This window comes from Budorcas taxicolor, chromosome X (genome assembly GCF_023091745.1).
Source record: "Budorcas taxicolor isolate Tak-1 chromosome X, Takin1.1, whole genome shotgun sequence".
Classification (NCBI taxonomy): domain Eukaryota; kingdom Metazoa; phylum Chordata; class Mammalia; order Artiodactyla; family Bovidae; genus Budorcas; species Budorcas taxicolor.
Window position 1 is genome coordinate 116171188 of NC_068935.1, and position 72089 is coordinate 116243276.

The window sequence follows — 72089 nt, forward strand, 5'->3', positions numbered from 1 at the left end:
AGACTAGAGATCTCTTCAAGAAAATTAGAGACACCGAGGGAACATTTCATGCAAAGAATGGCATGATGAAGGACAGAAATGGTATGGACCTAACAGAAACAGAAGATATTAATAAAAGGTGACAAGAAAACAAAGAAGAACCATACAAAAAAGATCTTCATGACCCAGATAGCCACAATGGTGTGATCACTCACCTAGAGCCAGACATCCTGGAATGCGAAGTCAGGTGGACCTTAGGAAACATCGTGACGAACAAAGCTAGTGGAGGTGATGGAATTCCAGTTGAGCTATTTCAAGTTCTAAAAGGTGATGCTGTGAAAGTGCTACACTCAATATGCCAGCAATTTTGAAAAATTCAGCAGTGGCCACAGGACTGGAAAATGTCAGTTTCATTTCAATCCCAAAGAAAGGCAATGCCAAAGAATGCTCAAACTACTGCACAATTGCACTCATCTCATATGCTAGCAAAGTAATACTCAAAATTCTCCAAGCCAGGCATCAACAGTACATGAACCGAGAACTGCCAGATGTTCAAGATGGATTTGGAAAAGGCAAAGGAACCAGAGATCAAACTGTCAACATCCATTGGAGCATAGGAAAAGCAAGAGAGTTCCCAGAAAACATGTATTTTTGCTTTATTGACTAAACCAAGCCTTTGACTGTGTGGATCACAACAAACTGTGGAAAATTCTGAAAGAGATGGGAATACCAGACCACCTGACCTGCCTCCTGAGAAATCTGTATGCAGGTCAAGAAGCAACAGTTAGAACTGGACATGGAACAACAGTCTGGTTCCAAATAGGGAAAGGAGTACATCAAGGTTGTATATTGTCACCCTGCTAATTTAACTTATATGCAGAGGACATCATGCAAAATGTTGGGCTGGATGAAGTACAGCTGCAATCAAAATTGCCAGGAGAAATATCAATAACCTCAGATATGTAGATGACACCACCCTTATGGCAGAAAGAGAAGAGAAACTGAAGAGCCTCCTGATGACGAGAAAGAGAAGAGTGAAAACTTTGGCTTAAAACTCAACATTCATAAAACTAAGATTGTGGCATCCAGTCCCATCACTTCATGGAAAATAGGTGGAGAAACAATGGAAACAGTGACAGACTTTATCTTTTTGGACTCCAAAATCACTGCAGATAGTGATTGCAGCCATGAAATTAAAAGTTGCTTGGTCCTTGGAAGGAAAGCTATGACCAACTTAGACAGCAGTTTTAAAAGCAGAGACATTACTTTGCCAACAAAGGTCGGCCTAGTTAAAGCTATGGTTTTTCCAGTAGTCATGTATGGATGTGAGAATTGGACTATAAAGAAAGCTGAGCACCAAAAAATTGATGCTTTTGAACTGTGGTGTTGAAGTCTCTTGAGAGTCCCTTGGACTGCAAGGAGATCAAACCAGTCATTCCTAAAGGAAATCAGTCTTGAATATTCATTGGAAGGACTGATGCTGAAATTGAAGCTCCAATACTTTGGCCACCTGGCGGGAAGAACTGACTGATTGGAAAAGACCCTGGTGCTGGGAAAGATTGAAAGCGGGAGGAGAAGGGGATGACAGAGGATGAGATGGTTGGATGGCATCACCAACTCAATGGATATGAGTTTCAGCAAGCTCTGGGAGTTGGTGATGGACAGGAAAGCCTGGCATTCTGCAGTCCATGGGGTTGCAAAGATTTGGACACGACTGAGCTACTGAACTGATCTGAACTATGGGAGAAGCCCAACTACCAGATCAACAGTCTCCCACGGATGTGTAGCATAGGGCTGGGTGAACGCATATGTTCAATTTCTCACTGGACCCCACTGACACCACCCTGACAAAAATGGGGCACTTACTCACAATGCCTCATGTGAAATGGGTGTTGTACAAGTTCAACTTCCCCCTTGAACCCTAATGACTCCTTCCTGGCTAAAATTGGGCTACTGAGATTTTGAAGTTGTCTTATTCTAGGCTACTCTGGTTTTGATTGCATTATCTCATTCGATGTCAATTTCCTAAGCAGAGAAAACCAAGAGATACAATTTCCAATTAGGAAATGAAAAAACTAAAAGAAGTAAATTTACTTTTCAACTTTCGAGAAGCATTTTGCCTAACAAATCTTTACTAATTACCGACTATATGCAATGAAGTTTTCAGTAATTGGTTTAACTCAATTTATGAGTTTATTTTTCATCATATACAAAGAAGATGAAATTAATTTCACATGGGTCCACCTCATGTCTTAGAATAAAAATAATTAACAGAATAACACAACATGCATGATAAAACATGAGTAAAGAAGAAGAGATATTTTATCATTTCAAATGTATTCAGTTCAGTTTTCAGTTCAGTCGCGTAGTCCTGTCCGACTCTTTGCGACCCCATGAATTGCAGCATGCCAGGACTCCCTGTCCATCACCAACTCCCGGAGTTCACTCAGACTCACATCCATCGAGTCAGTGATGCCATCCAGCCATCTCATCCTCTGTTGTCCCCTTCTCCTCCTGCCCCAAATCCCTCCCAGCATCAAAGTCTTTTCCAATGAGTCAACTCTTCGCATGAGGTGGCCAAAGTACTGGAGTTTCAGCTTTAGCATCATTCCTTCCAAAGAAATCCCAGGGCTGATCTCCTTTAGAATGGACTGATTGGATCTCCTTGCAGTCCAAGAAACTCTCAAGAGTCTTCTCCAACACCACAGTTCAAAAGCAGCAATTCTTTGGCACTCAGCCTTCTTCACAGTCCAACTCTCACATCCATACATGACCACTGGAAAAACCATAGCCTTGACTAGACGGACCCTTGTTGGCAAAGTAATGTCTCTGCTTTTCAATATGCTATCTAGATTGGTCATAACTTTTCTTCCAAGGAGTAAGCGTCTTTTAATTTCATGGCTGCAATCACTATCTGCAGTGATTTTGAAGCCCCCCAAAATAAAGTCTGACACTGTTTCCACTGTTTCCCCATCTATTTCCTGTGAGGTGATGGGACCAGATGCCATGATCTTCATTTTCTGAATGTTGTGCTTTAAGCCAACTTTTTCACTCTCCTCTTTCACTTTCATCAAGAGGCTTTTTAGTTCCTCTTCACTTTCTGCCATAAGGGTGGTGTCATCTGCATATCTGAGGTTATTGATATTTCTCCCAGCAGTCTTGAGTCCAGCTTGCTAAATATATGACACAGATTAGTTATTGCATGTTTCCAGTTTTCTGGCTACTCTTATTCATTGAACTTACTACGTAGATATTTTTGAAATGAATAAAGTATGTACTTAAAAGAATTGTTTTTTCGGGGTTATATTGTATACCTAACTCTCTTTATTCATTTATTTCCTGACTTAGAGGAGAAATAATATCCCTCCAACCTTAGAAAAGACAGTCTTCCTTTTATCTAGTTTCCAATCATAAGCAATTTGCTTTTGTAACAGAACTGACTAATATAAAAGGTACTTGAACAACTGCTCCTATCTCATTCTAGGTTCATAGCTTTTTGGATGGGAATGATGTGAGTGCAGGTTTCCTCAGCTCTGACCTTTAAGATTTTTACTATTGCTGAACTTTAGTCAAAAGGTACCACTAATTTGTGGAGCTCATTGACCTCATATCTAATATTGATTTAATTAAATTCAATCCTCCTAATAACTCTGTTATGTGGATCAACCCTAGAAAAATAATTGCATGAGATCAGTATATTTCCTTTTCTTTACTCTTCTGCTTTCTATTCCTTTCTAGCACTCCTTCATCCTTGCCCCAGGGGACCACTGTTCTCTTAATGTTTTATGATAGTATAATGGAAAAAAGCACTGGGCTGGAATCAGGAGTTAGGGATTAGTTCTGGATTTGTGCTTAACTAGGTGTGTGAGCCTTTACTGAGCCTCAATTTTATCATCTGTAAAATGCAGTGTTTGGACCAGATGATGTTGTATTTTCCTTCTAATCCTATATTCTCATCTAATATTTTTTAGACCTATAATTTATTTAAGAGGAAAAATAGATAAAACTACATCATATTAAGTTATTATTGTTTTATACCACTCTTTCTAAAATCTCCATTAAAATAGGCTTGGAAAGGCCTTTTTTATAATGAAGAAATAAACATTTCATTATGGTATTTTAGGCAACACTATTTTAGGATGGTATTTTGGGGTTAAAGGAGCCCTCATATCTCATGTAGACTGTGTCCATCTTCTGCAAGAAAGGACAAGATTTTTCAGCCCGAATGTTAGAGACACGGGTCAGAAACACACGGGAGCCTTGCCAGTATAGAGTGGTACTGTACCTATTTATGTTGGTTGGAGAAAAATGGGCCTCATCTCATCTTTCATCAGCCATATGCCTGTTCTCCTCTCTGTGACATCCAGTCTTCAAAGCACAACCAGGGTTTGCACATGAGCCCTTAAACACTCTATTCCCTATGGAGAATCCAGGTAATTCAATTCTTTAACACTTTGCCTTAGAATCCTCCACTAAGCTCCAGGAATGGAATCATGGACCTTTCCATCCTTGACCAAAAACATCAACATGGGAAAAGAGGCCAAAGACTGTATTTTCCAATGATATAAAGCTTACTTTCCACAATACTCATCCTGCACTGATAATAAAATAGATTTAAGAACAGGGAAATCCTAATAAATATTCCTATGAAGGAATTCTATAGAAATTAGGACAGTTGTGACAGACTTTGTAGAGACGTTTATAACTAATGTACATGATTCTAAGTATTATTACTGGAGGAAAAGTGAGTATATCAGAATTCATTTAATTCACATTTTATTATTCATTCTTGTATATAGATAAATTTTAAATGAAAATTAATTCAAAATCAAGTTTTCTAGCATAAGTTTATCTGTTATCTAGAACTGACCATATTTAATATAGGAGCTATCACAGGGACTGACAGACCTTATTTAAACTGGGAGTCATCACTGCTTAAATTCATACCTTTTAAATGTAAATATAAAATGCTAATCACAATATATAAGCAGTTACTACTGTCTGCTGCAGTTATTATTATTTTTTTTAGGTGCACTTCATTTTGCAGATGGTGAGAGCTCTCCTAACACATCTATTGTTAGCATGAAAGTCAAGCGATCATCTGTGTAGGTGGTTGTGTGGGAGCAGTGCTAAGATTTACAAGGATTTTCTCCCACACTGGCAATCCACGTTGAACACAGAGCCATATGAAACAATCTTCTGTTTCCTGGCATTGTTAATCATTCACTTAATTTGTAATAATATAAAAATTCTCAATTAAGGCTTGCCATTTTTCCACTGAGATATTTTCTTCAGATTTTAAAAATATATTATCTTTTTGTAATTTTTTAATTGGGTATCTATCTATTGAGGGAAGAAAAGCTTTGAAAGTTTATCAAGGGTAGAAATTCTGGGAAGACATCGGTAATTCTGTTCAGCTTGTCAGTTTTAAGATTAAAAAAAATTCTTGAGCGTTTACATCAATAATTATATATTTGGACTTCAAACCTGAAGGGGAAGATTATTAGGAGACATCACTCATCTGTTTTACAATCCTCCTATATAAGTCTGTAGAGGTAAGAAATACAGAATATTTCTAACATCTTACTTTTTCATTATTAATATATTTGTCCCAATTTAGGTATTATCTCAAGGGAAAAGAATATATCTCATATATTAAAGCCTCACACTAAAAATAATTCTATTACAGGAGTCCTACAGTATCCACAGTTACTACACCACAGAAGACAAAAATTCCATTGGGTAAACCTGCCTTTACTCTTTGTAAGGCTCCTTCCACATTTTTTTCTCTCATTGCTTTGGTGTTGCCAATATTTGGACACAGGACAAAACCTCAGCCAATTTGACTCTCTTAGAGTGTTTTTGATACAAAGTTTTAAGAAATCTTTACAATTTATTGGCTCTAGTGGTGAAGGATGGTGGGATTGCCACACAAACATTATCAAGGTCTTCTAAAGCTATGAGGTTCCAGTCTGGACCACACCTCATCCTTTGTCTTGCCTTTTCCTTCATGACTCTGAATTAGGTGACCCCGCATTTTAAAACTTCTTTTAGCCAAAAAATTCATGACTGGTGAACAGCATTATTAATAAAGAAAAGTAATCTATTTGGTCTGGGAGAAGGATCTTTGATTCATCAAATTCCTTTTATTAGAGTGAAAAATACCCAGGCCTAGACTTAACATTAGGTTGCCCATTGAAACTAGAAAACATGCGATTGTAACTGAGCCTCAAAAGTCTGGTCTTTCAACATAAAATTCATTGACAGGCTAATTTATTTCTAGGAATTTATGATATCATCTTTCTTTTGCACTCAGGTCCCTGCATATTAGGTAAGATTTTTTTTCCTGATATCTCAATTATTTTAGAATTCCCATTCCTGCATTCCTCAAGCAGCTGCACTAAACAACATTTTTGAATTATAAAAAAATAAATCTTGACCTTGACTTTTGTATTTTTCCTTTGTGACTTTTCTACTGTGATGTTTAGCAAATTACTTAGCATCTTTTTTACTTCACTTTGCCCACTGTTGTGAGGATTATGTGAGTTAATGTACAGAAAACACGTAGAACAGTATAGAGCACATGATAAATGCTATATGAATGCTACTTAATTAATACTATTATTGTTGTTGCTAGTGTTGCTTAATAGAGTAACTATATACATTACTATTTCTCTTCCCTTTTGGTGTTATATTCCTCATTTTTTTAGATTATTATTACATTTCTGAAAATATATTCTACTTTCAAAAATGAAAAAAACTATTTGTAGCAAGTAAGATACATAATTTAGTTTCGTACAAATAATTTGGAATGGGGTGTGTGTGTGTAGGGGAACAAATGATCAGCTTAGCAAACAAACAAAAAAATTATCACCAAAGAAAAGTAGTAACAATTGAAGGAAGACAAGAGCAAAACTGAAAGATGATTTTAAAGATGCTTTAAATGCAAACACCATTCTTTTCATGTCTTATTTTAACTCAGATACACTAGTACAATGGGGAACAGGAATTTAAGATTATACTAAGGAAAAACTTAAGTCAGTTTAAAAATCAAATTATTATCACCCTTTTTGTTGAACTGACTCTTCCAGGATTGACACAGACAATAAAGCTACCGATTTGGGACATCACTGAAAAATATATGTAGCTTCAGTTTATTTAGAAGCATTTGATTTTACCACTAAAACTAGTCTATAAAGAATCTTAATTTTCTGACTTAAATCATGAATTCACTTAGCTTTACATCTACAAAAGTCCAAATAAAATGTTAATGTTTATTAATAAGCAATTAAAATGGATCATGTTAAAACAGGGCTTCCCCAAGGGCTCAGCGGGTAGAGTCCCCCTGCAATGCAGGAGACACAGGAGACAGGTTCCATCCCTGGGTCAGGAAGATCCCTTGGAGAAGGAAATGCAACCCACTCCAGTATTCTTGCCTGAAAACCCCATGGACTTAAATCCCGAATTCACTTAGCTTTACATTTGCCAAAGTCCAAATAAAGTTTAAATGCTTATTAATAAACAATTAAAATGGTTCTATTAAAATCACAATAATAAAAATAAATATATAAAATAGATAAATAAATCACATTTCCTTCTTTATTGGGGCATTAAAATTGCCAAAGGGGTGGTAACTGTGTGATTCCTGGCCCCTAAATATAAGACTAAATAGGTCTTAAAATAGTCAGGTACTCCATATTAATGTAATCAAAGCCGCTGTAGCTGTGTCTCCTTTCCAGGCCAGTTCGGAAGCGATCCCTCAATTCAACAGCCTAGTTTGTATCATTGCTAAAAACAGCATAACGTTTTCTCCCTAAAGTCGATTTAGGGAACAAATGTACTGTAATAATTACAGCCATTATTTATGGCAATTTTCCTGAGTCCTGAAATGAATGCAAATATTTAGGAATAGGGATGGTCGAGTCATCTTGGAGAACTGACACTTTTGACTTTGGAATGCAGTATGCTATTTTTCACTTTAGTTGGTTTTATGTTAGGATGGAGGACAATATAAGTAAGGATTCATCTAAAAGTAACAATTCTAAGAAAAGGATAGGGGAAGCTAACAAATATTGAAAAAACTATCCATTATCACAGGTGAAATCATATTGCAGTGCTCATCAATGCAAACAAAAATAGACATTTGTTTGCTAACTGTAGAAGCAGTCAAAATCCCTGGAAAACATTATAAAACTACCACCTGATAACCATTCCAGAAATCCTGAGATGTAATAAAAACTGTAAATATTGAAACTGCATGCACAAAAGTTAAAAATGTAATCGACTTACCAACTTTAGATGGAAGAATAAAATTGGAACAGATATGAGTTGTTCACTATTTGCTTTAGCACAGAAAGATGCTAAATGTTTTTAAACAAAAATGTACATAATGAGTAAATTTTGCAGTCAGTAAGACTTTTGGACTACCTCTATGTCTTTAGGGGAAGTTTCCATGTCTCTCACAATAAATGCTAAGACTTAGGTCTCAAAACAGGTATGGCACTCTTTTTTTAAACTAAGGAGGCTACTTCTAGAGAATCTGTTGGTAAGGTTGACATTTTTTATAATTTTAAATTAGTGTTGACCTTTCAATGGCTTCTCTTGAGTTCCTTTTTAGTCCACTGACTTTTCTCCCTTTCATTGTTTTCTGATATCACAGCATATAGGGACCTGGTTTATACCTATAAAAAATTAGTGTTTATATTAAGAGAATCATTTGCCAAAATCTAGAAAGTGGCCAAGCAGGCATTCACTGAACGTCACAATCTTTAAGAAGCAAGAAGTCCTGGATCAAAGACAAATTTAGAATGGGAAAGGCTCATAAGAAAGAAATTGGAATTAATTCATACTGTATTTCCTGTAGTAGGTGCTCAACCAATATTTTGGAATGCTGAAGGCATTATATCAATATATATAATATATATATATTATATCAAATATATATATATATCAAATATATCTTCTTTTTCATTAAAGTATTAAATAAGAATGACCCAAATTCGGACCTTGCCCTCATAGCATCTCAAACAAGTTAAGTTTTTCACAGAATTAAGAGAAATGTAATAGTTGGAAAAGCTATCTTAAAACCAGATATATTAATACCACCTGACAAGGGTGTCATGCAATCAAACTGCCCAACTTGTAATCAAGTATCTGCCTTTACAAGTTTCCCAAACCCCACTTGAAAAGGGGCTTGTTGCTCAAATGCAAGCAAACTATTAGATTTCTTATTCCTTGTGGATAAGAACGTTTAAATTGTGTTAGGAATTTTATTTCATGTTGAGGCACAAAAATATCTTTCTATGTGCCATTTCATTTTGAAGTATGTGTTACTTCCTACATTCTCTCAATGTGAGGAGACTTTGTTCAGTTTTAATACTCTTCCTAAAGAAATCAGAGAATATATGCAGTCTTACACTAAAATAAATATTTTTTACATCACTAAAACTGTAATTAAACTTATAAACAAAACACAGTGAAACACATCAGGCTTTTTGTGTCAGTCTTTGTGTATTTTGCCTCAGTTAAAATATTTAGTTTGGAGGTTGTGAATGGAGGAGGACGGCAAAAAGGGAAGGGACTTGTGAAACAATTTTTGAAACTTATTAAATACTAAAAATCAAAGTGTAATTAAGAAAGTGAGCAGATCACACATTTATAAGATTTAGGCATCTCTAACATAAAAGTCGTACTAAAACTTTTGAGTCAAGGTGAACAACTGAGCATATGCGTTCATTTCTTGCTCCAATTCCAAATACACAAGCAAAGATCAGAATTCTCAGTGTTGGAAATAAACAAAGTAACAGATAACAGACATTGGAAGCTGTGACATTAATGCCTGCCTCACAGAAACAGAGGCCACAAGCCCAGTGCTGCTGGAAGTCAGAACAGAACTCCCTGCAGGAAGCTGGAAGACCAGTCTACACTTCTTGTTCCTGAGAGGTAACCTGCAAATTTCTGCCAATTAACTGACTGGCTTATTTGCCAATCGAAAGCTACCTGCCCCATATCATGTGTGAAAAAATTCTCTTTGAATGATGGGAATTTAAAGTTTGTGATAATGCTGGAGCTGTGGCCCAACAAGTGCTGTTCACCTTATGTGGAAATGCAGGCCTGAATATACAAAAATTGAATTTCTGGGTGTTTCAAACTACTCTCATAAAAAAGATTTCCACTCAGATCACACTAAGGAGAAAAGTTCCGTAGAATATAACTTTGGCAGGAGTTGAGCTCACCGACAAGAACAGTAACAGATGTGGAGCTCAATGCCACTAAAAAAGTTCTGCAGACCCAGAAGTTGTATTACTATCTGTATCAATAAACAGTATGTCGATAGCAGCACATTTCTCAATGGGTTTCACTGAAGACGTCTGGGTATTTTACTTTTGTCAAAGAATATTTACATTAAGGCATATTAAAGATGTATATTACATACTTGGAGAAGGCAATGGCACCCCACTCCAGTACTCTTGCCTGGAAAATCCTATGGATGGAGGAGCCTGGTAGGCTGCAGTCCATGGGGTTGCTAAGAGTCGGACACAACTGAGCGACTTCACTTTCACTTTTCACTTTCATGCCTTGGAGAAGGAAATGGCAACCCACTCCAGTGCTCTTGCCTGGAGAATCCCAGGGACGGGGGAGCCTGGTAGGCTGCCGTCTATGGGGTTGCACGGAGTCGGACACGACTGAAGTGACTTAGCAGCATTACATACTTACTTTGTGACTTTGGAGAAGTTATCTTTTCTGTAGGTCACTTTCCTTATTTGCCAAAGGACCTTTGTGAAGATTAAATAAATGACTGGATTTGAAGCGTTATAATAGATTCTAGAGCATAGTAAGCAATATGCAATGTACTTACTAAATATAAGTAATTAGACAAAAACTGGTAACAATTATCTCAAGAAGATGGGCTGTGCTGAAAGGGGAATTTTTAGTTCTTAATTTTTGTCCTTTAAAGGACTTTAAAGTCCTTTACTGGCTATGGTTTTTCCAGTAGTCATGTATGGATGTGAGAGTTGGACTGTGAAGATAGCTGAGCACCGAAGAATTGATGCTTTTGAACTGTGGTGTTGGAGAAGACTCTTGAGAGTCCTTTGGACTGCAAGGAGATCCAACCAGTCCATTCTAAAGGAGATCAGTCCTGGATGTTCACTGGAAGGACTGATGTTGAAGCTGAAACTCCAATACTTTGGCCACCTGATGCGAAGAGTTGACTCATTGGAAAAGACCCTGATGCTGGGAGGGATTGGGGGCAGGAGGAGAAGGGGACGACAGAGGATGAGATGGCTGGATGGCATCACCGACTCAATGGACGTGAGTTTGAGTGAACTCCAGGAGTTGGTGATGGACAGGGAGGCCTGGCGTGCTGCGATTCATGGGGTCGCAAAGAGTCGGACACGACTGAGCAACTGAACTAAACTGAACTGAACTGAACAGTTCTTTAAAGGACTGTTTTAATTCTTTTCTTTTTGTGCAAGTTTTGTTACTTTATAAACAATCTGGTTAAAAATAAAAAGAGAAGCACAAAGCAAAGAAAGAAAAACTCCTCCCACAATATACTTTTATTTCACAGTTAATTAAGAGAGATGTTAAAAGAAAAAAAGGAAAGTAACTAAGGAGAAAAAAAGGAAAGTAACTAAGGAGAAATAAAGAGGGTGACTGCTGGCCCTATAAGGACACCTGGATAGAGTGAAGATGGAAGACAAGTCAGACCACAAGGTGGACAAAAAACGAAGTCAGTAGGCTCTGCAATGTTGGTGACACTGTGGCGGTGAACAATTATTCGCTAGAGCTGTTTGTTGACCTATTCTCAGGCCTGAGGGGAGTACTCTGAACTATTGATTAGTCATAGCATATATTGGCTCGAATTATTCTTTAAAGTCTCAAGCTATTTGACAGAAACAGAAAAGGATTTTTTAAGTCCAAAAATATCAAAGAAAGCAGAGAAAGCACATCTCTGTACCACTAAAAAAAAGGGGCGGGGGGGGGAATATTTTAGATGTCTCCAACAATGGCCAAGGTGCCTGAACATGTGACTAGTTACAGCAAACAGTGGAAATGTTGAGAGGGCTCAGCAGGTAAGTAATACAAAGGAAAACGTGTCCACTGCTTTGACAGGCAAGTTTGCTAATCTTTGCTGCAGATGTGGAGGACTCCAACCTTGAAACTTGTTTCCAAAAAGTAAGAATGTTCCTTGACCCTATTTCCACCTTCACTGGCAGTTTCTTCTCAACCTTACAATTTCTTCCTGAGAAGAAACGACTGTCCTCAGGTTTAGCCTGGGATACTCTCTCCTCTATCTGCCTGGTTTTCCAAGATATAGTTTTTTGGACCCATGGCTTTGAATGCTGTCACTAATGTGACAAATTCCAAATATACATCAAAATCCTTGACCTCTCTCCTGAGCACCAGTTCTATAGATGCACCTGTCATCTCCACTTGGATATCTAATTGGCTTGGGCTCATGAGAGTGAGCAATATGTGGGGCACACTAAAAAAATTATTCATCATTTATATGGAATTCCAATTAAACTGGTCATCTCGTATTTTGATCTTGCAAACCAACACAGGCTTTTCAAGCTTTGTTGTTTTTTAGTTGCTAAGTCATGCCCAACTCTTTTGCGATCCTATGAACTGTAGCCTGCCAGGCTCCTACGTCCATGGGATTTCCCAGGCAAGAATACTGGAGTGGGGTGCCAGTTCCTTCTCCAGGGGATCTTCCCAACCCAGGGATCAAACCCACCACTCTTACCATCCTCCTGCGTTGAAGGTGGGTTCTTTACTGCTGAGCTGTGGGGGAATATACCTAAATCAAATTTCTCACATGTATTAATAAGAGCTCTGGGTTACATGGAAAAGAAACCCACACAACTCAATCAAATTGTCTCAAGAATACAAAAGCTAATTTTTGGAACAGATAGCTCAAAGTTCCTGGAGTCAATTTCAATTCAGGCATGGGGCTTTAGGGGCTGAAAAATATCGTAAGCACTTGGTTTCTCACCACTTGGCCTAGTTTGCCTCTGCACTGGCCTCATTCTCTGGCATGCTCTCCCAGTGTGATAACCTCTAGCAGTTCCAAATGAATGCCTAATTTACCATTCATTTTGGAAAAAGACCATCTTACCTCTTTTAACCCAAAGTCTCAGGATTGCATCTGACTGGGCCAAGTGTGGTCACTAAGTCAATGACTTTGATGGAAAATTTGAAAACACTGATGAGCCAAGTGTACTCCTCATCACCCATATCTGAGCTAGGAAATGGAGGAAGGCCCATAGAACCTGACTGAGTAGGAGGAGGGAGAACGACCAGTGAAATATCAGCATGGTATATTTAAAAGTGGGAGCTGAAGAGTTTTCTTTTTTTTTTTTCCAAGTTGAAGTTCAATAGGAAAAAAAGTATTAGTTACCCTCTACATTCCCATAAAGTACATGTATAAGAGGCATGGATCTTTAAGTAATTGCTCAAGTAAAAAAATTAGCCATAAAATAAAATCTTATGTTTTATTTATCCAGAGAGTCAATAGACCTGCAATTGCTGTCTATTCTACTTCCAGGATTTATCTCAAATTAGTCCAATTCTCTCCTAGTTGAGGTGACCATCATCTTATTCCTGAACTATTGCCACAACCTCTTATTAGGATTCCTGCTTCCATGCCCTAAAATCCATTCTCCTTATAGCAGTATGGGAAATCTTTTTTTAAACATAAATTCAGTTTTGACATCTTCTTGCTTAACATCCTCTCATGATTTCCCTTTATACTCTAAGACCTTATGTGAGCTGGTTTTTCTCTAACCCTAAAAATCCAGTTCATAGACTCCTTTCCCCAAAAACCCTGTTTACTACCTCCTAGACACCCTGGCATTCTTAATGTTCCTTGAATATGCCTAGGGTATTCCTTCCTTGAAGCCTCTGTATTTTCTAGTTTCCTCTACTTGAGAAAAATTTCCTTTTTCTGTAACTGCCTTTTCTCAGCCCTCAAGCCTCAGATCAAAGACCGTTTCTTCAGAAATGCTTTCCTTAAACACCCTGGATAAAGAAAATGTTCAGTCATTATCAGATTCCCCAGTATGAGAAAGTGTTAGTCATTAAGTTGTGTCCCACTCTTTGCAACCCTACAGACTCCTGTCAGGCTCCTCTGTCCATAGGATTTTGCAGGCAAGAAAACTGGAGTGGGTTGCCGTTTCCTTCTCCAGGGGATCTTCCTGACCCAGGGATCAAACTCAGGTCTCCTGCATTGCAGGCAGATTCTTTATCATCTGAGCCACCAGGGAGGTAAATTATCACATCCCCCAGTATATGCTCAGTTCAGTTCAGTTCAGTTCAGTCGCTCAGTCGTGTCCGACTCTTTGTGACCTCATGAATCGCAGCAGGCCAGGCCTCCCTGTCCATCACCAACTCCCGGAGTTCACTCAGACTCACGTCCATTGGGTCAGTGATGCCATCCAGCCATCTCATCACAATACATAATGGCAAGATATCTTGTTTCTGCAGGTTTTCACTTTTTTTGTTATTTACCTTTAACTATTGGAATATAAGGTCTAATGTGAGTTCAGTTCAGTCGCTTAGTCGTGTCCGACTCTTTGCGACCCCATGAATCGCAGCACACCAGGCCTCCCTGTCCATCACCATCTCCCAGAGTTCACTCAGACTCACGTCCATCGAGTCCGTGATGCCATCCAGCCATCCCATCCTCGGTCGTCCCCTTCTCCTCCTGCCCCCAATCCCTCCCAGCATCAGAGTTTTTTCCAATGAGTCAACTCTTCACATGAGGTGTCCAAAGTACTGGAGCTTCAGCTGTAGCATCATTCCTTCCAAAGAAATCCCAGGGCTGATCTCCTTCAGAATGGACTGGTTGGATCTCCTTGTAGTCCAAGGGACTCTCAAGAGTCTTCTCCAACACCACAGTTCAAACGCATCAATTCTTCGGTGCTCAGCCTTCTTCACAGTCTAACTCTCACATCCATACATGACCACAGGAAAAACCATAGCCTTGACTAGATGGACCTTAGTCGGCAAAGTAATGTCTGCTTTTGAATATGCTATCTAGGTTGGTCATGTGGGTTACTTGTTGTTTTTCTCAACTCTGAATCCCCAGACTAAAACTAGAGCCTGTTCTGTATCAAGACCTCAAAAAGTATTTGCTAAATAGGCACATTAATAAATGAGTATAAGAACTACAGTTAAATTGACACTTTGCATTCTGTGTGTTGGCCATATATCAAAATAGGTTGAGTTCCTCCAACATTCATTTGGAAGAGTCCTCTAAGATAAAACTAAACTGACAACTCCAAATGTGTGACTTGATGATACAGGTGACCTAGCAACGTGTTATAAAATAAAGGAAAAATTTCCCCTATATTTCAGTGTGAAATATCTAGTGTAAGTGAGAGAACTGTGATTTTATTAATCTGCTATTTACTCAGCAGAAGATAAAATGTGAGAATAGGAGTTAGGACTGTAAATTAGTGAAACTGATTGCTACAAAATATGCAACATTATATAAGTGATCTTCAAAGAAGATTTATCTCGTGATGTTGCAAAGAAGGAGATAAAGTTATGAAGAGAATAAATTTTGTTGCAAAGTACTTAACTATCCAACTAGCAGAGAATTATGTAAAATGCAATCCATTACTTTAGTAAGGTCAGAATCCTTTTAAATATGTTCTTGTATGAGGGTCAAATGCAAGAGTTAAGTACTGGGTAATTAACCTAAGGGAACTAACCCTGACATAGCTTAGGGATCAGTGGTGTGTGCCCCCAGTTATAAACTTCTGATAAAATTGGGGTCAGTACAGATGCAAGAAATTGTTGGTATTTTGAAGAGTAACCAACACCATAGAAAATATAAAATAGACAATACATTTTCCATAATTATTTCTAGGAGAGAAGGCTGTATATTTTAGAATGGTAAGGGAGCGGGTCTCGTGAACTGATTAAATTTTTGTTTCAAAACAGCAAAAAAAAAAAAAACATAAATGATAACATGACAAACAGATTAGGGTAGAAAAGTTATTATCAATCTTATTATCAAGCTTTTTATCAATCAAATTGAAAATTATAACTATTAGATTTCAGGAGTTAGAAGCTTTACATAAAGTAGAAAAGCAAAATACAAAATGCTATGTATGATAAATAGAATTAAAGCTATTTTACAGTTTCTCTTGATTTCACTAAGTCACTTATTCATCTGTAGAATAAACAGTTATTGATTGCCTTGGATTTGAGGGCACCATGCTAGGGCACAGAGGAAAATGGTTAGAAGAATGACAAAACTTCTGTACTCAGGATCATTTAGCCTACTGTGGAAGACATGTATAAGCAAATAATTGCAATGAAATAATATATCTAGAATCAGAATAGAGTTAAGATGACCATTTTATGGGGAATTGGGGAAAATACTGTGCTTCCCTGATGGCTCAGTGGTAAAGAATCTGCCTGCCAATGCAGGAGACGTGGGTTTGATCCCTGAGTTGGGAAGATTCCCTGGAGGAGAAAATGGCAACCCACCCCAGTATTCTTGCCTGGAAAATCCCATGGACAAAGGAGCCTAGTGGGCTACAGTTCGTGTGGTTGCAAAGAGTTGGACATGACTTAGCAACTGAGTATGCACACACAGGGGAGATGTTAAGGGAAACTGCCATTTGGATAGAGTCAATCTTCAAGGATTTTAGAAAAAGACATTATATACAAATTGAGAGACATGTTAAAAATCAAAAAGACATGGAAAAACACAGTATTATGGCATGTACTAGTAGACATACACTAATTTTATCTTCTGAAAAATACTCGAACTTACTATGTGTCAAGCACTATTAGAGGTCCCCAAGGACAAAGCAGAGACTATTACAGATGTGAAGCATTCATCATTAGTCAGCCATCTCAGTGGGACTTAATGACCCAATGGAAATAAGAGGGGAGGGAAAAGACAATTGAAGGATGAGTTCAGTCACAGTAGCAAGAGTAGTTTTCTGGGAAGAAGTAAAAATGGATCACGGTTCTAGCTAGCTGTGTTGCTAACCTCTAAATCTGGTATATCAAAAAACTCAAATTAATCTTTCTGTGATTAACTTATTCCTATTAAAATTGAAAAATTATAAATAGTACCATACTCTCATCTTTATTTTTATAAATATGCAAAATAAAACAAATAATATTCATTCCTTCCTGTCTGTTAGCCTCTGTTGCTCCATTCATTAACTGGCCATCTTTGCTTCAGAACTGCCAAGTCCCCCACCAAGAATGTCATTCTCACCTCTTTGTATGTTCTTATTAAGATGGAATCAATAATCAAAAATCTCCCAAGGAAGAAAAGGGCAGGACCAGATGGCTTCACTAGTTAACTTTACCAAACTTTTAAAGAAGAAGAATTTACAACAATCTTTTTCACATTCCTTTTACAAAAAGAAGAAGAACAAAGTCATCTTATGGGGCCAACATTATTCTGATACCAAAACCATAAAAAGGCACTATTAGAAAAGAAAACTACAGGCCAATATCTCTGGTGAATATAGATGCAAAAATTCTCAATAAAATACTGCTGCTGCTGCTGCTAAGTTGCTTCAGTCGTGTCCTACTCTGTGTGACCCCGTAGACAGCAGCCCACCAGGCTCCCCCATCCCTGGGATTCGCCAGGCAAGAACACTGGAGTGGGTTGCCATTTCCTTCTCCAATGCATGAAAGTGAAAGTGAAGTCGGTCAGTCGTGTCCGACCCTCAGCGACCCCATGGACTGCAGCCTTCCAGGCTCCTTCATCCATGGGATTTTCCAGGTAAGAGTACTGGAGTGGGGTGCCATTGCCTTCTCTGCAATAAAATACTAGCAAACCAAATTCAGCAGCACGTTAAAGCTTCATGAGCAGCAAGGACAGTTCAACATTTGCACATCAATCAATGTAATACTTCACATTAATAAAAGAATCATATGATCATCTCAATAGCTGAAAAAGCATTTGACAAAATTTAACATCCATTCATGATAAAAATTCTTAATGTAGGCACAGAAGGAAAATATCTCAACATAATAATGGCCATATATGATAAGTCCTCAGCTAACACTGTAATGGTAAAAAGCTGAAAGCTTTTCCTTTAAGATCAGGAACAAGACAAGGGCACCCATTCTCACTACTCTTACTCACTTCATAATATATGTAAATAAAACCATCATGCTGTATGCCTTAAACTTATATAGTGATGTATGTCAATTATTTCTCAATATTAAATTTCTTGGTTTCCTTACAGCATAGCTCTAACAAATTATGATGCTATAGACATTAAAAACCTAGTGCTTAAATATGATATCAGATAGCACCACTCAATGGCAACCCACTCCAGTAATTTTGCCTGGTTCAGCAGCAGCAGTACCACTCAAAGTGTAGTAATCTGTGATTTTTTTTAACTAGTCTACAATGAAGTAAGCACAGAAATTGAGACTAAATCTTTAGAAATTTTTATAGCAATCTGACAGGCTAATTTTATGCTTGTTGAATCTAATAATAATTTAAGAATAGATTTGTAGTTTTTATGTTTATTTTTTATTTTTATAAATTAAGTACTACCCTATAAAAATTATCCATCTGTGAAGATATTTAAAAAGTGGACAAACAAATAAATAAAAACTACTGCTCCTCTGCTTCTGCTAAGTCACTTCAGTTGTGTCCGACTCTGTGCGACCCCATAGACTGCAGCCCACCAGGCTCCCCCATCCCTGGGATTCTCCAGGTAAGAACACTGGAGTGGGTTGCCATTTCCTTCTCCAATGCAGGAAAGTGAAAAGTGAAAGTCAAGTCGCTCAGTCGTGTCCGACTCTTCACGACCCCATGGACTGCAGCCTACCAGGCTCCTCCATCCATGGGATTTTCCAGGCAAAAGTACTGAACTAGGGTGCCATTGCCTTCTCAGAACATTGAAAAAAGCACCAGTATAGGACATTTTATTGACACTCAGAATATGGAAATCTTTCACTACATTCTTCCAGAATGCCTATTCAATTCTGAAATTACAAATTACAACAAATTGTGGGTAAATGAACACTTTCTATATCTATCTTCATCTCTTAGTTTATGTTGAGCTTCAGCATATTCTCTGTGAACATCATTTTTCTAAAATTACCCGTAAATATACAAACATACTTAAAGCACGATACTGAAATTATTACTGTTTCAGAAAAATGTTTTTTGAAAACCTGGAGCCATATTATATAGTGCCAGTATTTAATAATTATCAAATGTCAGATTGTACATTTGCTTTTGTCTTTCTGTTATACATGTTTATACTGTTGAAAATAAAAAGGCCCAGAAATCAAGGCATGTGTCATGAATGTTATTTTGAAAGCACAGACTCCCTTCCCAAAGGTCCTGCATTCTTCACATTGTCATATGGGAACTAGGAAAACACCATTAGCTTAGCTTTTAAAAAGTATGCTCATTAGAGTGAAGTTGTAAGGTTTATGAGGTATCAGGTGTAAAGCCTATGGGAAAGCTTGCCAACAGGAAGAGATACAGAGAGATGATGGTGAAGCATGCATTCAGAACCCAAACAGGAACAATTGTTCTGTTCTGCTGCAGCTTGTAGAGCTGATTTCAGGTGATACTCGGTCAACACAAGAGCAAATAATGAAAATAAAAGACTAAAACATGACAAAATCATTACCAAAGACAGTAATTACAAACATTTAACACTGATAAATATTTGATTTCTTTTTGCTCGTTAAAGTATTTTGAAACTTTAGTGTGTCTAAGAATCACCTCATCAAATCAATACTCAGATATTCTGAGTGATTGTGGGGTGGATCTGGAATGCTGCATGTTTAACAAGTGGCTCAGATGGGAAACACCATGAGTCAAGCATGTGGGAACTAGAATGACTAAGACCTCCAAGGTATTATAAGCAGGTCCAAGGCCCACTGCTAGGCCATATTGTTCCTTGTTGGGCATAATTTCAGATACCAATATCAGACTAGGTTATTCTGAGGCCAGCAGTAAGTGAGATACAAACAAGGTCACTGTGTCATTCACAGAACACCAAGCATCCCCCTGTCTTGGCCAATATGAGTGATTTGTTGCTTCTTCGCCTATTGAAGTGTGTTCCACTCTGACCTGCTATCCCTACAAATGAGATGTTTGAAACACCCAGTCATAATATTAGCCTGGCTTACTGACAGCACCCAATCTACAGTGAGTCACTACTACCTAAGACTTTGCCCCAAATTTCCTAGCCAAGACCCAAATCCTATAATAAATCTCTTTTAATGACCTCTTACTGAGACACCACATATTTCCCATGGTGTGTATTCTCCCTCACTGCCATGAATAATAAACTCAATTTGTTCCACTATGGTTATGTTCCTGGTGGTCTTTGGCTGAGGGCATTAATGTTTATATCATACAGCCCAAAAATGATTTTTAAAAATCTTCAGAAGTCCAAAGTTCACTTTATTTTACTGAAGGACATTTGGCTTCCTTACTACAGGGACAGTACCTTCAGTATCTGCTTAGTGTCTTCCACTAGCAGCCAGGTACCTAGTAGGCGATCAGGAAATACATGTGAAAGAAAAAAATAAAAGAAATTTTCACTGTTGATAAGGGTACTGGGAGATACTTCCCCTATGGTAGCCAGAATAATGTCCCACCCCAAAGAAGTACATGTCCCAATTCTTTGAATCTATGCACATGTTACTTTACATGGCAAAAGGGACTTTGCACCTGAGATTAAATTAAGGACCTTGACATGAGATTTTTCTGAATGATCCAGGTAGGCTTAATATAACCACAAGGGCCTTAAAAAGAGAGTGGCAAGAGAAGGAGATGTTAGGATAGAAGCAGATGTTGGAGAGGGGACAAGAGAGCAGTAGAAAGAGAAAGAGAGGGAGAGATGTGAAAATAATTTAAAGATAGAGGAAGGGGCCATAACTCAAGGAATGCAAGAGGCTTCTAGAAGCTTGAGAAAGCAAGAAAATGTATTCCTCCCTAGAGGCTCCAGAAGGAACATGTTGACTTTAGGACTTTTTATCACCAAAACTGTGAGATAATCAATTTATATTACATTATGCTGATAAATTTGTGGTAACTTATTACAGCAGCAAGAAGAAATCAAAATACTCCCAAACAGAAGACAATTTTTAGATAGCATTCTACTGTGTTATAGACCAGTATCACTGATGGACATAGATGCAAAAATCCTCAACACAATACTAGCAAACAGAGTCCAACAACACATTAAAAGGATCATATACCATGATCAACAGGGATTTATCCCGTAATGCAAGGATTCTTCAATATATGCAAATCAATGTGATATATCATATTAACAAATTAAAGAATAAAAATCATATGAGTATCTCAATAGATGCAGAAAAAGCTTCTGACAAACTTCAACACCCATTTATGATAATAATAATAATAAAACTCTCCAGGAAATGGGCCTAGAGAGAACCTACCTCAACCTAATAAAAGCCATATAAGACAAACCCACAGCAAATATCATTCTCAGTGGCGAAAAGCTGAAAGCATTTCCCCTAAATCAGGAATAAGACAAGGACATTCACTATCACCACTCTTATTCAATATAGTTTTGGAAGTCCTCACCATGGCAATCAGAGAAGAAATAAAACAAGTAACAAACTGGAAAAGAAGTAAAATTGTCACTGTTTGCAAATACATGTTACATGTTACTATACATAGAAAATCCTAAAGATTCCACCAGAAAACTACTGGATGTAATCAATGAATCTGGTAAAGTTGCAGGATACAAAATTAATACACAGAAATCTGCATTCCTATACACCAACAATGAAAGAGCAGAAAGAAATGAAGGAAACAATCCCAATTACCAGCACAACAAAAACAATAAAATAACTAGGAATAAATCTACCTAAGGAAGCAAAAGACCTGTACTCAGAAAACTATAAAACACTGATGAAAGAAATCAAAGAGGACACAAACAGATGGAAAAATATACCATGTTCTTGAATTGGAAGAATCAATATAATGAAAATGAATGTACTACTCAGAGCAATCTACAGATTCAATGCATTCCCACAAAATTACCAAAGTCATTCTTCACAGAATTAGAAGAAAAAAATCTCACAATTTGTATGGAAACACCCCAAATAGCCAAGTAATCTTGAGACAGAAAAATGGAGTTGGAGGAATCAGGTTCCTTGACTTCAAACCATACTACAAAACTATAGTAATCAAAACAGTATGGTACTGGCGCAAAAACAAACATATAGACCAATGGTGCTGGATAGAAATCCTAGAGATAAACCCATGCATCTATGGTCACCTAATCTATGACAAAGGAGCCAAGAATATACAATGGAGAAAAGCTAGCCTCTTCAATAACTGGTATTGGGAAATCTGGACAGCTGCATGTAAAAAGAATGAAATTAGAACACTAACATCATACACAAAAATAAACTCAAAATGAATTAAAGACCTAAATGTAAGACTGGACACTATAAAGCTCTTAGAGAAAAATATACACAGAACACTCTTTGACATAAGTCACAGCAAAATCTTTTTTGACCCACCTCCTAGTAAAAATAAAAACAAAAATAAACAACTGGGACCTAATTAAACTTAAAAGCCTTTCAACAGAAATGGAAATCACAATCAAGAGAAAAAGGCAATCCTCAGAATGAGAGAAAATACTTGCAAACAAAGCAACAAAAGATTGAACTCAAAATACACAAACAGCTTATGGAGCTCAATATCAAAAAAAAAACAAACAATCCAATCAAAAAATGGGCAGAAGACCTAAATAGACATCCTCCAAAGAAAACATATAGATGACCAAGAGGAACATGAAAAGATGTTCAGCATCACTAATTATTAGAGAAATGCAAATCAAAACTACAGTGAGGTATCACCTCACACCGGCCAGAATGGCCATCATCAAAAAGTCTACAAACAATAAATGCTAGAGAGGGTGTGGAGAAAAAGGAACCTTCTTACACTGTTGGTGACAATATAAACTGGCACAGCCACTGTGGAGAACAATGTGGAGGTTCCTTAAAAAACCAAACATAGAACTATCATATGACCCAGCAATCCCACTTCTGGGCATGCTGCTGCTGCTAAGTTGCTTCAGTCATGTCCGACTCTGTGCGACCCCATAAACGGCAGTCCACCAGGCTCCCCCGTCCCTGGGATTCTCCAGGCAAGAACACTGGAGTGGGTTGCCATTTCCTTCTCCAATGCAGGAAAGTGAAAAGTGAAAAGTGAAAGTCAAGTCTCTGTCGTGTCCGACTCTTAGCAACCCCATGGACTGCAGCCTACTGGGCTCCTCTGTCCGTGGGATTTTCCAGGCAAGAGTACTGGAGTGGGGTGTCATTGCCTTCTCCACATATACCCTGAGAAAACCATAATTGAAAAAGACACATGTATCCCAGTGTTCATTGCAGCACTATTTACAATAGCCAGGATATGGAAGCAACCTAGATATCCATTGATGGATGAATGGATAAAGAAGATGTGGATAGATATGATGGAATATTACTCAGCCATAGAAAAGAATGAAATAGAGTCATCTGAAACAATGTAGATGAACCTAGAGCCTGTCATACAGAGTAAAGTCAGATAAGAAAAATATTGTATATTAGTGCATATATATGGAATCTAGAAAAATGGTATTGATGAGCCTATTAGCAGGACAAGAATATAGGCACAGGCATAGAGGACAGACTTGTGGACACAGTGAGGGAAAGGAGTGGGGTAAAAATTAAGAGTAGCATTGACATATATACACTACCATGTTTAAAATATATAGCTAGCAGGTAGCTACTGTATAGCACAGGAAGCTCAGCTTGGTGATCAGTGATGACCTAGAGGGGTGGAATGGAGGATGGGAGGGAGGCTTAAGAAGGTAGGGATATATGTATATATGTGGATGATTCACGATGTTGTATAGCAAAAACTAGCATAATATTGTAAAGCAACTATATTAAAAAACCCTGACATATCTGCCCACCATCCTTCTCATGGTGGGCATTGTGGTCTTGGTTATGAAGGTGATGAGGTCAATTTGGGATTCTTAGGTAAAATATTTTAAAAAACTCTCTTAATCAGGACTTTATAATAATAATAAGCCTTAATAATAACAAAAACTTGATATTAAAAATACATTCAAGAAATCAAGTATCTATAAAGCCCTAAGTAGCTAAATCATAAACTCAGATGAATGGTTAAATGTAGATTACATACAGATATAAATGTGGTATAGCTCTTTTATTTTATGTGGGTACAAGTGGTATATTTTTACCAAAAGTTTACAGGAAAGTGTTAAAATTAAATACAAAATTGAGACCAGACTTAAGAATTCCCTGAGCAAAGAAAACCATTGAAGCCATGTTAACTTAGGTTATGTCTTGTAAGTGCTTCTGATAATCATAAAAGAACCTTAAATCATCTTCCTAAAAATGGTCTGATAAAGTCCAATCCACTGCCATCTGGAAACATCTACTGTAATAACCAATCACTGAAAAGGTTAACAACTTCCTCATTTCTACCTTACAAATCCTACTGTAACTTAATGCCCCTGAGCTTCATATCAGTCTTTGCATTTGGAAGCTCCCAGTTTGTGAACTGTTTTTATATGCACAACATACACGAACTTAAATACTACTCATTGATTTATTGGTTGAAAATTTTCTATTTCTGGATTTTTGACAGTTTCTGGCATTAGAAATAGGGCTCCAAAACCCTCAACGACTCCGAGGTCAGTGAGCAAAAGGTGCTGGTATGTAGAGCCCACTGAGCTCACTGTTTTGTGCCAGCTCCAGAGTTTGAAGTTAAATTCTCTCTTGAATTCGACCACTGCTCTTTTTGCCTTTTGAGGTCTCTGACTTTACTGTGCATATATGTATTTTGTTTGTTTAAGCTTCTTGGTAAGCTTCTATAAAGGGAGAAACCTGTGATCCCCTGGGTTTTAGGGAGTGATAGGATTACCAGGCTCCCCATTGATTATTTGGGGTTTAGGAAATCTAAAGGCAAAAATGGGTTCCATCTGGTCTAAAACTGTCTATTCTCTCAAAAATTTCTGCTTCCTATATCTATAATCACTATAAGCCAAATCTTGTACCTTTTTGGAAAATGAGTGAACTTTTGAATAATTTGGAATAATAGGGGCCTCTTTGGGGAAACTTTAATGTGATCTTAAGGAGCACCTTTCAAAAGAGAGGATCTCAAAATTTCAGAGAAAATGAAATGCATTCTTTGATTGGTATGCAGAAGCTCTGCAAAGAGGAAATGACTTCAAAAATAGCTTCTCTAAAAGAATGCTTATGGCAAGCAAATACAAATCTTTAGCAATAGCTTTGGCCATCTGAGCAGGTAACCTTAACTTAGTCTATCTGCCAGAAACACAATTTGGATCCATTTATTCTTTTTAATTTTGTATTATGATACCCAAGACATGGGTGAAATTTATTAAGTGAAAGCTATAAGATTTCTGTATGTGCCGTCTATAGGTTTCTGTATGTGTGCATGTATATTATGTCTATGTGATATTTTTAAGAGTTGTACTTACAGATGGATACAAGATGGTAGAGTAGAAGGACATGAACTTATCCCCTCTCATGAAAGCATCAAAGCCACAACTAGCTGCTGAGCCATCATTGACAAAACAAACAAACAAAACCTCTACTAGCACTTACCAAAAAAGATACACATACTTAAATACTACTCATTGATTTATTGGTTGAAATTTTGCTATTTCTGGATTTGTGACAATTTCTGGCATTAGAAATGGGACCCCAAACCCCTCAACAACTCCGAGGTCAGTGAGCAAAAGGTGCTGGTATGTAGAGCCCACTGAGCTTACTGCTTTGTGCCAGCTCCAGAGTTTGAGGGTAAAGTCTCTTGAATTCAACCTCTGCTCTCTTTGCCTTTTGAGGTTTCTGACTTTGCTGTGCATATATGTACTTTGTTGAAATCCAAAGACAAAGAAGAAGCTACAATCAGATGGTAAGAGAGGCATAAGTGCAAGAAAATCAAATCCTATACATGCTGACCCACAAACTGGAAAACAATTATACCATAGAAGTTCTCCCACAGGAGTGAAAGTTCTGAGTCCCATGTCAGGCTCCCCAGCCTAAGGGTCTGGCAATGGGAGGAGAAGCCCCTAGAGAATCTGGTTTTGAAGGCCAGTGAGGCTTGATCTCAGGAATTCTACAGGATGGGGGAAAGAAACTCCACTCATAGAGGGCACACACAAGTTCTCCTGTGCACCAGAATCGAGGGAAAACATCTGGACCAAATCTACCTGCTAGTATTGGAGGGTCTCCTGCAGAGATGGGGCAGCTGTGGCTCACTATGGGGTCAAAGACTTTGGCAGTGGTAGTTCTGGGGAGTATGTATTGACATGAGCCCTCCAAAAGGATGCCATTTTCTCACCAAGTCCCGGCCCTGCCCAATAGCCTGTGGGCTCCAGTGCCTCAAGAAAATCATCCAACAGGGTGAGAACTAATTTATTGTTGAGATAGGGGAGGAGGGATAGACTGGGAGACTGGGATTGCGTGTATACACTGCTATATTTAAAACAGATAACCAACAAGGGCCTACTGTACAGTACAGGGAACTCTGCTCAATATTCTATAATAACCTAAATGGAAAAAGAACTTGAATGAAATTAAAATTATCAATAACCTCAGATATGCAAATGACACCACCCTTATGGCAGAAAGTGAGGAGGAACTCAAAAGCCTCTTGATGAAAGTGAAAGAGGAGAGTGAAAAAGTTGGCTTAAAGCGCAACATTCAGAAAATGAAGATCATGGCATCTGGTCCCATCACCTCATGGGAAATAGATGGGGAAACAGTGGAAACAGTGTCAGACTTTATTTTTTTGGGCTCCAAAATCACTGCAGATGGTGACTGCAGCCATGAAATTAAAAGACACTTACTCCTTGGAAGAAAAGTTATGACCAACCTAGATAGCATATTGAAAAGCAGAGACATTACTTTGCCAACAAAGGTCCGTCTAGTCAAGGCTATGGTTTTTCCAGTGGTCATGTATGGATGTGAAAGTTGGACTGTGAAGAGGGCTGAGCACCGAAGAATTGATGCTTTTGAACTGTGGTGTTGGAGAAGACTCTTGAGAGTCCCTTGGACTGCAAGGAGATCCAACCAGTCCATCCTAAAGGAGTTCAGTCCTGAATATTCGTTGGAAGGACTGATGCTGAAGCTGAAACTCCAATACTTTGGCCACCTCATGCGAAGAGTTGACTCATTGGAAAAGACCCTGATGCTGGGAGGGATTGGGGGCAGGAGGAGAAGGGGACAACAGAGGATGAGATGGCTGGATGGCATCACCAACTTCATGGACATGAGTTTGGGTAAACTCTGGGAGTTGGTGATGGACAGGGAGGCCTGGTGTGCTGCGATTCACGGGGTCACAAAGAGTCAGACAAGACTAAGTGACTGAACTGAACTGAACTGAATCAACTATACTCTGATACAAAATAATTTTTTTTTAAAAATGAAGGCCAAATGATACATTTAGGTCACATTAATCCTGGAGATTGGGCTTCCTTGGTAGCTCAGCTGGTCTCAGCAATGCAGGAGACCCCGGTTTGATTCCAGCATAGGGAAGATCCCCTGGGGAAGGGCATGGCAACCCACTCTGGTATTCTTGCCTGGAGAATCCCCATGGACAGAGGAGCCTGGGCTACAGTCCATGGGGTTGCAAAGAGTCAGATATGACTGAGCAACTAAGCACAGCAAAATCCTGAAAAAGAAGGAAAAAATATTTATTAAATTGAGCAGGAAGAAAAAAATCTGTTTAATTTGTTTATAGTACCTTTTTCATGTTTCATTGAATTACTAAATACTACTGTACTTAGTCGCTCAGTTGTGTCCAACTCATTGTGACCCTATGGACTGTAGCCAGCCAGGCTCCTTTGTCCATGGAATTCTCCAGGCAAGAATACTGTAGTGGGTTGCCATTTCTTTCTCTAACTAAACTCTCTAAATTAAATGTAACGCAGACAACACTTTCTTCCTGGGTTTATTAGTCAAGTAAGCTCATGTTGTCTTCATGTTACAGAATTAGTCAACAAGAAAAATAACTTTAAATGATGGTTATCCTTTTGATGTCTAAACTAAGCATAATATAAAAAACAAGTAATTTAAATAAATGTAAATAAGATAAAAGTTAAGTTAAGATAAAAGATAAAAGATAAGTTAAAGTACATAATGGATATTTATGGCATATTTAGATCCTTTCTAAATAAAATACTGAGACATTGATTACTAAACAAAAGTTTAAATTTATCTACATTTGACTCTTATTTTTACAGGGACAACATATACTTTGGTCTGTTAATAAATATGTCTTTTGCCACATTAAAAATCGTGTTATGAAAAACATAAGTTGCTAAAAGTTATAAATTTTATAATTATGTATTTATAAATTTGTTACCAACTACTACAGATTCTAATATATGACAGACAGTTTACAACTACCTGCTTCCTAATTTTTACTGGAAAGAAAAGGTTATTGATAGTTAAAATTTATAATGAATATATAAAAACAGAACTACTAGAAATGGTAAGAGTGAAGGAAAACAACTCTGTATATACAGAGTATGAGAATAAAATGGAAGGTATTTCTATGTGAAGAACATGTAATGAATATAGGATGTGTTTTGTTAAGGAAAAGGAGAATAATGTTGACTGGTTATTCCAGAATAAGAAATGTAAAAGAGTAAGACAAAACCCAAATGGATGCTGAAATTTGCAGGTTTGACGAAAAACAATGTTATGAGATCATAGCTAACTAATTGAATAAATTTATAAAGGTTTTTAAAATGAGCTTAATAATGTACTAATATAAAATTAGAGTTTATTTTTCTCTTTATTAAAATCACAAAATTTCTTAGATAAAAAGTTTTTCTTTACCTTTTATGTAAACTGCTTAGGAAAAAAAGATTATGTGTCTTAGAAAACATTTCCTGGGATCCATGTTATCTTTATCAGATATCTGATTATTTAGGAAAACTGAGTCTTTTCAATATTAAAAGAGCAAAGGTTTTCTTAAGAACTATGTAACTTTCTGTATTTGCTTTTGAAATCCTTTAATTGTCACTATAGTTAACTGGATGAGGAGGGCATGGCAACCCATTCCAATGTTCTTTCCTGGAGAATCCTCATGGACAGAAGAGACTGGCAGGCTACAGTCCATGGGGTCACAGAGAGCCGGACACAACTGAGCGACTAAGCATACATGGTTAACTTGATAACTAAGTATTATCTCCCAGTGACCTGTGATCCTGTTAATACTTGATCAAGTGTTTTAAAACTTTTGACATTTTAGAATAAACTTCTCCAAATCAAATTCTAAACAAATCTTTCTGACCTCGAACTAATTAACTAATTTGGGAATTTTCCAGAGGATCTCTGGGAGATTTCAAAAGAAGTGGTCTTTTTATTATAAAAAGAGAAATGTTATTTATTTAGGTTTATTTGATGTTAAGGTGGAGGGAAAACATTGCCAAATAACAAGTAATATTTAATATTCTAAGAGCATATTTATATGCAATATATATCATTAAAATAGGTAATTAAGAAGTTATATACAAAATTTATAAAAATCTTTATGGTCTGGAATAATGTTGCTAGTAATCTGATTCACTTAGTTGCTTAAATCTTGGCTCCTGCAAATATATGCTCTGGGGAATTTTTCAAACCTTGGCTATTATTTTCCTTATAATCATATTAACCTTTTTGATGTGTTGTATCCTTTCAAACGTTTTAAATTGCCTTTTGGCACCACTCATACATCAAATGATAGCCATCAAGAGAAGACAACTTAAGAACTCAATGATTTGACCACTTATGTCCCTGGTAAGGATGCAACTATCGGTAACGGCAATCACATGGCCCTCCATCCTGACCACTCAACTAGCGGCAGCACTGAATATGTGACTTCAGCACACCTACATCAACAGTGGTAACTGAGAGTACCACCATATTAGTTGGTTGCGCTCAGCTTGCTGAGAGAATGACTATGACAGTGTTCAGTTGCTCACTCATGTCCAACTCTTTGTGACCCCATGGACTGCAGCACGCCAGGCTTCCCTGTGCATCACCAACTCCTGGAGCTTGCTCAAACTCATGTCCATCGAATTGGTGATACCATGAAACCCCTTCTCCTGTCTCAATCTTTCCCAGCATCAGGGTCTTTTGTAATGGGTCAGTTCTTGGCATCAGGTGGCCAAAGTATTGGAGTCACAGCTTCAGCATCAGTCCTTCCAATGAATATTCAGGAATGATCTCCTTTAGGATGGACTGGTTGGATCTCCTTGCAGTCCAGGGGACTCTCAAGAGTCTTCTCCAACACCACAGTTCTAAAGCACCAATTCTTTTGCACTCAGCTTTCTTTTTAGTCCAGCTTTCAAATTCATACATGACTACTGGAAAAACCATAGCTTTGACTAGACAGACCTTTGTTGGCAAAGTAATGTCTCCACCTTTTAATATGCTGTCTAGGTTGGTCATAGCTTTTCTTCCAAGGAGCAAAGTCTTTTAATTTCATGGCTGCAGTCACCCTCTGCAGTGATTTTGGAGCCCCCAAAAAATAAAGTCTGACACTGTTTCCATTGTTTACCCATCTATTTTCCATGAAGCTATGGAACTGGATGCCATGATCTTAGTTTTCCTGAATGTTGAGTTTTAAGCCAACTTCTTCCACTCTCCTCTTTCACTTTCATCAAGAGGCTCTTTAGTTCTTGTTTGCTGTCTGCCATAAAGGTGGTGCCATTTGCATATCTGAGGTTATTGATATTTCTGCTAACAATCTTGAGAAGGCCTTACAAATAGCTAAGAAAAGAAGATAAGCTAAAGGCAGAGGAGAAAAGGAAAGATAGAACCATCTGAATGCAGAGTTCCAAAGAATAACAAAGAGATATAAGAAAACCTTCCTCAGTGATCAATACAAAGAAATAGAGGAAAATAATAGAATGGGAAAGACTACAGTTCTCTTCAAGAAAATCAGAGAAACCAAGGGAACATTTCATGCAAAGATGGGCATAATAAAGGAGAAAAATTGTGTGGACCTAACAGAAGTAGAGCAGAAGATATTAAGAAGAGGTGACAAGAAGAACTATACAAAAAAAGATCTTCATGACCCAGATAACCACGATGGTGTGATCACTGGATTAGAGCCAGACATCCTGGAATGTGAAGTCAAGTGGGTCTTAGGAAGCATCACTACAAACAAAGCTAGTGGAGGTGATGGAATTCCAGTCGAGCTATTTCAAGTCCTAAAAGATGATGCTGTGAAAGTGCTGCACTCAATATGCCAGCTATTTTGGAAAACTCAGCAGTGGCCACAGGACTGGAAAAGGTCAGTTTTTATTCTAATCCCAAAGAAAGGTAATGCCAAAGAATGTTCAAACTACTGCACAATTGCACTCGTCTCACACGCTAGCAAAGTAATGCTCAAAATCCTCCAAGCCAGGCTTCAACAGTACGTGAACTGTGAACTGCCAGATGTTCAACCTGGATTTAGAAAAGGCAGAAGAACCAGAGATCAAATTGCCAACATCCATTGGATCATCGAGAAAGCAAGAGAGTTCCAGAAAAACATCAACTTCTGCTTTATTGACTATGCCAAAGACTTTGACTGTGTGGATCACAACAAACTGTGGAAAATTCTTCAAGAGATGGGAATACAAGACCACCTGACCTGCCTCTTGAGAAATCTGTATGCAGGTCAGGAAGCAACAGTTAGAACTGGACATGGAACAACAGACTGGTTCTAAAATTTGTGTTTAGCTGGACAACCACCCTCTTAAAAAGTTTACCCTCCAACAAGCCTTTGATTTGTCTCCAGTGGATATCACTCATCTGGTAAAATTAAGTCAGGGCCAAGTGACACAGCCACTCCCACTCTTGACTTGCTAAGGTTATCCGTTTCTTCCTAAGGTTCTACTGAGTGGTCATCTCCTCCCTCCCAGGGCTGTCTCCTCTCATAAAAATTACAAAATCTTCAAAGTATTAAATATGATCATTGGAGTCACATTGTTCTTTTATATTCTTCCAGAAGTATAAAGATTGTCCATCTTTTCCACCTTTCTTCCAGAAAATGAAATCCTCATGGACAAAGTCTATTACAAACAGGAACTGGAGACAGGGAGAAGGGTTCCTGGCCTACATGTTTTATAGACAATGTGACTCTGAATCTGAGCGTAGCCTAGCTGTAACCTTCCACCATAATTCATAACCCTTCTCTCTAGATGATTGTTGAAATTCTTGAGATTGTTTTAAATATTTCCAATCAAGCATTATCCATTTATCTACTTTTGAGTCTCATGCTGCTTATTAGTGGGCCATGTTGGATCCCACCTTCAATGTATCAGAAATGATCTACTTTTACTGTCTTCAGTCTCTATGTCTGCAATTTTACAAAGTTACCTTTTACCTGCAAAATGCTGTCAGTATTTTCTAGTGATCTAGTTATTTTATTCCTATTTATAACTGCTGAGATTCATGTAAATGTAGACACCATTCTTCCAGCTCATTATGCCCTCTAGTCTCTTCATCTTACCCACCTTGACACACATAGACACACAATTTCCTCCAATCTATTAACTTGTTTTTATTATTATTTTTTTAATTTTTATTTTTTACTTTATTTTACTTTACAATACTGTATTGGTTTTGCCATACATTGACATGAATCCACCATGGGTGTACATGAGTTCCCAATCCTGAAACCCCCTCCCACCTCCCTCCCCATATCATCTCTCTGGATCATCCCCGTGTACCAGCCCCAAGCATCCTGTATCCTGTATCGAACATAGACTAGCAATTCGTTTCTTACGTGATAGTATATATGTTTCAATGCCATTCTCCCAAATCATCCCACCCTCTCCCTCTCCCTCAGGGTCCAAAAGTCCGTTCTATACATCTGTGTCTCTTTTGCTGTCTCGCATACAGGGTTATCATTTATTAACTTGTTTTTAATTAATTTTTTTTCCTATCATCTATCATATAGTCCACCATTGCAATCACTCTCCTTCACCTTGTTCTTCCATCATACATAGCTTATACAATTTCCAACCCTGGACAACTTGACATTTCCCCTCTCTATACCTGGACCTCTGAAGGTGGCTGGAGAAGCACATTCTATTCTTTATGTTGATTATGTCATATCCCTGTCCTCAAATTCTCATGGGCTCTCTGCTATTCCCCAATACAGCTTGCTTTCATGTACAGCAAGTTATCTCCCCTGTTTTACAAAAATAACACAAGACATGAGGCAGACAAATTTCCCCACCCCTCTTCACCACCAACCTACAAATTCTGTGTAGACATCCATTATTGTCTATATCCCCACCTCTACCCCAGTCATTTATTAAATAAACTTTTAGCTTGGTCTGCTCAGAGAAATTACTCCATCAAATATCCTTCCCATTCTTCTTTCCTGTATCTTTAATTTTTCCATTTTAATGGGTTTGAACACTTCCCATCCTCCAACCATGGGCTAGAGTAAAGAATCTAACTTCTTTATGCTCCTGTATATATCTATTCATTTATCTGTCATAGTATTTATTACATAAAATTGAATTTACCTCTTAGTAAATTTGGAATGTGTTACCTTCCTGTTCCCCTTATAGATTGTAAGCACTGAGAAAGAAGCATGCCCCAAACTATGCATTTCCATGTTCCTAGTGCCTACAATATAATACTCTCATGAGAACATTTATTGATGAAATTTTGAATACATTCATTCATATATGAATTTAATTCTTCAAGAAATGCCTACCTGCTTCAAAATACCTTGTCTGATCCCTTCTATAGGATGAATTTTACAGACCTGTCTGTTGTTCAGAGGGGGAAAAAACCTTCAAGTTTTAGTGTTCCTTGTTTATATGTTTACTTAATGCACTCAGTACATGAGGGTAGGTTTTCCTTAAATTTTTGAAAAACAGACAAGTATGATTGTCAATATCAATATAAAATGGGTCAGGCCAGTCAACTCAAAGAGACAGACAACCAGCTTGCAAAAGAGAAGGCCATGTGCTGCAATGAAGATCCAGCATAGCCAAAATAAAATAAAACAAACCTTGACTTTAATGTGATTTGATATATTAATGTTTTTAAAGTCAATCCAAAGGGGATTTAGTTAAGACATGGAAGTATACAATGAGAACAAGAAACAGTGAGAAAGATACTGAAGAATTTGTCAGTAGTATACATTCAAACATTACGGAGAGGAAAGAAATACCAATTGAAATGAAGAATTCTATCCATTGACAACTTTTTATAGTTGTAAGTTGTATGCATCTGGGTATCTTAGCCATTAAATATATATCTGCTGTATGATATTTAGTATAAAGTATACTTTATAAAGTATAAATTTCCTTTGCTTGGTTTCAATCAACCTAGGCAATAATTTGGCTTCCCTTGGCATGTTTGAGCACTTCATTTCTCTGATAATAATTCATTTTAAGCTAATGTATTAGAATTCTGATTTTATACATCAATATTTTTAACTACTGTAAATATGGATGTGCACCACAGATTATGGAACTTCCCCTACTATGCTTAAAAACTTAGATTTCTTCTTGGACTTCCCTGGTGGTCCAGTGGTTAAGAGTCCACCTGCCAATCCAGGGGACATGGGTTCGATCCCTGGTCCAGGAACTAAGATCCCACATGCCACAGGGCAACTGAACCAGCATGCCTAGAGCCCATGCTCTGCAACAACAGAAACCACTGCAATAAGAAGCTTGCACACCACAACTAGAGAGTAGCCCCTGCTTAGAGAAAGCCCACAAGCAGCAACAAAACCGAGAACAGCCAAAAATAAGCAAACAAACAAACAAAACCCTTAGATTTCTTAACCTATGACCAGGCTCGTAATGGTCATAGAGCTAGCAAGGAGATACAGCCTCTTGTAACATCGCCTAGCTTCTTTCACCAGGTGAAATGGACCTCTGAGTGCCCTTACACGTCTTCTCATTTTATAAAGACTAAAAATTCTCTCAGTGACTCACCTGCAGCTTCATCCCCTTGCTTTGCTGGGTGTCAATATTTAACTCTTCTGTGCCCATCTATTTGTGTTGCTCATATTCATCAATGTTTAAGAAGGTTCTTTAAGATGAAGAAATTAGGATTACAGCTGTGAAGGTCTAGAAATAAAAATTGATGAATGAATAAAAGTTAATAAATGTAATTTATGCTAATCATTTTAAATGAAGAAAACCTAGGAATGCGATAGCGGAATTAAAATTGCCTCTTATTAGATGTACTACTTTCATGTGTGCTAAGTCACTTCAGTCGTGTCTGATTCTTTGCAACCCCATGGACCGCAGCCCGCCAGGCTCCTCTGTTCACAGGATTCTCCAGGCTAGAATACTGGAGTAGGTTGCCATGCCCCCCTCTAGGGGATCTTCCCAACCCAGGGATCAAACCCACATCTCCTGCATTGCAGGTGGATTCTTTACTGCTGAGCCACTGGGGACCTTAAAAGGAAATCACTTTTTTTCTTAAATGTTGCATTCAAGCTTCATATATGTTAATGGTCATATATATTCATTTATTTGGGGTACATATTTTCAGCTTTAACAGACACTGGAAAACACTTTTCTAAAGTGGTTGGGTGAATTTCTTCACATGCTTTCTAACACTGTATGTCATTTTTTCTCACATTATAGTTAGGTTTGTAGTGGTATCTCGTGTTTTTAACTTACATTTCACTCACAATTAATGATGTCTAGTATCTTTCTCGGAGAAGGCAATGGCAACCCCCTCCAGTACTCTTGCCTGGAAAATCCCATGGATGGAGGAGCCTGGTAGGCTGCAGTCCATACGGTCGCTAAGAGTTGGACACAACTGAGTGACTTCACTTTCACTTTTCTCTTTCATGCATTAGAGAAGGAAATGGCAACCCACTCCAGTATTCTTTCCTGGAGAATCCCAGGGATGGGGGAGCCTGGTGGGACACGATTGAAGCGACTTAGCAGCAGCAGCAGCAGCAGCAGTATCTTTTTACATATGCTTATTGGCCATTTGGATCTCCTCTGTATTTATCTGCTTGTTCTGCTATAACACAATATAGACTGGCTGGCTTAAACAATGGAAATTTGTTTTCTTAAAATTCTAGAAGATGGAAGTCTGAGATCAGAGTGCCTGCACGGTCAGTTTCTGGTGAGGGTCCCTTCATGGCTTGCATATGGATGCCTTCTTACTCTGTCTTCACATGGTGGAGAGAGAGAGATTTATGGTGTTTCTTCTTATGAGGACACTAATCCTATTGGATTAGGGTCCTACCTTCATGACTTTAATTCACTGTAGTTACCAGTTATCCCCTTATAGGCCCTACCTCCAAATACAGTCACATTGAGGGTTTGAATTTCAACATAAGAATTTTGAGGGGGACACAAACATTCAATCCACTATAGTCTCTTTTTATGAAGTCCTTGTTGACATATTTTATCAAAATTTCATTTGCATTGGCAATCCTTTCCTTGCTGACTTGTAAAAGTTCTTTATATGTCTGAATATGACTCCTGTATTGGATTACAAATATCTGCTCCCATTCAGTAGCTTTGATTGTTTCTGAACCAATATTACACTTCTAATCACTGAAGCTTTATCTTCATCTGGAAGTGTAAGATATTTAACACTGCTCTTCTTCAAGCTTGACTCTTCTTGGCTCTATATTTTCATACACATTTTAAAAATCATCTTCTCAATTTCTACACACAAAATCTAACTGGTATTGGAATTGCATTGAATTTATAGGGTTTTTTTTGGGAGGGTGGAGAATTGGTATCTTAGCAATAGAGTATTATTCAATCCAAGAATATTGTATGTAACGTCCTTTTCTCTATGTCTTACCTGGGTATTGGGCAGCTTGGAATTTGGCAAGTGCCTAAAATGCACACAATATACAGAGTGCTGTTCTCAGCAGTTTCCTCCTTCCAGCATCTTATACTCTCAGGTTCTGAGTTTCTGGAAGTCCTGACCTCCAAATATTTTCACTGAGACTGCCACAAGCTCTGAGCTCCTACTTCTTTTTTGTCTCAAAGTTTGCATGGAGAGTCTAACTTCTCCAGGAGTAACGGAGTGGGGAATGCAGGACTCACTTAAACACATTTTTCTTATCAAGATCACTGTCCTTCAATTATTGGCCACTATTATTGTTCTCTGGTATCATCATTGTGTGTATGAGAATATTTTATCTAACTACCAGCTACTCACTTTTAGCTGGAAAAAGAAGTTTTTTATTTAGTTTTTTTCCTGTATTATCTCTACAACATTTATTATTCCCTAGCATCATTCTTCAACACAGTTTTGTTAACACCAATAATCAAGTACCAGCCTTGTTTGAAATTTCTTGAAAAATGAAGTAAAAATCAATCATGATTTAGGATTTTTAAAAAAAGCTAGGAAGCACTGGAGAAGTATGATGCCAAAACCAGTCAATAGGAGATGTTTAGGACAAGAGGTGACAAAACCCAGTAGAAAATGCAACCACTTCCTTCCCAACTAAAGTTTTTTCAGAAATAATCCTTGTGGCTCAGCTGGTAAAGAATCTGCCTGCAATGTGGGAGACCTGGGTTCGATCTCTGGGTTGGGAATATCTCCCGGAGAAGGAAAAGGCTACCTACTCCAGTATTCAGGCCTGGAGAATTCCATGGACTATATAGTCCATGGAGTCGCAGAGTCAGACACAACTGAGTGACTTTCACTTTCACTATGCAGTCACAAAAGACATGGACTTGAGCAATTACAGCCCTTGCTTTAAACCAAATCTTTTTTGGAGTAAAGCTTAATGAATAATTTTCTCTTATAGGGATAGCACCCTGGTTTTTAATTTTCCTTACTTTGTTTCTTCTGAGTTCCTGATGATAGGGTTATACAATCATTATAATATACATTGTCACTTGTTATCTCTTGAGTGACCAAAAATTAATACTAAATTTATTTAAACTCCTCTTTATTACCAGAAACCTTTGACTGATCTACATTTCAGGGCTTCCTTGGTATCTGGTGTCCATTTAACTCTGGGTCTCTAAAAGTCAAGGATGATTTCTTACAGGATCTGAGAACTACTCATGGAGGCCTGTGGTAAATACATAAGTGCCATACCATCTTTGTCTATCAGGTATTTTCGGTGACACATACTTTACAATTAGTATTTCATTTAATACTCATAGAATAGAAACTTGATGTAGCCTTATCCCCATTTCACTGGGGAAGAAACTGAGATTCAGTGAGGTAGTTATCCTCAAGTGATGAAATGAACAAACCCAAGATTTGGAAAAGCTCTGATGTTAGAATTTTCCAGTACAGAAAATTTGATTGACTTCTTGTCAATTATATCTGCAATTCAGGCTAAGGACCCAGTCGTCTTCAAGGCCTTATCAAATTAAGGTAATGGAGGATGCCTGCTTATTTTATACCCAATTATTTTCTTCCTGAAACTTCTATATATCGATTATTTTAGGGAGAAATGAGGACAAGATGGAACTGTCAGAAACTAATTATTATTAATTTTATTTGTATTCTATCTGAATAACAACCATCAGGTTTCTGCATGCAAATAACTGAATCATCCACTGTAATAAATTTACTTAGGAGAAAATAAAACTGAGAGAGCTTGCTGTTTTAAGAGTGGATTATATTAACATAATGGGCTATTATTCTCTATTGCAAATTGGCAGCTATGTTCTATATACCTTCAATATTGTCAATAACCTGATGTGTGACAGTATAAATCATTTGAACTCTGCCTCAGCTAATCAACTAAAAAATTAGATGTTTGATCAATATTATCTCTAAGATCACACAGAGTTTAAAAAATTATCTAGAGCTTTACGTATTTATATTTGCATATGTCAGTGTGATATACAAACAGCAATGCCCTGTGTATGTGTGTATTCAGTGTTACCCTCAGTAAAGAATTTCACAAATAATGCAACCTAAGTACAAGATTCAATTCTTCATTGTCTATAGGAATGTTGCATAAATAAGGAGTTCAAGTACAGCATGGGAAGATACATTAAGTCTTCAAAAAGTATATATTAGCTAATATTTATGCAATAGCAGAAATGTAGTTTTACATCACAGAATATAGATAAGACTTGGTCTAGAGATCTTATGATCTAAAAGCTTAAAACAAAACACTCCTAATCCAGCCAGGCAATCTTGGATGTCTTATAATCAAAGCTAAGAAACATTAGATGTTTTAATAGCCTTATGAATTTAATAGCCTTAGGAATGTCCATAATTACCCATGTTAGCAGCCAAGAGGCTGCTCAGCCAGAGGCACTCAGCTTTTAATAGCCAGCAAGCCACTTTGAATAAGGCAAAAACATTTTTAAACCTTTTGGGGTTATTAGGGATAATTAAAAGTAGTTGAAAGTATATAATATCATTTATCAAAGCACTAAAAGTGGTTCCATAAGAAGTACATCACAACATTCAGTTCAGTTCAATTGCTCAGTCGTGTCCGACTCTTTGCGACCCCATGAATTGCAGCACGCCAGGCCTCCCTGTCCGTCACCAACTCCCGGAGTTCACCCAGACTCACGTCCATCGAGTCAGTGATGCCATCCAGCCATCTCATCCTCTTTCGTCCCCTTCTCCTCCTGCCCCAAATCCCTCCCAGCATCAGAGTCTTTTCCAATGAGTCAACTCTTCGCATGAGGTGGCCAAAGTACTGGAGTTTCAGCTTTAGCATCATTCCTTCCAAAGAAATCCCAGGGCTGATCTCCTTCAGAATGGACTGGTTGGATCTCCGTGCAGTCCAAGGGACTCTCAAGAGTCTTCTCCAACACCACAGTTCAAAAGCATCAATTCTTTGGCGCTCAGCTTTCTTCACAGTCCAACTCTCACATCCATACATGACTACTGGAAAAACCATAGCCTTGACTAGACAGACCTTTGTTGGCAAAATAATGTCTCTGCTTTTGAATATGCTATCTAGGTTGGTCATAACTTTCCTTCCAAGCAGTAAGCGTCTTTTAATTTCATGGCTGCAGTCACCATCTGCAGTGATTTTGGAGCCCAAAAAAATAAAGTCTGACACTGTTTCCACTGTTTCCCCATCTATCTGCCATGAAGTGATTGGACCGGATGCCATGATCTTGGTTTTCTGAATGTTGAGCTTTAAGCCAACTTTTTCACTCTCCTCTTTCACTTTCATCAAGAGGCTTTTGAGTTCCTCTTCACTTTCTGCCATAAGAGTGGTGTCACCTGCATACCTGAGGTTACTGATATTTCTTCCGGCAATCTTGATTCCAGCTTGTGTTTCTTCCAGTCCAGCGTTTCTCATGATGTACTCTGCATATAAGTTAAATAAGCAGGGTGACAATATACAGCCTTGATGTACTCTTTTTCCTTTTTGGAACCAGTCTGTTGTTCCATGTCCAGTTCTAACTGTTGCTTCCTGACCTGCATATAGATTTCTTAAGAGGCAGGTCAAGTGCTCTGGTATTCCCATCTCTTTCAGAATTTTCCACAGTTTATTGTGATCCACACAGTCAAAGGCTTTGGCATAGTCAATAAAGCAGAAATAGATGTTTTTCTGGAACTCTCTTGCTTTTTCCATGATCCAAGCAGATGTTGGCAATTTGATCTCTGGTTCCTCTGCCTTTTCTAAAACCAGCTTGAACATCAGGAAGTTCATGGTTCATGTACTGCTGAAGACTGGCTTGGAGAATTCTGAGCATGACTTTACTAGCATGTGAGATGAGTGCAACTGTGCAGTAGTTTGAACATTCTTTGGCATTGCCTTTCTTTGGGATTGGAATGAAAACTGCCCTTTTCCAGTCCTGTGGCCACTGCTGAGTTTTTCAGATTTGCTGGCATATTGAGTGCAGCACTTTCACAGCATCATCTTTCAGGATTTGAAATTAGCAAATGCAATTCATATACTTCATTCATTGGTTAAGATATAACCAAATAAAATATTCTAAGTAACTCAAATAAATATTATTTTTTTGTTTTATTACATATATAACTTAGGTTATATTAGCTAAAACCTAAATAAAACACAGACAGATATGCATAAACATGTGGTCATATATATTTAAGCAATATGTATACAAATATATAAATTATACATTTATGTAAATACAAATATGAATATTTATATATCTAAATATAATATATTTTATATACATATTTTATATATGTATATATTTATATATATGTATAATATATACAAATAGTAAATATATATATACACACTTACACATACATATAAATAGTACCTAATGCTAACTGCCCAAAGTTACAAAGCTAGTTGATCTTCAGGAGCACTGTCTGAACCACCTATGTCTCTCACAATATTGTCATTGTTGGGCCATATATATGTGTGAATGCTGTGCTAAATCACTTCAGTCATGTTTGACTCTTTGCGACCCTATGGACCATAGCCACAAGGCTCCTCTGTCCATGGGATTCTCCAGGCAAGAATACTGGAGTGGGTTGCCTGTGCCCTCCTCCAGAGAATCTTTCCCACCCAGGGGTTGAACCCGCATCTCTTTACTACTACCGCCACCTGGGAAGCCTGCCATATATATATGTGTGTGTATACACACACACACACAAATAGTCATTTTACCTGTGTAACTTTCAACTGAAAAGCTAAAAAAAAATTTCTTCAAATGTTACCCAGTCATGGCAGCATATTCTAGAAAGTAGAGCCACTATGTCACTTTGACCTAGATTCACAAGGAAAGCCTACCTTGCACTGAGTCACTGTCATTATTTGTGATGACTTTAGAGCTTCTCATCATTTTACTCAGCAGAAAACCTATTATTATTATTTAGAAAATAATTTTTAAAGTAAACCTGAACACTATAGGGTTAAGTTCGCTGGCATAACCTATAGTTTTAAGGTAATCACAAGTATGACTTCAATACATTAAGCATTAACTTACAGTTGATTCCAATTTGCAAAAAGTTAAAAAGGATTCTCAGGGTTCCTGTAGTCACATTTAACATATATATTTACACTAAAGGGAATTAGTAAATAATAATAATTACTAAATAATTTAAAACTGATATGAAAAATAGTTGGATGGTGATGAATAGCTCCATCATTAGTCAACCAAAACAGGGCTAATGTACCTTTTTATTTCACTGTGTCATCAACAAAAAATTTATTTGGTCTTCTTCCTCCATGGCTTTCTAAAACTATTAAAACTTCAGAAAGCAAAACATACAATTTAATGAGACATAATTCCTTTTAAAGTACTTGAATATCAGCTCTCAGCTCACAAAGTATATGCCATTATAATTTGATTTATAGTTTAAAACTCAAATTTTATATACCTAACCAAATAAAAGGATCGACCAATGATTAATCCATAGTGTACCCTCCTCACAACCAAACTTTTAGAGATACTTCTTTTATTGTTGCCTCACAACCCGGAATTTCACTAAGAGTTTCATGTTTTCATATATGAATATTTAGAAAGATTAGAAACTGTTCCCCCTTCAAGTCAAGGGGTTTGATCTCATCACTAGAGCTGAGATCTACAGCTCAGAGAAAGGAAAGCGAGCGAAGGACAGAAATTGGACAATGTGGAGCAGGTTTTGGCATGCTGGTAGAGGTCATGGGAAAAGGAGAATGGGAGAGTGTTAAAAAAAAATGGTATACTACAATGTCACCCTGGAGACATCCTTGTAAGCAAATAACTGTCCATTTATAGATTTCTAAGACACCTGCAGGAAGAGATCCTGGCACACTTATCAGCAAATTAAACAGATGGACTTTGTCTAATACAGTAAATACACTAGAGACACTTAGTGTCTCTCTCTACAACACCTGTAGTATCACTGTGCATTGCTTATTATCTGGACAATGATTCTTTTGAATTATTAGAAATAATCACCCTGGAAGTTTATTTAAAACTCATTCTGCTGGGAGTTCTGCTATTTACATTCAGGGACCTCAGTGAGAGAGCATCTTGTTATATGTGTCTGATCCCAGGGAAACAGCTCTTTTGTAAGAAAGGAACCAAGCATGTAGGGAAGCATGTGTGAGTTACAGAGATAATCTTCCAGAAAACACTCATCTCAGAAGATAGTATTTTCACTTGCCTAAAGCCAAGATATTCTGTAACCCTTTGAAAACAGATGAAAAACACGAAGAACAGGCAGAATAAAAGGGTCATGAGTATTAGAGCCCTAATATTATAGTTAACTGCTGTGTGTGTGTGTGAATGTGTATTATGAAAGCAAACAGAAAAAAATAATCTCTCCATAACCAAAGAAAAAGGGAGTATTTCTGAGACAGTCTTACAACTTCAAAGACCAAATTTTGGTTAGTGGCATTAAATAATTGGGATGGTGATCTTGGATGGTGTGAGGTGCCACTCAGCTCCCCCACTTTAAGACTGAAGCACTCGTTCTTTCTGCTCTTGGGAGTTACCTGATGGCAGCTTATAGTGGAGACCCTCCCTTTCCTCAAAGGGAAATACTTCACCTAAGGTTATAGCTGGGCCATTCAGTGACCATTAGGACAATGCTAAAGGGCCATCCCAGCCCCAGAGCTCCCCAACTGGGATGCAGATTACCTTCTCCCTCTGCCGCTTGAGGGTACTCCCTCTCCACTTCAGGTACTGGTTATAGGGGCATTTCTCAATCAATGTCTTGTCAGCAAAACTTCATCTTAGAATTAATTTCCAGGACACAGTCCGTGGAATTCTCCAGTCCAGGGTAGCCATTCCCTGCTTCCAGGGATCTTCCCAACCCAGGGATCAAACCCAGGTCTCCTGCATTGCAGGCGGATTCTTTACCAGCTGAGCCACCAGGGAAGCCCAATTTCCAGGAAATAAAACCTAAAACATAAAGCTTGAAACTGGCTTATAGCTGCCAATGTTAACATTGAGGAATGCCCTTATGAACTGGTTGCCATGGGTGAGCAGACATCTATGTGGATGAGGAGCTGAGGTTTCAAGAGAGAACTCAGCGTAAGGAAAGAGGTGATCAAGAAGTGGCTTGATCCAGTAAAAAACTTTACTGGTATCAGGGGAGAGAAGCAATCCTAAGTACTCTGTGGTATCACTCACTCTCCCATCCCTTCATCAGAAATGGGAAACATGAGAGCAATAAGCTATTGGAGATGAAGCAGCGTGAGACATAGCCATATCTTGTGGATAAGCCCATGCACTGTAAAGGAAGACAATACAAGAGTTGCAGCAGTGGGGGCAGAAATACACCATGGGCACTGCACTGCAGAAAACCTAGTATTTTTATGGGAAGGTATAAGGCACTTCCAGGCTTCCCTGATAGCTCAGCTGGTAAAGAATCCACCTACAAAGCAGGAGACCCCGGTTCAATTCCTGGGTCAGGAAGATTCCCCAGAGAAAGGATAAGCTACCCACTCCAGTATTCATGGACTTCCCTGGTGGCTCAGATGGTAAAGAATCTGCCTGCAATGCAAGAGACCTGGGTTCGATCCCTGAGTTGAGAAGATCCCCTGGAGGAGGGCGTGGCAACCCACTCCAGTAGTCTTGCCTGGAGAATACTCATGAACAGAGGAGCTTGGAGGGCTACAGTCCATGGGATTGCAAAGAGTCAGACAAGGCTGAGCACAGCACATAAGGCACCTCCTTGGGACTCTAAGAAATTCTGAGGAACAGAGGAGACCACTTGAGTCAGAGAATAATATCTAGCATGGAAAAACAAAAACAAAAACAAAAAGATCTGGCCAAAAATCATACTTTTATGTTCCTTGATGGAGAGCCTTCTTGATATTCTTTTAAGGATTAACACAGTTTCACAGTTAACTATATAATAACATAAGCTCAACCTGTGTGTTTTTTATGTATGTTATTAGTAGGGAGACAGGTAGGCACTTTATTCCTACTGTGCATGCATTTGTGAACTGATCAGCATAGGGAGACAGGGTGGCAGAGTGGTTAAGAGCATGAACTTTGAAACCAAAATGACTGGATTTTAATCCCAGTTCTTCTATTAATACTTACGAGTAGTTGTTAGTTCCTATGGTTGCTTTGTGGACCAAAAGTATCAAAACTTTTAAGCACTCAAAATGCCCAACTTAACAATCAAGTATAGGAAAGACGTGCTGTGAGAAGTGTGGTCAGCAGGCAGCCTCCAGCTGACAGCCCACTCAGAGTCAGCCTCAGCTGCTGTGAGCTGCCCTGTCTGAGCTCATTCTCTTCCCAGGGGCAGCATGTGCCCACTGACTGAGTACAGCAGGGGTGTAAAGGTCCTGTGGGATGTAAAGGCTCTGACGTTTCAGCTCAGAGTGGGCTACTCTGATGGGCTGTACTCACTGAGGAGTCACCCCCGCCTCCGCCTGGCCAAAGCTTTGTCAGGTCCACATCATAGATAAGCTTCTTCTCTCCAGTTCTGCCTATCTTCTTCCTCTTCCTTTTACAGGTATTGATTCCAAATAAATATTTTGTCTCCCACAAACTCTGCCTGAGCATCTGCTTCATTTAGAAACTGTAAGTAAGCCCACGTCATACCAATTCATCACTTTATATTTATATATGAATGTCCTTTTAAACCTAATGTCAATTCAGGGAACTGTATTATTATATAAAATATTCATAAACTGTGTTAATAATGACAACATCTAAAGATATATTTATAGTTTTATGAGAGCATGAATTTGAAATGCTATTAGAATCCTAGATATTTAAAATCTGAAAATTGTTATTTGGAAGATTCTAGAACCATTACTGTGCCAAAGAAACTACTCATTAATTCAAGTGACCAGTATCTACTGAGTAGTATGTACTAGCCCATGTGCTACACACAATAGATAATAATAAAGCTAAAATGATCCCTGCCATCGTGAAGCTTATGGTCCAGTGGGGAAGAAAGATACTGAAAAAACAACAGATATACAAATAATCTAATAATATCCAGGAAAGGTAATGAGTCCTATAAAAGCACAAAGCAAGGGTAAGCTTACTTAGTCTAGAGAGACAAAGTATGTATTTAAGCTGAACTGTAAAGGATGAGCAGGTGTTAGTCACACAAAATGGGCCAGAAACAGTGTCCCAGGAAAAGTTGGAAGAGTCTTTGCAAAAAATTCCTTTTCTTAGCATCCCACTGGAGGATGTGTGCCATTAAAAAAAGAGATATCAGGGGAGTGACATGGCCAAGAGGGTGACATAGGTGGTTCCTGACTTAGTGGCTCCCCACAAGAAGATCAACAACTGTCCAGGAACAAGACAATACCAAGAGAATCCTAGAGCAAAGGGGTGACACTGAAGCACCCCCTGTCTCACAGGGGGTAAGGGAAGTGGTTACACATGGAGCGCAGCTGCACCCACCCCCAGACCAGTGCAGCAGCATGCAGAGAGGTTTCCCCTGAACTTCTGGTTCTTCCAGAAAAAAAAAAAAAATGAGAAACAGAGTGGCAACCAGCTGCCCCTACATTGTGGGTCACCTCACAGGAGGTTTTGTGCCATGGGGACTGCAGAGGAATCTGTGAGGTTCAACCGCTGGGAATGTGACTGAGAGGAGAAGTGGGGAGGGGCTCACAACAAACAGCACATGATTCCTGGCAGAGCAGTTCCTGCTTGCAGTGCCCAAGTGGCAGTTCCAACCAATGGCTATACTCACCTGCAGAACCAAATCAGTGGTGCACTCTGAGCAGGAAACTGGTTGGGGTGCAGATCTTCCTGATTTGGGTCCTTGAATGAGGAGCCTTGTCAGCCCTAGAGACACGTGTATCCATGCACAGGCAAGAAGCTAAATCATTGCCTCATCCACTAGGGAGAGTGACTTCCAGGCGCATCTGGCCAGAAGGGCTGGCAAGAGCACTTGCAGCTGTGTATCTCAGAAATGCTTGGGCTGAGACAGGCAGGTAGAACTGATCTCCCCCAGAGCAAAGCCAGTAATAGGCTTGGAGGGTTCCCCTGCTATAGCCAGGCAAGCTGAGTTATAGCTTAGGCTGAGGGGAGCTCCAGGGCCCTCCAGGCCAGAAAGCCTGTCTGGGAAAAATTGGCAGAGGCCTAGAGTGGCCCCTCACCAACTCGCCCTGCAAGGGAACTGAGTCATAGGCTCACCCTCTGTGGAGAGTGTCTCCCAGCCCCATCTGACAGGAAGGGCTGAAGAGCAGTGGCAGCTGTGTGAGCAGCAGCACTTGAGCTGAGAGGTGAAGAGGTAGAGACAGTAGTCTGCACAGCAGAGCTAGTGGTTCTGTTCTGTCAGGGTAGCTGGGACATACATTGGCTTGAGTCACAAACAAAGCTTTAGAGCTACTCCTGCTGAGCCTGGACGTGGAAACGAATTTGTAGCCTGAATACAGCTTTTATCCTGCCCAACCAGGGAACCTAATCAGAGTACACTGGAAGCTATTTAGCCCATCCCCATCCAACAGCCTTGCTTACAGTGTCACTTGAGTAGAGAGCACTGCCTGTGACTTTCCCCATTGGCAGAGCAAAGCCAGTGGCCTCATCTGACCAGGAAATTCAGTGCACGCTCTTGCCCGGTTTGAGTCACCAAACAACCGGCTGATCAGCCCCTGGGGCCCGCTCTGCAGTTCTTCTGGGGTAGGGAACCTAATTCATAGCCTCATTTATTGCTGAATACAGTAGCCAGTTCTGACCATCTAGTAAGCCTGACCAGAGAGTCCAGGCAACTGCAGAGCCCATCCTACAGCCTCTTTTGGGTAAGGAACAAAGCTAGCAGTCCTATTCTCAGTTCTCAGTCAGTGGTACATCTGCAATCCTGGCCCTCAGAGCTTAACAAATCGACTTGGACAAAAACTGGCCATAAGAGCAGGCCCTACCAGCCCATGAATATTACCAGCAGATACACCCAGAAACCCATACTGACTGGTGAAGATTTCTCTCTAAAAGCAAATCTGTAAAGTTTGAAAGAGGAGCATGATTACTCAAATGCTTAGGTACCAATATAAGGAATCAGGAATAACAAAATATCAAAAATATGACATCATCAAAAAAATCCAATAATGATCCTAAAGAAACAGAGATGTACAAACTATCAGACTAAGAATTCAGAATAACTCTCCAAAGGATAGTGAACTATAAGAAACCACAGACAGACAGGCAGACAGACAGGCAACTGAACGAAATTAGGAAAACAATGCATGAATGAACTGGGAAGTCTGAAAAGAACTAGAAGTCACCAAAAACAAACAGAAATCCTAGAGTTGGAAAATACAGTGAATGAATGGAAAATTCAACAGTTTCAAAGGCAGATTCAATCATGAAGAAGAAAGAATCAGCCACCTACCTGGAGGATAGGACATTACAAATTTCCATTCAGAGGAGCAAAAAGAAAGAATTAAAAAGACTAACGGAATGCAATGAAAAGAAATACCATTTGCATTTTTGGAATCCCAGAGAGAGAAGAGAAAGAGAAATGGACAGAAAGTATACATAAAGCAATAATGATAAAAACTTCCTGAACTTGAGAGAAATGGGCATCCCAGAATCATGAGGCTCAAATGACCCCAAATAGGTTGAATTGAATAGGGTTACACCAAGACACATTATAATTAGGTTGTCAAAAGGTAAAAATAAAGAAGGAGTTTAAACATCAGCAAGAGAAAAGAGAGAAGTTATATAGCCCCAAAAGACTGTTGGTAGATATCTCAACAGAAATTTTTTAGGCCAAAAAAGAATGGCATGACATATTCAAAATATGGAAAGAAAAAACCTGTTAACCAAGAATTCTAAACCCAGTGAAGCTGCCCTTCAGAAATAAAGAAGGGATAAGAACTTTCCCAAACAAACAAAAATTGAGTGAGTTTATTGCTGCTATACCTGCTTACAAGAAATTCTAAAGGGAGTTCTTTGAGTAGAAGTAAATATATGCTAATTAATATATATCACTGAAACACAAAAAGGTAGTGTAAAACTCACTGACAATGATAAACATACAGTCAAAGTTAGATTGTGTAATGTGGTGATAATGGGGCATAACAACTCTAGCTTAAAAGTTAAAAAAATGAACACAGAAAAAAATAACCATAACTACAGTAATCTGTTATCAGTTATACAACATAAAAATATGTATATTGTAACAGCAATAACCCAAAATGTGAGAGGGAGGAGAAATGCAAAGTTTAGGAATTCTATTGAAGTTAACTTATTACCAGCTTAAAATATGGTGTTAAGATATTTTTTGCAAGTCTCAAGGAACCACAGGGAAAAACTGGAGCAATAACAAAAACAGTATTATAAAGAAAACAAAGGATACTGATACTGAAAGACACCAAAACACACAAAAAAGACAGCAGGATAAGAAATAAGAAACAATGGATCTGCAAAACAACCAGAAAACAATTAACAAAGTGGCAAAAGTAAGTTCCTATCAATAATTTCTTCAAATGTAAACTGATTAAATTCTTCATTCAAAAGACTAAATGGCTAAATAGATTAAAACAATCAAACAAAAAAAGATCAAATGACATGCTGCCTAAAAGATAAAAGAGTCACACTTACGGGATGGAGTAGAAACAGTTTTCAGAAGGAATTTTATATCAATAAATGCTTATGTTATAAAGGAAGGGAGATCTCAAATAAACAACTTAACTATCCTTTAAGTAACTGGAGAAAGAAAACAAACTTGAGTCTCAAGTTAGTAGAAGGGAGGAAATGATAAATATTCAGTTCAGTCGCTGAGTCGTGTCTGACTCTTTGTGACCCCATGGACCACAGCATGCCAGGCTTCCCTGTCCATCACCAACTCCCGGAGCTTACTCAAAACTCATATTCACCGAGTCGGTGATGCCATCCAACCGTCTCATCCTCTGTTGTCCCCTTCTCCTCCCGCCTTCAATCCTTCCCAGCATCAGGGTCTTTTCCAATGAGTCAGTTGTTTGCATCAGGTGGCCAAAGTATTGGAGTTTCAGCTTCAGCATCAGTCCTTGCAATGAATATTTAGGACTGATTTCCTTTAGGATTGACTGGTTGGATCTCCTTGCAGTCCAAGGGACTCTTAAGAGTCTTCTCCAACACCACAGTTCAAAAGCATCAGTTCTTCGGTGCTCAGCTTTCTTTGTAGTCCAACTCTCACATCCATACGTGACTACTGGAAAAACCATAGTTTTGACTAGATGGACCTTTGTTGGCAAAGTAATGTCTCTGTTTTTGAATATGCTGTCTAGGTTGGTCATAACTTTCCTTCCAAGGAGTAAGCGTCTTTTAATTTCATGGCTGCAGTCACCATCTGCAGTGATTTTGGAGCCCCACTATTTCCATTGTTTCCCCATCTATATGCCATGAAGTGATGGGACTGGATGCTATGATCTCAGTATTCTGAATGTTGAATTTTAAGCCAGCTTTTTCACTTTCCTCTTTCACTTTCATCAAGAGACTCTTTCATTCTTCTTTGCTTTATGCCATAAGGGTGCCATAATAAAGATTAGAATAGAAATGAGTGAAATGGAAAAAAATAGAAAACATTAAACTAAGTAAGAATTGGTTTTTTAAAAAGATAAAACTGAAAAACGTTTAGCTACACTAGCCAATGGAAAGAAAAAAAAAAGAGAGAGAGAGAACCCAAATCAAAAGTATAAATGAAAAAGGAAACACTGAGACTTATACCACAGAAATACAAAGGATCATAAGTAGCTGTTATAAACAATTATACACTAACAAACTAGACAACCTAGAAGCAATATAAAAATACTCAGAAACATAAAACCTTCCAAGAATGAATCAGGCCAAAACAGAAAATGTGAATAGGCCAATTACTAGTAAAGAGGCTGACTCAGTAATCAAAACTCCCCCAAAGAAGAAAATTCAAGGACCAGATGGCTTCATTAGTGACTTTTACCAAGCATTTAAGAATTAACAAAAGGAGACTTCCCTGGTGGTCCAGTGGTTAAGAAGCCAGCTTCCAACACAGGGAACACAGGTTGGATCCCTAGTCCAGAAAGATTCCACATGCCATGGAGCAACTAAGCCTGGGTACCACAACTACTGAGACTGTGCTCTAGAGCCCATGAGCCTGAATTACTGAGCCCATGTGCCGCAACTACCGAAGCCTGCACGTTCTAAACCCTGACAACCAGAGAAAACCCATAGGCAGCAACAAAGACCCAGCACAGACAAAAATAAATAAGTAAATTAATTAAAATAAAAAGAAGAGTAGGCTTCCCTGGTGGTACAGTTGTTAAGAATCTGCCTGGCCAATGCAGGTGACACAGGTTCCATCCCTGCTCTGGAAAGTTCCCACATGCCCATTAGGAAACTATGCCACTATGCCACCACTTCTAAGCCAGTGCTCCAGAGCCTGCAAGCTGCAGCTACTGAGCCCATCTGTCTAGAGCCTGTGCTCTGCAACAAGAGAAGCCATCTCAATGAGAAACCCATGCACCACAACTAGGGAGTAGCCTCCACTCACAGCAACTAGAGAAAGCCCACACACAGCAACAAAGACCCAACACAGCCAAAAATAAAAATAAATAAATCTTATTTTTTTAAAAAAAGAATTGACACCAATCCTCAAACTCTTCCAAAAAGGTTGAAGAGGGGGGAAAATACTCCCAAACTTATTTTATGTAACTAGCCTTACCTTACCCTGATACCAAAGCCAGATAAGGACACTACTGGAAAAGAAAATTATAATTCGATATCCCTAAGGAACACAGCTGTAAAAATCTTTAACAAAATACTAGCAACCCAGATTAAAAGAATCATTCACCATAATCAAGTGGGATTTAGTCCATGGATACAAGGATGATTCAAAACCTAAAAATGAAGCAATGTAACACATCACATTAATAAAACAAAGGATAAAAATCTTATGATCATCTCAGTAGATGCAGAAAAAGCATCTGACAAAATTAAGCATCCATTTATGATTAAAACTCTCAACATAGTGGGTACAGAAGGAATGTACCTTAACATAATAATGGCCATATATGACAAACTCACAGCTAACATCACATTCAATGGTGAAAAGCTGAAAGCTTTTCCTCTAAGATCATGAACAAAACAAGGCTGCTCACTCTTGTCACTTTTATTCAACATAGTATTTATTGAAATGCTTAGTCAGAAAATTAGGCACAAAAAAAGAAAAAAGAAAAGGTATTCAAATTGTAAAGGGAGAAATTATATGAGCACTATTTGCCAGTGAATTTTTATACACAGAAAACCTTAAAGACTCCATAAAAAAAAAAAAAACTGTTAAGATAAATGAATTCACTAAAGTTGAAGGAGATCAGCCCTGGGTGTTCTTTGGAGGGAATGATGCTAAAGCTGAAGCTCCAGTACTTTGGCCACCTCATGCGAAGAGTTGACTCATTAGAAAAGACTCTGATGCTGGGAGGGATTGGGGCAGGAGAAAAAGGGGACGACAGAGGATGCGATGGCTGGATGGCATCACTGACTCGATGGACGTGAGTTTGAGTGAACTCCAGGAGTTGGTGATGGACAGGGAGGCCTGGCGTGCTGTGATTCATGGGGTCGTAAAGAGTCAGACACGACTGAGCAACTGAACTGAACTGAAATGAACTGAACTGAACTGAAAGTTGTAGGATATAAAACCATCTCAAAAAAAATCTGTTGCACTTCCAAACACTAACAATGAACTATCAGAAAGAGAAATTAAGAAACTATTCCATTTATAATTGCATCAAAAAGAATAAGATTCATAGGAATAAATTTAACCGAGGAAGTGAAAGACCTGTACACTGAAAACTTAAGACAATGATGAAGAAATCTGAGGAAGACACAAATAGAAACAAAATAGAAATTTTGTGCTCCAAATTACAAAAATTAATATTGTTAAAATGCTCATACTACCCAAAGTAATCTACAGATTCCCTATTAAAATTCCAGTGACATTTTTCACAGAAATAAAACAAACAATCCTAAAACTTGTAGGGAATCGCAAAAGACCCAGAATAACCAAAGCAATCTTGAGAAAGAAGGACAAAGATGAAGGTAATATGCTCCTTGATCTTTAACTATATTATCAAACTGTAATAGTTGAAACAGTACAGTATTGGCATACAAACAGACATAGAAATCAACAGAACAGAATAGAAAATTCAGAAATAAACCCACGCTTATATGGCTAATTTACCACAAAGGAGCCAAGAACATATACAATGGGGAAAGGTAGTCTGTTCAATAAAAGATGTTGGGAAAAATCAACACAACATGCAAAAGAATGAAACTATACCACTATCTTACACCATATACATTAACTCAAAATGTTTTAAAGACTTGAATATAAGAAGTGAAACCATAAAACTCTAAGAAGAAAACACAAGCAGTGAACTCCTTAACACAGGTCTTGGTTCTCATTTTTTGGCTTCAACTTCAAAAGCAAAGGTAACAAAAGCAAAAGTAAGCTAAAAAAACTGCACAGCAAAGGAAACCATCAAGCAAATGAAAAGGCAGGCTAATGAATGGAAGAAAACAGTTGCAAATCATACTACAATAAGGGGTTACTATTCAAAACATATAAAGAACTCCTACAACTCAATAACAAAAAAGAAAAAAAAATCAATCAAAATATAGGCAGAGGATCTGAATAGGCATTTTTCTAAAGAATACATACAGATGATCAAAAGATTCATGAAAAGATGACCAATATTACTAATCAGGGAAACGCAAATCAAAACCACGAGATATGACCTTACCTCTGTTGGAATGGCTATCATCAAACAGACAAGAAGTAATACGTGTTAGAAAAGGTGTGGAGAAAAAGGAACCCTTGTGCTCTGTTGGTGGGAATGCAATATTGTGCAGCCACTATGGAAAATAGTATGGTGGATCCTCAAAAAATTAAAAATAAAACTACCATTAAAAAAAACTACTATATGATCCAGCAATTCCACTTCTGGGTATTTATCCAAAGAAAATGAAATGGTATGTTGAAAAGATGCACTCCTACATTCACTGCAGCGTGATTTACAATAGCCAAGAAATACAAATAATCCAACATTCCATTGATGAATCAATGGATTAAGAAGGTGCAGTATACATATACAATAGAATACTATTCAGCCATAAAAATGAATGAAATATTGCCATCTCTGACAACATGGATGGATCTTGAGGGCAAATGCTAAGTGGAATAAGTCATACAGGGAAAGACAAATACAATATGATTTCACATGTGGAATCTGAAAAAACAAAACCTGCAAGCTCCTACATAGACAATAGATGCATGAATAGGATCAAAAGGTATGAACTACCATCTATAAAAACTAAGTCGTGGCGATGCAATGCACACATAGTGACTATAGTTAATACTGTATTGTATACTTGAAAGTGGCTAACATGGTAAATCTTAAAAATTCTCAACATGAGAAAACAAAAAAGACTTTTCCTAACTTTGTATGGTATAGATGGTTGTCAGACTTCTGAAAATAATATAATGTTATATGTCTATTGCATTTCAATTAAAAAAATGAAACTATGGATGAAAGGGGAATACAACAGACCAGGTTCTTCACTGAGGAGGACATATAAAAGGCCAATATACATGTAAAAATATTTTCAACCTTAGTAGTTAACAGAGAGATGCAAATAAAGCCAGAGAAGTAGTACTCTTTTTATCCCAGACTATGAAATATTTTAAAAATATGACAATGTCAATTATTTTTTCAGTGGTTTGTAGAGACAGAAACAAACACTGATGAGAGGAGTATACATTAGTACAATTAGTCATTTTGGAATTACTTAGAGAAATAGTTGATATGAAACTTCTATGATCCAGTAAGTCTTCTTCTGGATATATACCAGTGAACTGCAAATGTACACAAGAAAAGTGTACAAAGGAGTTTATAAAATACAATAATAAAACCAAACACAAAACCAAAAGCAATCAATGACTGTTTGGCTGTCCAGACAGTAGAATGCATACATACAATGGGTATATTTGTATAATGTAATATCATATAACAATATGCAGAATGATTTCTATAAAAACAAATCATACTTGTATTTCAAAAAAAAATTTTGAATGAAAAAGTTTTAGGAGGAATCATAGAAAATTATGATTCAATCTATGTAAAGATCCCAAACATGTAAAATTAAATAATATATTTTGAGGATTAAAATATATATGTTAACTCTTTATAAAAAGGCAAGGGATGATAAATATGAAATTTATGAAATTTTAAATATGAAAGAAATTTATGAAATTTCATAAATATGAAATTTATATTAGTGGTTGCTTTGGAAGGAGCAAGGTTGCTTTGGATGGAAGGGGATGTTGTTAGGTGAAGACTCCCAAAGGAAATTACAACTTTAATAGTATGTTTTATCTTCGTAAATAGTTGATGAATGCATTAATGTTTACATATGCTAATCTTGAAAACATATACAGTAAGTCCCCTACATTTGAGTCTTTAAGTTACAAACTTTCAAAGATGCGAACACGCATGACTAATGAATACCTGATGGAACTGAATGCCCAGAGAAAGGATGAAGAGAGACAAGAGGAAGAAGGAAAAAACTGAAGAACCAAAGAGATTCACGAGACAGGAAATGGCCAGAGGATTTTCTTTATTTGAGAAGGCACTGTTAGTTTTTGAGGCACAGGACCTGAATGTAGAATGGTACATGAAGGTACAGCAGCCGTTCAGAATGCATTTCAGTGCTACTGTGTCATCTATGAAGAGAAAATAAGAGCTACCATCCAGACATCACTGTGTCTTTTTTTCAAGGACGGTAAATAGAATTAAATTCAGCAAGGAACAAGAACCTGTGCCAGCAATGTCAGGTGTCAGCAAAACTGCAGCTTGCCCTCCATCTTCTATTGCTGACCATCCTTCAGCTCTACTATCTCCTACCTTTTCTCCCTCCTCCAGTCAGTAACTCTTCTTGCCTGTTCACTTGATGCCAGCCCCTGTGTGCTGTAAAATTTTAAATGTCTTCTTTTTGTGCTTGTTTTTTATGTCTTATTTGTGTGAAAAGTATTATAAACCCATTACAGTACAGTACTATAGCCAATTATATTAGTTGGGTACCTAGGATAATTTTCTTGGACTTATAAACAAAGTGGACTTAAGAACACACTCTGGGAACAGAACTCATTTGTATGTAGGGGACTTATTGTAATATATAATGTATATATACAACTTTATGTATATATAAATGGCTTCATATTGTACATACATTTTGAAAGTTACTTTTTTCACTCAACTTTATGTTTTTAAGATTTATCTATATTGTTAAAAATAGATACGAAGTGAAAGCATTAGTCACTCAGTCATATCCGAATCTTGCAACCCCATGGGACTGTAGCCCACCAGGCACCTCTGTCCATGGGATTTCCCAAGCAAGAATACTGGAGTGGGTTGCCATTCCCTTCTCCTGAGCCAGGGAATCAAACCCGGGTCCCTGCACTGCAGGCAGATTCTTTACTGTCTGAGCCACCAAAGAAGCTCAAGGATTTTCTTAGGGTTTAACTCATCAGAAATTAAATTCTTAAATGTCTGTGAATGATGTGAGGTACTCATCTAAATTTATCTGCTTCCATAAGGTGAGTCAATTATCCTAATAGCATTTATTGAAAAGTCAATCATTTTGCCTGCCAAATTATTGTTCTCTATGTATCATACAATAAAATTACATGTATATCTCAAATAGCAATGGCCATACACGATAGACCTACAGCTAACATCATACTCAATAGTAAAAAGCTGAAAGCATTTCCTCTCAAATCAGGAACAACAAAAGGCTGTCCACTCTCACCATTTTAATTCAACATAGTTGTGATGTTCTAACCATGGCAATCACAGAAGAAAAATAAATACAGGGAATCCAGATTGGAAAAGAAGTAAAACTGTCACTGTTTGCAGATGACATGATACTATACATAGAAAATTATAAAGACACGACCAGTAAACTACCAGAGCTCATCAATGAATTTGGTAAAGTTGCAGAATATGAAATAAATGAACAGAAATCAGTTGCTTTAATATACACTAACAACAAAGATCAGAAAGAGAAATTACAGCAACAGTCTCATTTGGAATTGCATCAAAAATAATCAAGTGCCTAGGAATAAACCTACCTAAGGCCAAAGATCTGTACTCCGAAAACTATAAGACCCTGATGAAAGAAATTAAAGATGACAGGAACAGATAGAAAGGTATACCATGTTCTTGGATGGGAAGAATCAATAGTGTCAAAATGACTATACTCCCAAGGCAATCTGCATATTCAATGGAATACCTATCAAATTACCAATGGCATTTTTCACAGAACCAGAATACAAAATTTCACAATTTATATGGAAACACCAAAGACTCTGAATAGCCAAAGCAATCTTGAGAAAGAAAAATAGAGCTGGAGGAATCAACCTTCCTGATTCCAGACTATACTACAAAGCTACAGCCATCAAGACAGTATGATACTGGCACAAAAACAGAAATACAGATCAATGGTACAGGAAAGAAAGCCCAGAGATAAACCCATGCACCTGTTCTCACCTAATCTATGACAAAGGAGGCAAGACTATACAATGGAGAAAAGACAGCCTCTTGAATAAGTGGTGCTGGGAAAACTGGATAGCTACACATAAAAAAAAAAAAAGAAGTCAGAACATTCCTTAATACCATATACAAAAATAAAAACTAAAAATAGATTAAAGACCTAAATGTAAAATGGGATACTATAAAACTCGAGGAATATGTAGGCAGAACACTCCTTGACATAAATTGCCACAATATGTTTTTTTGATCCATCTCCTAGACTAACCAAAATAAAATCAAAAATAAACAAATGGGATTTAATTAAGCTTAAAAAAGTTTCTGCATAACAAAGGAAACCATAAACCAAAAGAAAAGATAAACAACAGAATGGGAGAAAATATTTGCAAATGAAGTGACCAATAAGGGATTAATCTCCACAATTTATAAAGAGCTTATGCAGTTCAATATCAAAAAAACAAACAACCAAATCAAAAAATGTATGGGAGAACAAAATAGACATTTCTCCAAATAAGACATACAGAAGGCCAAGAGGCACATGAAAAGATGCTCAACATTGCTAATTATTACAAAAATGCAAATCAAAACTACAATGAGATATCACCTCACACTAGTCAAAATGGCCACCATTGAAAAGTCTATAAACAATGCATGCTGAGGGTGTCAAGAAAACAGAACCCTCCTACACTGCTGATGAGAATATAAATTGGTACAGCCACTATGCAGAACAGTATGGAGATACCTTAAGAAACTAAGAACGGAGCTACCATATGTGCCAGCAATCCCATTCCTGTGCATATATCTGCAGAAAAATATGATTCAGAAAGATATATGCACCACAATATTCATTGCAGTACTGTTTACAATAGGCAAGACATGGAAGCAACCTAAATATCCATCAACAGATGAATGGATAAAGAAGATATGGTACACATATACAATAGAATATCACTCAGCCATAAAAAAGAGTGAAATAGTTTGACAGAAAATAACAAAATTCTGTAAAGCAATTATCCTTCAATAAAAAAATAAATTAAAAAAAAGAATGAAATAATGCCATTTGCAGCAACATGAATGCACCTGGAGATGACCATAATAAGTGAAGTAAGCAATAGAAAGACAAATATCATATGATATTGTTATATGCAGAATCTATAAAAATGATAAAAATGAATTTATTTTTAAAACAGACTTAGAGTACAACTTAATGGCTACCAGGGGGGATGTACTAGGAGGAGGGGTAGATTGAGAGGTTGAGACTGACATATATACACTCTAATATTTAAAATAGGTAACCAACAAGGACCTACTATATAGTACAAAGAACTTTGCTCAATATTCTCTAATAATCTAAATGAGAAAAGAATTTGAAAAAGAAAAGATACATATATAACTGAATCACCATGCTGTGCACCTGAAACTAATACAACATTGTTAATCAACTATTCTGCTGCTAAGTCACTTGAGTCGTGTCTGACTCTGTGCGACCCCATAGACAGCAGCCCACCAGGCTCCCCCTGTCCCTGGGATTTTTCAGGCAAGAACACTGGAGTGGGTTGCCAATTCCTTCTCCAATGCATGAAAGTGAAAAGTGAAAGTGAAGTCGCTCAGTCGTGTCCGACTCTTAGCGACCCCATGGACTGCAGCCTACTGCAGGCTCCTCCGTCCATGGGATTTTCCAGGCAAGAGTACTGGAGTGGGTTGCCATTGCCTTCTCCATAATCAACTATACTCCAATGTAAAATAAATATTTTTTAAAAGAACATCATTAGTAATTTGGCTGAAATGAAGAAAATGTTGTAGAATAAATGATTTATGAATTTAAAAACACACCTCTTTTATGTTATGATCACAATTAAACAACAGATACAGAAGTATATTATCTGAATATGTAGATTTTCATTAGAAGAGCAAAAATACTAAAATCAGCTTAACTTTTTAAGTGAGTGAGACTTAAAAGATTAAAAGTAGGGAATTATTATTTTTACTGTATGATTTTATTACTCAGATAAAAAGCATTAACAAACCAAACTTCTCTTCATTCTGATTTCCCCTAAGCCATGGCTCCACCCAATTCCCATGTACTTCACTTTTAAATATTATTAAAAGGACCATCCATATCTTTTTTTACTTTTCTTACTTACTTAATGGCTTACTGTCTAATTTCTAAAGAAACTGCTCTCACAAAGTCTACAGTTAAGGTCTAATCACTGTACCCAAAGTCCCCAGACAGCCTTCAAATTACTTGGTGTTTGTCTGCACATTTTCTCATTATTCAAAGTTCTGTTTCTTTGACCTAGGGCACTTATGTTTCTTCATTTTTCTATTGATGTCACCACTACAATTTTTTTCACTGCTTACTCCTCTGATCTCCACCTCACTATCCTCCAATGGTCCCATCATTGACCCTTCTTTTCATTGTATCCCTTGGCCTCAGTTCTCTCTTTCCTTTATTCCTTACACTCCATTCCCAAGTAGATATTTGTATTTGATAGAAAAGTCTATGTTTCCAATTCATTCAACATACCTAAAAACAAGTTAATTATTCTTTTAAAAAAATTCCTGCTCTTCTCCATGTATGTTCTAATTTTATTTAAGGTATTACCATACCCTGAGTAACCAAAGCTAAAATCTTTGTGTCATCTCTCTCACTTTCCTTCACTATGCACATTTGATGGTCCTCATGTCCTTCATTCATAGTTCCAATGGCTATTTTCCATGATCCTGCAAGTTTTATTGTTTAATACTCCCAAGAGAAAATCTAAGATGTGGACTGAAACATTTCCACTGGATTTATCCAAATGAAGATTTTCACTGACTTTATCAGGAAAATTTCACTGAAATTGTAGGGGCAGGAAAGTTATTGAAACATGAATGGTAGGTAAGGAAGTAGATTCAGCAAGCACAAAGAAGCAAAACAAAAATCATTTCTACTAGCTAACAGAAAGGACCCAGTAAAAGTTATAAGACTATATAGAGAAGACGATAGTTAAACATAGAAAAACAGATAGTTAAACAGAGAAAGTGAGATATCAGAGCATTAAAGCAGAATTGGTAAATCTAAAGTCATGTTCTAGAAATATTTTTGCAGATTTTTGCTGACATATTCCACTGCCTCCACTGATGAACTTCTTACAATATAGACCTTTGACTATAAGTCTGCAAGGGAGTACAGCTGAGTTAGGTAAATCTGTTGCTGCTCTTGGAAAGTTTAACAAGTACACGCTGCACAAGATGGTGAATCACATATGGCACATATCTTGCACTCAAATACCTAAAGAACCCAAATTAATGAAGGTAATTTTGACGAAGTCATAGAAAGTCTGACTTAACCAACTGAGGATTATTGTTTCTTGAGTCTGGTTATTCCTCGCCTACAACACTTACTGGCTAAAGGTCACAGGTTATTTCTGTTTTCCTTCTATCCTTTCTTGCATGCCAACATGATGCAGTATTTTGACATTTACCACCTTAAATCTTCTGTCCAGAATTATAAGCCAGAATCAATGAAGAAAACATGGATAAAAGAAAGAATATTAAACTCATTTAGGATTCTTCATTTGAGTAATGGACTAGCTTCAACCATGGCAGTACAGTATCATGAAACTGTCACACAGATTTACAGATTCTGAGGATGACTTATCACCTCTTAAAGTTTGGCCACCAAGCCAGAAAGACTAAACCTCTGCTCTTAAGGTTGCCATTTAAGAAGGGAATCTGAATCAGATGGCTTTTTCTTCCATAGAGAGATCAATTAACATGCTGTGTTTCTCATATATATTCACTTTTAACTTGGCAAATCGTTAGTTTATATGTTCAAGTACAACCTGGTTAAGAGTTGGAATAAAACACTGTTTAACATTCTTCAAAGTACACTCAAGTTATCACCACATGTACAATAATGTATGGCTTTCATATCTTCAGAGATGACCAACAGTCTTAACTGGTCAGCAGTTTATGTATCCTTGGAAACATAACTCTACAGGTAACAGATAATGCTGAAGATGAGGAAGTAGAATCCTTGAAGGTCCTTTCTACATTTTCTCCCATTTAGGCACAATTTCTCCTTAAAATTCAGAACCAATGATTCTCTACCTTTTGATGTTTGAAATTCAAAACTCAAAAAAATACAAAACTTGGTTTCATCTCAGAGAAGAAAAACCATAAATATTATACAAGCTAGATACTGGTGCTATTATGCTTTTCCAATATTCTCTTTCCAAATACACTGCAACTGAAAGATTATGTCTCTCTGACTCAAAAGTAAATAATAGGCACAGAATGGTGATTGCCTCCTTAGACTACATGTTTATTTTAAAAATAAACAAGTCACAGGCCAGCAGTTATGTTCTATAGCTTGCTGAATGAGTTTTCCTCAGGAAGATAAAATACAACCATTGACTCCAACAGTTGGCAGTTGGCCATGACAACTGACAGCAGCCCTGATTACAGTAACAGAGAATTGCATGAAATTTGTTGACCTGCAGAACATAGCAATGCTTACCACCTCCCTTTCTGCATCAGGCTAGCAGCCATTGTAGGCCTTAAGAGCAATCATTTCTGTTTCTAAACTTCAAACCACAATCAAAATGCTTATACATTATTTGTTTTTTAACCACCAAAAGCACCAAAAATTTTCATAGCTATGAATGACATGTGCATGTGTGCATGCTCAGTCACTTCAGTTGTGTCTGACTCTTTGCAACCCCATGTACTGTAGCCTGCCAGGCTCCTCTGTCCATGAGATTCTCCAGGGAAGAATACTAGAATGCATTGCCATTTCCTTCTCCAGGGGATCTTCTCGACCCAGGGATCGAACCTGCATCTCCTGCATTGCAGGCAGATTCTTTACCCACTGAACCACCTGGGACATACTGGACATATATTCATATTTTATTAAACTCAAAAGTGTTCTTTTCCAATCAAAAATGCAACAACTGAGTGTGAAACCAAGGGGAAATGGTACATAAATCCTGTATGTGTATTGATAGCGTGTGTGTATTTTGCTTTATCAACAAATAGTGAACTAGTTATCTGTTATCCTATATAAGAATAGAGTTATTCTACTTTCTTCCCGACCATATTAAAAGGATAAAAGCCATTTTATAATAACTAAAATAAATAGTCAACTTGGAAGATACAAGGTAAAGGGAAGCCAAAACTGTTAATTAATATAATTTACTTCAAAATGAAAAAAAAAAAGATATGGCACATAATGTTAGGAATGGGAAGAATGCAGTGATTTTTTTAAAGAAGTGAAAATTATATATATAATGGTGGGAAATATTACTAATTCTATTTTTATTTTGTTGCTATTTATAAAGAAGAAAAATTTTAAAGTTAATATCTTATAAGTGAAAAGAAGGGAATGGAAAAACAAAGGAGAAAAGGAAAGATATACCAATTTGAATGCAGAGTTCCAAAGAATAGCAAGGAGAGATAAGAAAGCTTTCCTCAGTGATCAGTGCAAAGAAATAGAGGAAAACAATAGAATGGGAAAGACTAGAGATTTCTTCAAGAAAATTAGAGATACCAAGTGAACTTTTCATGCAAAGATGGGCTCAATAAAGGACAGAAATGGTAGGGACCTAACAGAAGCAGAAGATATTAAGAAGAGGTGGCAAGAATACACAGAAGAACTGTACAAAAAAGAGCTTCACGACACAGATAACCATGATGGTGTGATCACTCACCTAGAGCCAGACATCCTGGACTGTGAAGTCAAGTGGGCCTTAGAAAGCATCACTACGAACAAAGCTAGTGGAGGTGATGGAATTCCAGTTGAGCTGTTTCAAATCCTGAAAGATGATGCTGTGAAAGTGCTGCACTCAATATGCCAGCAAATTTGGAAAATTCAGCAGTGGCCACAGGACTGGAAAAGGGCAGTTTTCATTCCAATCCCAAACAAAGGCAATGCCAAAGAATGCTCAAACTACCACACAATTGCACTCATCTCACATACTAGTAAAGTAATGCTCAAAATTCTCCAAGCCAGGCTTGAGCAGTACGTGAACCGTGAACTTCCAGATGTTCAAGCTGGTTTTAGAAAAGACAGAGGAACCAGAGACCAAATTGCCAACATCCGCTGGATCATTAAAAGCAAAAGAGTTCCAGAAAAACATCTATTTCTGCATTATTGACTATGCCAAAGCCTTTGACTGTGTGGATCACAATAAACTGTGGAAAATTCTGAAAGAGATGGAAATACCATACTACTTGACCTGCCTCTTGAGAAACCTATATGCAGGTCAGGAAGCAACAGTTAGAACTGGACATGGAACAACAGACTGGTTCCAAATCAAGAAAGGAATATGTCAAGGCTGTATATTGTCACCCGGCCTATTTAACTTATATGCAGAGTACATCATGAGAAACGCTGGGCTGGAGGAAGCACAAGCTGGAATCAAGATTGCCAGGAGAAATATCAATAACTTCAGACATGCAGATGACACCACCCTTATGGCAGAAAGTGAAGAAGAACTAAAGAGCCTCTTGATGAAAGTGAAAGAGAAGAGTGAAAAACTTGGCTTAAAACTCATCATTCAGAAAACTAAGATCATGGCATCCAGTCCCATCACTTCATGGCAAATAGATGGGAAAACAGTGGAAACAGTGACTGACTTTATTTTTTGGGGGCTCCAAAATCACTGCAGATGGTGACTGTAGCCATGAAATTAAAAGACGCTTATTCTTTGGAAGGAAAGTTATGACCAACCTAGACAGCATATTAAAAAGCAGAGACATTACTTTGCCAACAAAGGTCTGTCTAGTCAAGGCTATGGTTTTTCCAGTGGTCATGTATGGATGTGAGAGTTGGACAATAAAGAAAGCTGAGAAGCAAAGAATTGATGCTTTTCAACTGTGGTGTTAGAGAAGAGCCTTGAGAGTCCCTTGAACTGCAAGGAGATCCAACCAGTCTATCCTAAAGGAGATTAGTCCTAAATATTCATTGCAAGGACTGATGCTGAAGCTGAAACTCCAATACTTTGGTCACCTGATGGGAAGAACTGACTCATTTGAAAAGACCCTGATGCTGGGAAAGATTGAAGGCAGGAGGAGAAGGGGGCAACAGAGGATGAGATGGTTGGATGGCATCACCGACTCAATGGACATGGGTTTGTGTGGACTCTGGGAGTCGGTGATGGACAGGGAGGCCTGGCGTGCTGCAGTTCATGGGGTTGCAAAGAGTTGGACACAACTGAGTGACTGAATTGAACTGATCTTATAAGTAATTTACTTTCTTCAATCTATATAAAGTATGCTTTCACCTGTGTAGAGTATTACTTTCGAAAATGTAGACAGACCTCTGTAGGAAGTAGAAAGTAGAAGCCCTGTCTTCGTGGATATAACAATGTAATAACTAAACACATCAACTTTCTCTCTTCACTTATATAAATAATATAGTTGCACTTATATGTAGCTGTATATATTTACAAATAAATATTCATATACAAACTCAAATTCACTCTCTCATACCCACACTCCCCAACATATAGATTCAAATCTATAAACACTGTTTAATCAGTGTCAATGAAGTCTGAAGTTTAGCATATTATTTAGCATATTTCATTTACTGGCTTCCTCATTTAATTTTAAAAATGAACAAGTGTCTGCTATATGTCAGGCAAGTATTTATTTTCTTGGTCTCCAAAATCTGTGGACAGTGACTGCAGCCATGAAATTAAAAGATGCTTGCTCCTTGGAAGAAAAGCTATGACCAACCGAGGCAGCATATTAAAAAGCAGAGACATCACTTTGCCAACAAAGGTCCATCTAGTCAAAGCTATGGTTTTTCCAGTAGTCATGTATGGATGTGAGAGTTGGACCATAAAGAAGGCTGAGTGCTGAAGAATTGATGTTTTTGATCTGTGGTGCTGGAGAAGACTCTTGAGAGTCCTCTGGACTGCAAGGAGGTTCAACCAGTCAATCCTAAAGGAAATCAGTCCTGAATATTCGTTGGAAGGACTGATGCTGAAGCTCCAATACTTTGGCCACCTGATGTGAAGAGCCGACTCATTGGAAAAGACCCTGATGCTGGGACAGACTGAGTGCAGGAAAGGGGACAGTGGAGGATGAGATGGTTGGATGGCATCACTGACTCGATGGACATGAGTTTGAGCAAGCTCTGGGAAATGGTGAAGGACAGGGAAGCCTGGCATGCTGCAGTCCATGGGGTTGCAAAGAGCCAGACACAACTGAGTGACTGAACAACAAAAGATATTCAAATAAAGAAGATATATCTTCTACCACTACTGAGGTCAGAGTTGGCATAAGGAGTGAAATATTATGCCAAGCACCTTATCAGTTCTTGAAATTACTCAAACTATAAAAGACATTTTTGTTCAAGCATTTCAGGTTCTGGGCATTATGACAGCTACATTTCCTGATTTGGAATTGTATGCCCCTGGAGTAACCCATTCTTTTCCTTGGATTCCACTAATTTTTAATTATAGAAAATGGAACCATTTTTCTATCTCACCAAAACCCATTTCCTTACTTTTTCGAGTAAAGATCCAGTCCTCTTTCTCTTCCCATTTCTACAGCAATGAGGAAAAGGCTGCTGCTGCTGCTGCTAAGTTGCTTCAGTCGTGTCCGACTCTGTGCGACCCCATAGATGGCAGCCCACTAGGCTCCTCTGTCTCTGGGATTCTCCAGGCAAAAATACTGGAGTGGGTTGCCATTTCCTTCTCCAATGCATGAAAGTGAAAAGTGAAAGTGAAGTTGCTCAGTCGAGCCCGACTCTTAGTGACCCCATGGACTGCAGCCTACCAGGCTCCTCCGTCCATGGGATTTTCCAGGCAAGAGGCTAGATTGGTGTATTTGGGGGGTGGGGGTGGGAGCTCTATTACTGCTACATGAAATTGCTGTTTTAAGCACTGTCCTGATCATCATTTACAAAATTGGAGACTAACATTATATATTAAAAAAAAAAAAAAACTTTTGTAAAACAAATCATCAGGGCTGATCTCTCCCATTTAATGATGTTTCTGCTTCCTTGTCATCCCTGACAGTGAGCACAGATCTGAAATAAACTGAACAAAGTATTTAACAATGAGAAGGTGTACAGCTCTGATGCTGTTTCCATTCTCCTTCCTTTCTTATCAGAGTTCATCACATAGATCTACCTATTATTTACATTCTTTGTCTATTTGAATTATTACAAATTCCAATGATTCATCCTTAATCAATTACCTGGGAGATGAAATGTGGACCTATCAATAAAAGTCAAGGACTTAATACCTTTCTTAAAGAAGAAAAATAGTGATTCACAGAGGGCTATGTCTTGCTTATGCTGACTCACACAATAGGACACTATTATGTAAATAGAATTATGAAAGATTTCTGTTTTGCACATTTTGAAGGGAGGAGGAAAACGAGTGCTTTTTTAAAAAGCTAGTAGGATAATCGCCACATTCAACATAATGGAAACTTTCCATCTGAGCTAGAAACAGCAAAATGTGGACACGTACGTTAAAATAGTTTTGTAGTAAAATATGTGCTATGAACTTGGATGGAAAAGCCAGAAAAAGGCATCCATGGAAGTTTAAGAGACTTGGCATGGAAGATGTAGAAATAAATGCATATTAAAGATGTTTAAATACAATATAAATCATTTTATATAAACTCCAAATGTTAGGCTATGAATTTGGAGCTCTGTTATACTTCTGCACTCAAAAATATTATACATTCCTTACATAGTTCCCAAATTAAATTTCTTAAAGTATGTTAAGAGACCTAAGAATGGACTTCAAGGGTTGTGGGAACTTCCTGAAATTAACTGCACCATCTGCACTTGAGTTTAGCACAATTATATTGGATGTTGTTAGTAGTGGGAATATATGAAAATTTGAAAACTAAATTCAAGCCTGGTTACAGGGGTTGGGAGGTGGTCCTCGAGCATTAGAAAAAAGAATTACAAAACCTTTCCAAATAATATTGATGGCTAATGCATACAGACTATTATTTTATAGGCACTACTATAAAATAATGTTTATTTGAATTAATTCAATTGATCTTCATAACAACCATATGATGTAAACACTATTATTATCTGTAATTTACAGATGAGGAGCGGGCACAGGGATATTAAGTAACTTGTTCAAGGTCACAGCAGGTAAGTGGTGGCACCTACCAGGTGATGGCAAAAAAGGAAGAGAGTATCCTAAAGTAGGGGCTTCCCAAGTGTTTCAGTGATAAAAGAACCCAGCGACCAATGCAGGAGACTCGGATTTGATCCCTGGGTTGGGAAGATCCCTTGGAGAAGGAAATGGCAACCCACCCCAGTATTCTTGCCTGGAGAATCCCATTGACAGAGGAGCCTAGCAGGCTACAGTCCATGGGATTGCAAAAGAATTGGACACAACTTAGCAGCTAAACAACAATCCTAAAGTAGATTCAGAACAAAACAGGTTTGTTTCTGTTGTTCCACTCATTTTGGCAAAATCAGATCACAGGTTATAATCACACTGAATTCATTTTCAAGAAAGATTTACAAGGATTTTTTTGTTTGTTTGACAGAAATGGGCCCAGAAGTCAGGATCTTTTGGAAAAGCATAAAGGACTAACATTTATTGATCTTCTGTTATATGCCAAGCATATATGGTGTCTAGTTGAATCATCAGAACATCACTACATATTATTGGGTGTTAATCCCTTTTTATAGATAAGAACACTGAAACCAAGAAAAGATCAGTGACTCCTCAAAGGCATCAGCAAATGAAAGGCATAAGTGTGGAATTCAAACACAGTTTTGTCAACTGACTCTAAAACCTGTCTTTTTGCAAACATATCATGCTACTGCCCAAAGTGCAAAGCAAACTCATAATGAAGACATCTTCCAGAATTTTGAAATAAAATTACAAGAAGACAATTACTATAAAACAACACTTTAAAAACTGGCTAATAAAGTGGTCAGACTCCTAGCGACCCCATGGACTGCAGCCCATCAGGCTCCTCCATCCATGGGATTTGCCAGGTAAGAGTACTGGAGTGGGTTGCCATTGCTTTCTCTGAAAGTGGTCACAATTACTGGCTATTATCAAAAGAGATTTTTAAGAGGCTATTTCCTCTCAACATTAGGCCACGCATTGTGTTAAAATTCCAGATAGTGGTATTACTGAATTTTTTTCCAGCTTAAGAAGAGAAATAATTTTAGGAAATATTTCACTCTTGCCTATAACTGAATACATCTCCAGGAAATATATCTATCCATAGTATGGATATTTAAAATATAGTAGATGATGATAATGCCTTTAATCTCTCTATGGCTTTGTACATTTGCTTGACAAATGGCCTCTGCTATTTTAAGACCTGATTAATTATAAGGAATTAAGGGGTACTGGTAAATATTCATCAAACTTGAATATAAGAAGCCTATGATGAGTTTTACCTTCTACTTAAAAAAAAATTACATATCAAATTAGTTTATCTGAGTTTATCTAGAATTGTGTTCAGTTACTTCACTAAACAGGTTCCTGTAAAACCTCTAAAGCAACTGAACCTTCTGAAAGTTGTTGCCATGGAGTTAGATATTTTGTGTCCATTGTGAATGAAAAAAGAACAGAGCATCACTCATTATTCAGCTCTCAGTTTCAGTCAGCTCAGTTGCTCAGCAGGGTTCGACTCTTTGCAACCCCATGGACTGCAGCGTGCCAGGTTTCCCTGTTCATCACCAACTCCCAGAGCTTGCTCAAACTCATGTCCATCGAGTCGGTGATGCCATCCAACCATCTCATCCTCTGTCGTCCCCTTCTCCTCCTGCCTTCAATCTTTCCCAGCATCAGGGTCTTTTTAAATGAGTCAGTTCTTCGCATCAGGTGGCCAAAGTATTGGAGTTTCAGCATCAGCATCAGTCCTTCCAATGAACATTCAGGACTGATTTCCTTTAGGATGGACTGGTTGGATCTCCTTGCAGTCCAAGGGACTCTCAAGAGTCTTCTCCAACACCACAGGTCAAAAGCATCAATTCTTCTGCGCTCAACTTTTTTTATAGTCTAACTCTCCCATCCATACATGACCACTGGAGAAACCATAGCTTTGACTAGACGGACCTTTGTTGACAGGTCATTCAGCTATACAAGGGTTAAACTGCAACTCAACAGCAATCACCCACATCCACCAACAGTGCCTGTATGCCCTGAAGGAAATGCTGTGCTTCCTGTAAACTGGCCCCTAGATAGTTAAGATGCATATCTTAGGATGAATATCAATGACTCCAGATTCTTGCATCTACCCATACACAGAAAGTCACTAAAATCATTAACATGATGAGATATCTGCTCTTTTTAATTAGCAGTAATCTTTAACCTAGATGTAGCCTTGACTACCTGTACTTTCTAGCCAAAAAAAATCACATTATGGGCTCCTCTCCTACCTCTTCAGAGCAGTTCCTCAGGAATATCTAAGAGGCTATTTCTCAGGTTATAATACTAAGTTGACTGAATAAAACTAAAACTTAAGAAAGACTAAGTTTAGAGTAAGTGCAAAAACATTCAATCAATTAAGGCATTAATTTGAATCACCATTATTAACTCATTTAAATGCACAAAGAATATACACTTATATGTTACAGCATCTCTCTTCTTTTTACTGTTTTATACAAATCTTTGGATAATTAAAACAGGTCCTAGAACTTGAATAAAATTTCTACTTTAATTAATTGGATAAAATGAAATGTAGTTGCATGAATCATATGTAATACAGTTTAACATCTTCAGTTCAGTTCAGTCATGTCCAACTCTTTGTGACCAGGCCTCCCTGTCCATCACCAACTCCCTGAGTCCACCCAAACCCATGTCCATCGAGTCAGTGATGCCATCCAACCATCTCATCCTCTGTCGTCCCCTTCTCCTCCTGCCCTCAATCTTTCCCTGCATCATGGTATTTTCAAATGAGTCAGCTCTTCGCATCAGATGGCCAAAGTATTGGAGTTTCAGCTTCAACATGAGTCCTTCCAATGAACAGCCAGGACTGATCTCCTTTAGGATGGACTGGTTTGATCTCCTTGCAGTTCAAGGGACTCTCAAGAGTCTTCTCCAACACCACAGTTCAAAAGTATCAATTCTTCATTGCTCAGCTTTCTTTATAGTCCAACTCTCACATCCATACATGACCACTGGAAAAACCATAGCCTTGACTAGATAGACCTTTGTTGGCAAAGTAATGTCTCTGCTTTTTAATATGCTATCTAGGTTGGTCATAAGGCTTACTCCTTGGAAGGAAAGTTTAACATCTTATTACTAATCAAACTTCATATATATTTTATAGCTATTATTATAGGACTTAATAGAATATTTGTGTCCCATCATTGTCTGCCATAAATCAGTTTGTAAGTGAATTATGGTTTTCTATATACTTCCTTTATAAAATTAGAGAAAACCTTCCCTTGAAAAGACTTAAAACAGTAGATACAATTAACCTAAAATTTAAATTCAGGGGAATATAGAAAAGTCACATATTTAACAGAAAGTTGATAATATTCAAATAAGTATTATTATTTATTACTTATTACTACTGTCAACTAAAAATTTGTCACAACCTGAAAGTAGAATTATTTTATTTTATGGGAATGTTAAGGACTCTCATCCCGGAAGGCACCAGCTCAGACAAAACCACTCCAAGGAGGTGGGAGAGGGACTCAGGCTATATACAAGTTTGCAAAGAATTTGAGCAGGCAGTCTGAATATCAAAGATTATTGTTAAGTAAGGAAACCCAGATATCAAATAAGGAATTTAGGGTTCTTCTATGTATGGAAAGATGCAACCCTCTGGGTTCACTGAATTCATTCCTTTCATGTGCACCTCAGTTATCTGGGGCCAAATCTTTTTTTTTTAGATTTCTTGCATCCCCCTTCTCCCCCCAGCCCTTCAGCAATCACCGTGGAGGATGACCATCTGCTGGATCACAGGCACTGTGTCCCCTTTTGGGGAGCCCTCATTCACATTTGGAGGTTTGAAATCACTGATGGCTGTTATATCCTTGTTTGTTGATATGACCAGAGATACTTCATTTCACACTGCTATTACTGTTACTATATTATTTTTATGAGCAGTACACTCATACCTGTTATATTAACTGAGGTGTAACTGTTTAGATTAACAAAACTCATGAGCTTTAGTGTGGTGGTTTTAAAATGTGATGCAAATTCTCTGACAGTCTTCCCATCAAAAGGTGGAATCTAACTCCAGTCCCTTTTAATGTAAGATGGTATAAAGGATCATGTCGAAAATATAGAATGTAGTGAAAGTGATATCATGTGATGTTCAAGGCTAGGTCATGAAAAGTCACATAGCTTCTGTGTGGCTTTCCTCTTCTTGGATGGCTCACTCTGAGAGAAGCTAGTCTCCATGTTTTGAGAATACTCACACAGCACTGTGGAGAGGCCTTTGTGAAGAGCAAATGTGTGTGTGTGTGTGTGTGCACGCACACACACGCTCAGTCTCTCAGTTGTGTCTGACTTTGCAACCCTATGGACTGTAGCCCACCAGGCTCCTCTGTTCATGGGATCCTCCAGGCAAGAAAACTGGATTGGGTTGCCATTTCCTCCTCCAGGGGATCTTCCCCACCCAGGAATTGAACCCGTGTCTCCTACACTGGCAGGTGGATTCTTCACCACTGAGCCACCTGGGAAACTCTTCCCCTGCTGATAGCTGCACCAAATTGGTGGCCATATAAGGGAGCCCATAGGAAGCCAACCTTTCAGCTCTGTTAATCCATCAGGTGACTGAGATATTA